General features: G+C 44.4%; 2 protein-coding genes across 2 annotated transcripts in view; one reads left to right on the forward strand and one right to left on the reverse strand.

Annotated features, from left to right (window-relative positions):
- Positions 1 to 8,271: 8,271 nt before the first annotated feature.
- On the forward strand, positions 8,272 to 44,371 carry LOC148042383 (transient receptor potential cation channel subfamily V member 2-like). The gene is made up of 16 exons (XM_087702876.1): positions 8,272 to 8,724; positions 14,349 to 14,546; positions 16,241 to 16,374; positions 18,260 to 18,412; positions 20,011 to 20,151; positions 22,436 to 22,734; positions 24,049 to 24,225; positions 25,443 to 25,601; positions 26,797 to 26,892; positions 27,828 to 27,898; positions 32,165 to 32,330; positions 35,720 to 35,786; positions 38,699 to 39,006; positions 40,447 to 40,559; positions 40,716 to 40,813; positions 44,052 to 44,371. Exons 2-16 carry the CDS (start codon positions 14,365 to 14,367, stop codon positions 44,159 to 44,161), a joined length of 2,274 nt encoding a protein of 757 aa, XP_087559002.1. The 5' UTR covers positions 8,272 to 8,724; positions 14,349 to 14,364; the 3' UTR covers positions 44,162 to 44,371.
- A 23,401-nt stretch (positions 44,372 to 67,772) lies between these two features.
- The window catches only part of LOC148042384 (transient receptor potential cation channel subfamily V member 2-like), a 53,524-nt gene continuing 49,876 nt past the window's right edge, over positions 67,773 to 71,420 (reverse strand). The window contains 6 exon segments of the mRNA XM_087702902.1: positions 67,773 to 67,934; positions 68,733 to 68,804; positions 68,806 to 68,834; positions 69,593 to 69,685; positions 69,688 to 69,726; positions 69,728 to 69,903. Of these exon segments, the coding sequence (XP_087559028.1) occupies positions 67,793 to 67,934; positions 68,733 to 68,804; positions 68,806 to 68,834; positions 69,593 to 69,685; positions 69,688 to 69,726; positions 69,728 to 69,903 (551 nt within the window). The 3' untranslated portion in view covers positions 67,773 to 67,792.

The raw sequence follows: 71,420 nt of genomic DNA on the forward strand, positions 1-71,420 counted from the left end.
CTTGGAAAATAGTTTGACTCCCTCTTCTTTGGGGCAACCTCTGAGATATTGGAAGACTGCTATCATGTCTTCCCTAGTCCTTCTTTCTATTAATGCATGAAATAAAATGAAATAAATATGATACAATACAATAAGATGCAGTGCAATACAATACAATGCAGTGTAATCAATGCAACACAATACTATACAATACAATACAATGTAGTGCAATGCAATGCAATGCAATACAATACAATACAATACAATACAATACAATACAAATACAGGTTGCCCTTGACATATGATATAGCAATAGCAGTAGACTTATATACCGCTTCATAGGCTTTCAGGCCTCTCTAAGCGGTTACAGAGAGTCAGCATATTGCCCCCAACAAATCCGGGTCCTCATTTTACCCACCTCGGAAGGATGGAAGGCTGAGTCAAACCCTGAGCCGGTGGGATTTGAACCGCTGAACTGCTGATCTAGCAGTAGCCTGCAGTGCTGCATTTAACCACTGCGCCACCTTGGCTACATATTGACTACAACCGAGTCCAAGATTTTAGTTGCTAAGTGAGACAGTTAGTTGCAAAGTATCTTGCCACATTTTACGACCTTCTTTGCCACAATTCAGTGAATCCTCTGCCGTGGTTCTGTTAGTAACATGGTTGTTAAGTGAATCCCGCTTCCCCATGGACTTTGCTTGCTAGAAAGTCGCAAAAGGGGATCGTGTGACTCCCCCATTGGGCACGCACGGCAACCGTCATAAATATGAGTCATTTGCCAAGTGGCTGGATTTTGATCACATAACCATGGGGCTGCCAAGGTGGCGCAGTGGTTAAATGCAGCACTGCAGGCTACTGCTAGATCAGCAGGTCAGCGGTTCAAATCTCACCGGCTCAGGGGTTGACTCAGCCTTTCATCCTTCCGAGGTGGGTAAAATGAGGACCCAGATTGTTGGGGGCAATATGCTGACTCTCTGTAAACCGCTTAGAGAGGCCTGAAAGGCCTATGAAGCGGTATATAAGTCTACTGCTATTGCTATTGCTATTATTGCTGCAGCGGTCATAAGCGCGGAAACCAGTCGTAATTCACTTTTTTTCAGGATTGTTGTCCCTCCGAACAGTCACTGAATGAATGTAAGTGGAGGGCTATCTGTAGAACACAGTACAATATAATGCATTGGTATAGGATTTCCTGCCTAGGCACGGGGTTGGACTAGAAGACCTCCAAGGTCCCTTCCAACTCTGCTATTGTATTATTATATTATTATTGATTTATTGATTTATTAAAGTTTTTTATTAGATAAACATTAAAAACATCTTATTATTTATTAAATATGTCTCACGCTGAAGGGAACATTGTCATCCCATAGATGCTTTCTTGCAAGAGGCAACTGGACTTTCTGTTTTTTTTTTCTTTGAAGACATTTCCCTTCTCATCCAAGAGCTTCATCAGTTCTGACAGGATGGTGGGGAATGGAAAGATTACACTCCTTGCAGACAGCTGGTCCTTTGCATCCATCTTGGGAGGGTCATCGAAGCACTTGGAGGTTCACCAATGTATGGCACAAAAATTGGGCTCAATTGTGGTCGCAGGTCGAGGACTACCTGAGGTTAATTTCTGCTAAAATGGCCAATTGTCAAATAAGGCCAGGGATGTCCTTTTGATGCTACAGCGGTGCTTCCCATCTTTAATCATTTTAAGTTGTGTGGACTTCCACTCCCAGAATCCCTCAGCCATCATGCTTTTAAGAGGGATTGGACTTCCACTCCCAGAATTCCCCCAGCCATCATGCTTTAAGAGTGGTGGACTTCCACTCCCAGAATCCCCCAGCCAGCAGGCTTTAAGAGGGCTGGACTTCCACTCCAGAATCCCCCAGCCAGCAGGCTTTAAGATGAGTGGACTTCCACTCCCAGAATCCCCCAGCCAGCAGGCTTTAAGAAGGCTGGACTTCCACTCCCAGAATCCCCAGCCATCATGCTTTAAGAAGGCTGGACTTCCATTCCCAGAATCCCCCAGCCAGCAGACTTTAAGAAGGCTGGACTTCCACTCCCAGAATCCCCAGCCATCATGCTTTAAGAAGGCTGGACTTCCATTCCCAGAATCCCCCAGCCAGCAGGCTTTAAGAGTGGTGGACTTCCATTCCCAGAATTCCCCAGCCAGCATGCTTTAAGAGTGGTGGACTTCCACTCCCAGAATCCCGCAGCCAGCAGGCTTTAAGAGGGCTGGACTTCACTCCCAGAATCCCCCAGCCATCATGCTTTCCACACCCTGATCAATGTCTCTTTGCACTTCTACCATCAAGTATAGTTTCTATCCTCAGGCTGTGAGACTTTTAAATGCAACCACAATCACTCTATGCGCACGCTAGGTTTTTTTTCTTTTTCCTTCTTTTTTTCGTTTGTTATAATTTTGCACCAGTGAGGTTAAAGCCAATTTTCATTGTGTTTAAGTACAATGACCATAAAGATTATACTTATACTTAAAGGTGGGTGGGCTTCCACTCCCAGAATCCCTCCCCCCCAGCCAGCCATGTTGCCTTGGGAATTCTTGGAACTGAAGTCCATCCATCTTAAAATAGTTAAGTTGTAAACACTGCCCTGCAGAACTCAATCGTCACTTTCTCAGTTTTTAGCTACAGCCATGATGGAACAGGTTATTTTGTACACTTCATTTAGCAAAGTGCATCGTGCAATATATCTTCTTTAAGACACGTCGCCCATAACACAAACCCCCTTCCCTGAATCCATGTTTTTCATCATAATATTCAATATATAATGACGTATCCTCCACGTTCCTCTCGCCAAGGGCTGCATTAGCTGAGCCGTTTCTGGAAATGATCAAAATTAATGGCTTGCTTTTCAGGCCTGCTTTCCAACACAGCAATATATTTTGATCGGAGGAAAATATTGTGTAGGGTGGATCTACTTCCCAGCTGCTGATAAGGAAAACAAAAGAAAGATATTTATTTCAGCTGGGCCACAACAATTCCTGTTCTCAGAAAAGAGGGGGAAATCCTTCACAGGATGCATGAATGCAAACAGGTTTTGTGCCTTGGCTTAGCCCCAAAGGAGAACTCAATCATGGCTATTTCCCCCCCCCCCCTTTAAATAAACAAGGGCTTCCCACATCTCACTTTCTGTGTATTGTTTTCTTGGTATCAACTCTTGCTGACCTCAATTGACCTCAATTATTTTGTGATAAATCTGTGTCAGTATTTTAGCTCAGTATTTTTTCAATTTTGGAGACTTTAAGAGGGGAGGACGTCCACTCCCAGAATCCCCCAGCCAGGATGCTTTAAGAGGGGAGGACTTCCACTCCCAGAATCCCCCAGCCAGGATGCTTTAAGAGGGGAGGACTTCCACTCCCAGAATCCCCCAGCCAGGATGCTTTCAGAGGGGAGGACTTCCACTCCCAGAATCCCCCAGCCAGCATGCTTTAAGAGGTGTGGACTTCCACTCCCAGAATCCCCCAGCCAGCATGCTTTAAGAGGGGAGGACTTCCACTTCCAGAAGAACCGGTTCAGGGGTGTGGCAGGCCTGGGTCGCTGCAGGTTCCAGCGACCCAGGCTGCCAAGCTACTACCGGTTCAGTCGAACTGGTCTGAACCAGTAGGAACTCACCTCTGCTCAGCGCCCCCCGCCATTTTTGGCCTCCACGCATCCAGTTTTCAGCCTTCCATGTCCTATTTTCGACCTCCACGTATCCCGTTTTCAGGCTCCAATGTCCCATTTTTCGGCCTCAATGAAAGTCCCACGTGGAGGCCAAAAACGGGGAGTGTAGAGGCCAAAATTGGCCCCATGGAGGCCAAAAATGGTGTGCTTAGAAACTGAAAAACAGGATGTGCGGAGGCTGAAAACGTGACTCACAAAGGCCAGAAAGTGTGGGGGCTGGCGGGTTGGTGGGGCTTTGGCAATATTTGCTGCATAAGATGCACAGACATTTCCACCCCCTTTTGAGAGACAAAAAAGTGCGTGTTTTTTGTGTGTGGCTTTTTATGAAATATACTTTTTTTTATTTTCCACTTTCATAACATATAATCCCATGTATACTATTACATAGCCAATATCCTATTGTATTAAGTAGTAATTACATCAGTTCCTCTTGTCATCAGCGCCCAGAAAGATAAAAACCCATTATTAGCTCTTCTGCTCTTCATACACCTCTTTCTTCTGCCTCTCTCCTACCTCCTTTCTTTCCTCCATCATCCTTTCCTACTCTACTTCCCCTTCCTTTCTCCTTCTCCTCTCTCTACATTCCACTCCTCCTTATCCTCCTCATCTTCCCCCCTTACCCTCTCTCCTATCCCTCTCTTCCCATCTCTCTTCTCTCCTCTGTTTCCCACTCTTCCTCTCTCCTATCCCTCTCTTCCCATCTTTCTTCTCCCTTCTGTTTCCCACTCTTCCTCTTATTGGTGTATTTCAGCTTCTGAAAAAACTCCATTCTATGTTGATGGTATTTATGCTTCCATATCAATATACTTAACATATCTTAGTTTTAAAGAAAAAATAAGAGAAGACAATATAGATGTGCAATCATATTACATTAAAATCTAACACCCCCTGAGACTTCCTGGGAGGAGCTTGCTGGTGGTGGTAGCAAAAAATCAGCTGCCTCCGAATTCCTGGCTACGTACCTGTTTAGAGGATCTTCCATCTGACGTCTTATCAGGTTTTCTTATCCTTCAGGCAAGAAGGAAAGAAGAAACTGTTTTGCTGGCAAATGCTCTTCGATTTTTGCAGCTTTTGTGCTTGCAAGGAAAGGGGGGCTAGCCCAAGGCAGAACGGCTGTCCGTGCTGGGAACTTCAAACTGCCTTGTGCAGGACAAAGTAAGTCTCCCCCACTCTGCTCAAAGTTTTGTTTGATTTAATCTTATCACGAGCTGAATCCGTTTACTGCGTGGACAATAATTGTTTATCAACATTTTAGCTTCTTCTCTCTTTCTCCTCCAAAAAATTATTTACTTAGAGGTTTTTAAAATGGCGCCGAGCAGGCTGGTTTCTCCGGTAATAACGAACACTTTTTGCTAATCCTCACAAGAATTCAAAACAAAAGAGATTGCTTATATGTTTTGGTTTCACAATAGAAGAATTTTACTCCTTCATTAACCTTGCTTATCTGGAAGTTAAATGGTGATGAATCTGCTGAACGGTCTTGTTACAATGTTTACTCACTGAATGCTTTGCCAAGCCTTAAACTTCAAAATAAAAGCCTCTTTACTTAAAGCTGCATATTCAGGTAATAGAGTTTTATTAACTGCAGGCAGATAAATTTTGAAATGGCCTCAAAACCAAATATTAACTTGAAGTCGTCATCCTCTACTTCCAGGGGCACACCCTCAGTGCCTGGCACAAAGCTGCAGCCTCCGCTTCCTACGCCCCCTGCTGGGGATGTGTTAACGAAAGAATTTTTCCTGAGTAATCTAAGCGAGGCTCTTAATGCACAGACAATTAAAATGGAAGATAAGTTTAGAGATAATAGAGAGGAGAGAAAAGAGGAAATAAAAGAAATGAAAGAAGAAATTAAAAGTGAAATAAAAGGACTTAAACAGGAGCTGTATGAGAAATTTGAGGCTAAGGTTGATAAAATTAGAGACGACATGCTGAGTCTTGTAACTGTATTAACAGAACATATTTCTGGAGTGGAAGATACTCTAGAGGTTCTTAATGATGCCAATGCTAACTTGACATTGAAAACAGAGGTGGTGGAACAAAAAGTGGAAAATGCTGAAAAAGAAATTATTATGATACAGTACCGACAAATGGAGTTCGCATTAAGAGTAAGGGGGCTGCGTGAGGAGAAACAGGAGAACCTGAAACAGATCCTATCGGAAGCTTTTGACCACCTGATGGGAAGACCAGGGACCAACCAAGACTGGCAAATTGACAAAGCTTACCGTGTTAACTCCTGGCTGGCAAAGCAGAAGCAGCTTCCTCGAGACATCGTTATATATTTTACTACAAGAGAGCTTAGAAATATGGTACTCCAAGCGTCTTATAACACTAAGCTTCAAATTGGCGGTCAAGACCTGGCTGTTTTGAAAGAGATACCACCTCAAATGTTAAGAGCCAGGAGAGACTACGCTTTTTTGGTCGAAGAACTCAGAAATCGTCAGATACAGTATAGATGGGATGCACCATTTGGCATCATATTTACATTTGATAAGCAAAGGTACCGCCTCAACTCTGTATGGAAAGCCCGAGATTTTTATTATAATATATTGAAGGCCGGACACCCTGCACCATCTGGACCTAGAGAAAGACCACAAGAAGGATAGGATAGACAGCAAACTACACAACCACCAGACAGATGGATTCGGAAACAGAATTAGTTAAAGATTGTATGATAAAATGGGCTCAAAATATTGAGGAACCAATAATGTTGGATACATGGGAAAGAATCTGTGTAAGAAATGTGAAATTTACACAAGCTCAAAATCTGAGAGAAAATTTTTACAAGATGTTCTATAGATGGCATTTAGATCCTAAAAAGTTGGCTTCTATGTATCCGAATGTACAGCCTAAATGTTGGAGGTGTGGTTCTCTTGATGCTACATATTATCATATATGGTGGACCTGCCAAAAGGTTAAGGCATTTTGGATAAAAATATGGTGGGTCATGCAAAATGTTTTTAAAAGAAGGATAAAGTTTATTCCTCAGTTATTTTTACTAGGTATATGTACTGACTTTACAGTGGTAGAGACCAATTTGATTCTGCACCTGATAACTGCAGCAAGACTGTTGGTGGCGCAATATTGGAAGAAGGAAGACTTGCCTACAATCCAAGAATGGACATTGAAAGTAACAAACTTAGCCGAAATGGCTAAAATATCGGCATATCTCAAAGATCATTCAAATGAGATATATAAACGAGACTGGAAAAAATGGATTGACTATATACAAAATAAATACGGGACCAAGAAATTCCAGTTAGCCTATGCTTAAGATCAGAAATGATTTAAACTGTTAAAAGTCAGTTCAGTAAGAAGAAGCTAAGGTCAATCTAGAATGTCATTAATTTCTTTATTTCTTTTTTCTCAATAGATTTTAGACTGTGTTAGTTAAAAATCCATACCGTGTACGGGTTCTGGGAAGTCGGGGGGGGGGAAGGAGGAGGGGGGGTGGGGGGGTGGGGGGAGGGAGGGGTACACACAACAAAAAAAAATTGTACTTCAATGTTTTAATGATTGATAAATGATGACATATTTGTGTTTTTTTTAAAGAAAAATAAAAAAGTTCTGTTTAAAAAAAAAAAAATCTAACACCCCCCCCCGTCAAACCTAATATAGATCCCTCCCTCCCCCCTCCCCCCCCCAGCCTTCCCTCCCCTGACTTCCCAGAACCCATACACGGTATAAATCTTTAACAAAAACAGTCTAAAATATATTGGAAAAAAGAATAAAAAATGTATCTTAAAAAAGTGCGTCTTATGGAGCGAAAAATATGGGTAAATCATAAAGATACAAGCCACAAAGTTAAAGTCATAAGTCGAAAAGGCGATAGGTAATGGGAAGGATGTGAAGAAGAATACTAATACAGCCTTAGTAAATAGTTGGACAGTGTTGTGGGAATGAGTTGTTCAGCAGAGGGATGGCAGGGAGGGAAAACTGTCCTTGTGTTGAGTTGTTCTGCTGTGCAGTGCCCTATCACAGTGATGGATAACCTTTTCAGCATGGAATGCCAAAAGCATGTGCGCGCATATTCACACCCATAATGCAACCCATGCGCGACTCACCTGGCAACCCCTGCGCATGCACACCTGACTCCCCCACATGCCCTCCACCCCACACATGTGGCTACGAACCCCGCGCATGCACACACAAACCCCTGTATGTGCCCCACCCCCATGCGTGCACAGCAGAGACCCGAAAACCAGCTGGCTGACGGGAGGCGTGCACGCATGCACAGTGGAGCTGAACTAGGGCGAGATAGGGTTCTGTGTGGCACCTGTGGCATGCGTGCCATTGGTTCGCCATCACGGCCCTATAGCGCCGTTTTGAGGGTAGATGTTGAAACCATTTATGCCCAGGATGTGAGGGGTGTGTAAATATTTTCACAGCCCCCTCTGAAAACTTAACACCAACCTAACTCAGGGGACACAAGCACTCTCGCAAGGATCAGGAAAAAACATGTCACAAGCCTGCGGATTCTGGTTTTTTTTTGCGACTTGTGACAGGCGGTGGTTGAATGCAGAGAGGCCGCCTACATTATCGGTGTCTCTAACCACAACCCTGAGGCGGAGCGGATGCCCACATCTGACAGCTTGGCCTTCTGATCTCATTTGTCTTCTGGCGCTCGGCACTCCGACTGTTTCCTCTACCTCCTTCTCAGTAACGTTTACAACATCCTAGCTGGCAGAGATACTCCAGGCTTCCCTGCGGTGGGTGGAACCTCTGATCTTCCTCCCTGCTTTCCACCGATCTTGCGGTGAGGAGGTGGTGTCGAGGGTTTAGCCGTACCTTAAAATCACATCCATTTCTTACATTCGCCTGCTAAACTCGGTCGCTGAAAGGACTCTAAAAATCTGGGGGGGCATTGTGGAAACCAACTTGTCGGCGAGTATCTTCTTAGTAATCTGAATAGCACCGTGCCTGCAAAAGGATTCTAAAGATTTAGAGGGCAATTAGGCACCGTGGAAACCAACTTGTCGGCGAGTATCTTCTTAGTAATCTGAATAGCACCGTGCCTGCAAAAGGATTCTAAAGATTTAGAGGGCAATTAGGCACCGTGGAAACCAACGTGTCGGTGAGTATCTTCTTAGTAATCCAAATAATCTCATTCAACCCATAAAATAAGACCATTACAGGAATGAGATGAGTTTTAGAGCATGGGCAGACAGCACCTTGGCTGGTAGGACCAAGGCTGACTTAACAGTTTCATTTTAGACAACAGGCAGAAAAATATGCTGTTTATTTTTCGCTTTGTTACTATAGGGATGTATTTCCTTTAGATGGGCAGTGCAGCTATTTAAGGGGTGGGGGCTGAACTGGTGGGATTTCTGCCTGATGCAGAACCTCTTTTTTAAGATCAGGGAGGTAAGAAGGGGCTTATTTGAATCAGCGCTTCTTCAATTTAATTCCCCCACCCCGTTCCCAGTTGTCTACATTACGCAGGATGCCAAACGGCATCTCATCCACAAGGTTTATATTGATTGACGTTTGTTTGTAAGATCGACATCATGGTTTGATGGGGTTTTTGATACTGGATCATTTTTCAACATCCCGTAACATGATATAATAATTCTGAGTTGGTGGGTTTCTGAAAGGGTCTTAAGGGACCGCTCCCTTCAAGGCATCCTAAAGACCACATTTTAAGAAATACAGATTTGAAATACAGGTTGTTGACGATGTTTTCAAATTGCCCAGGAATGTTATTTTTTTTAAGGGTTGCAATCAAATAATCCGGCCACCCAACTTCTCAAATGAGGGGGCGTGAGGGTTTGGGTTCCCTTAATTCATTTGAAATATTTTTCTGCCCGTGGAAACTGACATCCCTGTTGCTGATCTCTCTGGCTTCCGCTTGTGTTGGCTTGCTGCACACACACACACACACACAACGTAGGCAAATTGCAGGTCCACAAGGAAGCAGCCTGTGGGAGGGGGGGGGGTTGTAAGGAGGCTTCTTCAGTTGGGGGAGGAGGGGAGTTTCTGTCAGGAAGAGCAATTGAGAAGTTGCCACTCAAAGTCACGAGCTGCCAAAGGAAGATTTAAGTTCCTCAAATGAGAATGTTTTGCTCTCTTGAACAAGGGGTGGGTGGGGTGGGGTTTCCCTTCCCCCCCCCCCCAGTCGGCTGAGGACTAGCAGCTTGGATACTTCTCCCTGACTTCCTTCTCCTTCACCTCACCTCACCTCCCCGTTGCTGTTCCTTTCTTCCATCCCCATTCTTTCCTTTTTTTTCTTCTTTCAACTCCTCCCTCCCTCCCCCCCTTCCTTCCTTCTTTCTGTTCCAAAGGATACAATGGGCTCACAACCTCAGTTGAGCAAGACTTCCTGTCTGTCACACCCTCCTTGTCCATTCCATTCCATATTTTCTATTCTATTCTGTTCCGTTCCATTCCGTTCTATTTATTCTATTCTATTATTTTCAAATTCTATTTTTTTTATTTCTCATATATACATTCACAATTATATAATCTCATAACTGTTGTTAATAAAATGTATTTATAACAATTTTTCTCCCCTACAGTTAACAATATAATTGAGATTGCTTTCTTACCATCCCATACACCCATCTTATTTTACAACAATCCTACTTCTTCTTCCTTCCTTCCCTCCTTTCTTCTCTCCTTCTCTCCTTCCCTCCTTCCTTCCCTCCTTCCTTCCCTCCCTGCTTCCCTCCTTCCTTCCCCCTTCCTTCCCTCCCTTCTTCTCTCCTTCTCTCCTTCCCTCCTTCCTTCCCTCCTTCCTTCCCTCCCTCCTTCCCTCCTTTCTTCTCTCCTTCTCTCCTTCCTTTCCTCCTTCCTTCCCTCCTTCCTTCCCTCCTTTCTTCTCTCCTTCCTTCCCTCCTTCCTTCCCTCCTTCCTTCCCTCCCTTCTTCCTTCCCTCCCTCCTTTCCTCCTTCCTTTCCCTCCTTTCTTCTCACCTTCTCTCCTTCCTTCCCTCCTTCCTTCCCTCCTTTCTTCTCTCCTTCCTTCCTTCCTCTTCTCCTTTCCCTTCTCTCCTTCCCCTTCCTCTCCTCTGCTCTTCCCCTCTTCTTCCCTTTCCTCCCCTCTCTCCTACTCTTGCATTCCCTCCGTTTCTTCCTCTGCTTTTCCCTCTCTCCTTTTCCTCTCCTTGCTCCCCTCCTTCCTATCTTTCCTTCTACTCCTCTCTCCATCCCCTCTTTCCGTTGTGTTTACATATTTTCCTCTTCAGGGGGGTGACCTGATTCTTTTTTTTTTTCTTCTTAATTGAAGGTTATAAAAAAGGGCCAGATTTACAAAATACAAAAGAGAGATAAAACTCTTTACCTATTTACAGCGCAGACGCCGCTGTTCATCTCACCTTGCCTAGTATAAGACTAGATTGCTAATTCCATGCAGGTACTTATAACAGATTTTTCCTATCAGATCATCAAGTTTTTCCAACACTGTGGTCTAATAGTATTACTTGTAGGTGAATTCTCACCTCTAATAGATTTCTTCTCTCATTTGTCCCTTAGCCTTTGTGTATTGTATATTTAAGTTGTTGCTTAAGTCATTTTAAGTTAGTCAACTATCTCATTTTATATCTTGATTCTCATTGTCTTTCTTATCAAACCATTTGTATAATTTCTCCCAGACTTTGTAGAAGTCTGTGTCTTCTTTTTCGTTAATCAGCATTGTCAATCTATTCATTTCCGCTATTTCTAAAATTTTATTCATAACCATTGTACTAGTGGGGACATTTTCTTTCTTCCAATATTTTCAAATTCTATTCCACTCCGCTCCATTCCGTTCTATTCTATTCTATTCTATTCTATTCTATTCTATTCTATTCAGCCAACTCAGCGAAGCAGTAGAATGTGATTGATTGATTGATTGATTGATTACATTTATATGCCGCCCTTTTCCCCGAAGGGGACTCAGGGCGGCTCACAGTTCAATCAGGGAAGGGAGTACAGACGGGGGGATAAAAAAGACGAGACATAACAATACAAAATTTAAAAACACACAACAACCATACCATTCGAGAAGGGGGGCAAAAACTCTTTAGCCCCAGACCTGTCGGAACAGCCAGGTTTTAAGGGCTTTGCGGAAGGCCTGGAGGGTGGTGAGGGTTCGAATCTCCACGGGGAGTTCGTTCCAGAGGGTCGGAGCAGCCACAGAGAAGGCTCTCCTCCGGGTAGTTGCCAGTCGGCATTGGCCGGTGGATGGAATTCGGAGGAGGCCTAATCTGTGGGATCTGATCGGTCTATTGGAGGTAATTGGCAGCAGGCGGTCTCTCAGTGCCTGGAGGCTGTCAGGGTCTGGATGGGAGTAAACAAGCTGGCACTCAATCCAGACAAGACCGAGTGGCTATGGATGTTGCCCCCTAAAAATGGTCCAGATATTCCATCTCTCAGCCTGGGGGACTAAATTCTTCACCCCTCAGAGAGGGTCCGCAACTTGGGCGTCCTCCTGGATCCTCAGCTGACATTAGAATACCACCTGTCGGCTGTGACCAGGGGGGATTTTGCCCAGGTTCGCCTGGTGCACCAGTTGTGGCCCTACCTGGACCGGGAGGCACTTCAAATGGTCACTCATGCTCTCGTCACCTCTAGGCTTGATTACTGTAATGCGCTTTACTTGGGGCTGCCCCTGAAGAGTGTTTGGAGACTACAATTGATCCAGAATGCAGCCGCATGAGTGATATCACCTATCACCTGTAACATCACCTAGCGATGTTACCGTGGCACGTCATCACCGCGCGTCATCACTGCCGCAACAACAGCGCGGCAACAGAAGGGCGCTTTAAAACGGCGCCGCGGCAGAAAGCCGATTTCAATTAAGGTAAGGGTTAGGATTAGGTTTAGGGGTTTGTTTTAGGGTTAGGTTTAGGGTTAGGTTTAGGGTTAGGTTTAGGTTTAGGTTTAGGTTTAGGTTTAGGTTTAGGTTTAGGGTTAGGTTTAGGGTTAGGTTTAGCGTTAGGTTTAGCGTTAGGTTTAGGGTTAGGTTTAGGGTTAGGTTTAGGTACTGAGTGCTTGGGAATGTGCGGATTTGCCCTCCGCGATTATGTCATCGCGGTAGGGTCGCGTTTTTCCTTAGCGCTTCGAACGGCGCGAATTAGTCTTCGCGCTTATGTCTCCGCGGATAAGGGCTTCGCGGATTTGTGGTGGAACCGATGTTACACCTATCCTCCGCAAGCTGCACTGGCTTCCCATCGGTCTCCGAACATGCTTCAAGGTGCTGGTCGTTACCTTTAAAGCCCTACATGGCTTAGGACCTGGATATCTGCGGGACCATCTCCTGCCACATACCTCCCAATGACCCATTCGATCTCACAGGCTGGGCCTCCTTCGGGTACCGTCGACCGGGCAATGCCGGTTGGCGACTACTCGGGGGAGGTCTTTCTCTGTAGCTGCCCCAGCCCTGTGGAATGATCTCCCCGCAGAGATCCGGACCCTTCCCACTCTCTCGGCCTTTCGGAAAGCCATTAAAACCTGGCTGTTCCGGCAGGCCTGGGGCTGTTGACCCCAAAATACGGTCCAGCCCCATTTAGAACGGAGTGCATGGTGTGCTGTTTTTAAATCTATCTTTTGTTTTTTCTCTGTATTTTTATTTTTGATTTATTTCTGTACTGTAAGCCGCCCGGAGTCCTACGGGATTGGACGGCATATAAATGTTATTAAACTTGCAAATTTAAACTATTCTATTCTATTCTATTCTCTGTCAACGTCTAAAAGTGTTTCCATGACTACTATCAACTTGAGGAGTGGGGGGAAATGCCATGCATACTTTTGGCCAGAGTAAAAGTCTTAAAGCATGATGGCTGGGGAATTCTGGGAGTGGAAGTCCAAGCCCTCTTAAAGCTCCACAGAAGTCCGTGCCAAGATCTTAGTCCTAATAAATGAATGGGGTTTGATTTTTTTGAACCTTGTCTGGAGGCTCGTAAATTAATTAGGCCAAACTCTTGGAAACTTCACATTCTCATTCCACTCCACTCCACTCCACTCTGTTCTATTCTATTCTCTATTCTAATTTTCTTTTCTATTCTAATTTTCTATTCTATTTTAATTTTCTATGTTCTTTGTTCTACTCTCTTCTGTTCTCTTCTCTTCCATTCCATTCTCTATTCCATTCTATTCCATTCTATTCTATTCTATTCCATTCTCTATTCCATTCTATTCCATTCTATTCCATTCTCTATTCTATTCCATTCCATTCAATTCCATTCTCTATTCTATTCTATTCTATTCTATTCTATTCCATTCCTATTCCATTCCTATTCTATTCTATTCTATTCTATTCTATTCTATTCTATTCTATTCTATTCTATTCCATTCCATTCCATTCCATTCCATTCCATTTCCATTTATTGTATTCCATTATTTTCAAATTCTATTCTGTTCCATTCTATCCTGTTCCAAACAGGAGCCAGCTGCGAATTTTGATCACATGACCACATAGATGTCGTAATGGTCATAAGTGTGAAAAACGGTCATACATTAGTGCCATTGTAACTTCAAATGGTCACTAAACAAATGATTGTAAGTTGAGGATTGTTAATTTTGCCTCTCCTCCTCCTCCTCCATTCTGCTTGCTTGCCAGTTTTACAACCTCTTCTCTTCGCCTGAGAGAAGGTGGACTGACCCACCCGGACCCCCATCACTAGCCCAACCCCTTCTCCACAATCCCCCCCTCAACCCCTAGTCCAGTCCTGCCAGCCCTTTCTGTCAGCCCTGGTCCCATCTGCCATTGTCACCCTGCCAGCCTCCCAACCTGGACGATGAGCAGATCCCGCTTTGCGCTGGAGACGGATGATGGCCTTGCGGAGGATCCGAACGCAGCCACGAAGGGGACAGCTGGGGCGGAGCATGGACTGCCACCCTTGGAGACCCCTTTCCAGAAGGAAGCCCCTCCCTCCCCCCAGATCCGGGTGAACCTGAATTACCGGCCAGGACTCGTCCCGTAAGTCATTTATCACAATGGGAATTATTTTGCAGAATTTCGCCACCAGGGAGAATTTTTGCGTTGGTATCTGTCCAAGGTTTATGGATTGCTTTGCAGTCCAGTGCAGGAATCGCAGGCTTGGGTTGGACTAGATGACCCACAAGGTCCCTTCCAACTCTGCTATTCTGTCATCTTAAAGCGATGCACGACACAATTATTATTTTTCCCATTTCTTCCCTGCCTTTCTTATTTTTACAAATAACTCAAGACGGTGAACCTATCCAAGGCACCTTCCTTCTTCTATTTCCCCCACAACAACAACCCTGTGGGTTGGCCTGAGAGAGAGTGGGGGGGACTGGCCCAAAGTCACCCAACCAGATTTCATGCCCAAGGCAGGACTAGAACTCACCGCCTCCTGGTGATTGGCCCAAAGGCAGCCAGCTGGCTTTCATGGCTAAGGTGGGACTATAACTCACCACCTCCTGCTGATTGGCCCAAAGGCACTCAGCTGGCTTTCATACCTAAGGCAAAACTAGAATTCACCGGCTCCTAGTGATTGACCCAAAGGCACCCAGGGCTTTCATGCCTAAGGCAGGGCTAGAATTCACTGTCTCCTAGTGATTGGCCCAAAGGAACCCAATCAGTTTTCATGGCTAAGATGGGACTAGAACTCACCGCCTCCTCGTGATTGACCCAAAGGCACACAGTCAGTTTTCATGGCTAAGGAAGGACTAGAACTCACCGCCTCCTCGTGATTGACCCAAAGGCACACAGTCAGTTTTCATGGCTAAGGAAGGACTAGAACTCACCGCCTCCTGGTAATTGGCCCAAAGGCCAGTCAGCTGGCTTTCATGGCTAAGGTGGGACTAGAACTCACCGCCTCCTTCTGATTGGCCCAAAGGCACTCAGTCAGTTTTCATGGCTAAGGAAGGACTAGAACTCACTGCCTCCTGGTGATTGGCCCAAAGGCCAGTCAGCTGGCTTTTATACCTAAGGTGGAACTAGAACTCCCTGCCTCCTGGTGATTGGCCCAAAGGCACCCAGACAGTTTTCATGGCTAAGATGGAACTAGAACTCACAATCTCCCACTTTCTAGGCTGGAGCCTTAATCACTGCCAGCCCTGCAAACCAATGTCCAGCTGCTTCTCTGAATTTAAATCAAGCAAATAAAATGGTGATTGGGACACATTCCTGCAGCGGATGAGGGAATCTCTGGATGAGCCCATGGTCCTTCTGGGGAGCACTTTAAAGAGCAAACGGACAGATCAGAGTGTCAGGGTTTGTTGCAGCAATCACATCCAGAAAGCATACACCGATTCAGCAGAATTCGTTAATTTCTTTATATGCATAATAACACATAATACAATACTAAAAGCAGGTTTACCAAAGTGCTAGTTAATCCAAGCAAACATAGGCAGAGGAACAGTTTCAGTTTCAGTTCGGAGCAGCAGGCTAGTTTTGAGCTCAGCGCAGACTCAGAGCTGCAGAGCTAAGTCATGCTCAGGTTCCTTGGTGTCTCCTTGTTGCTCAAACAGCAAATACTGTTTCAGGTTCCAAACAGCCCTCATTGGCTGACTTAGTTGCTATGCCTATTCATTGGCTGACCTTGTTGCTATGTCTCGGCCAGTCATGAACTCTCATATGCACTGACACGGAGGGCTGAGGGACCAAATCCCCACCCGGAGACGTTTCCTTTCCTTTCTCTTCCGCAGACCGGATGATCCAAATCGCTTCGACAGGGACCGCATTTTTCAAGCTGTGGTTGCAGGAGACCCTGAACGGCTTAACGGCCTGAGCGATTATCTCCAGAGAACGTCCAGCTTTCTCACCGACACTAAATTTAGAGGTAGATCGCTTCTTGCTGACTCTCATGCCTTTACATCAGTGTGAAAAACAGATAAGCTTCATAAAACTACCAACAGAACGAGAATATGCATAGCTCAGGGTGGAACTGTGGGGTCCTTGGTGTGCTTTCTGAGCTTGGTGGTTTCCTTGCAGACGTTTCATGACCCCACTAGGTAACATCATCAATAGCAATAGCAATAGCAGTTAGACTTATATACCGCTTCATAGGGCTTTCAGCCCTCTCTAAGCGGTTTACAGAGTCAGCATATTGCCCCCAACAACAATCCGGGTCCTCATTTTACCCACCTCGGAAGGATGGAAGGCTGAGTCAATCTTGAGCCGGTGAGATTTGAACAGCCGAACTGCAGAACAGCAGTCAGCTGAAGTAGCCTGCAGTGCTGCATTTAACCACTGAGCCACCTCGGTGCTAAAAGGCAATGGGGGTTAGGAGGAGGAGGGGGAGGAAGAGGAGGATTGGGAGAGAGAGAACTGTGGGGCCCTTGGTGCTCGCTGAGCTTGGTAATTTTCTTGCAGACATTTCATTACCCAACTAGGTAACATTATCAGTGCTGGAAGGCAATAAGGCAGAGGTGGGTTCCTACCAGTTTAGACTGGTTCGGCCAAGTAGGTAGTAACTCGGCCGGCCACGCCCCCTGATGCTGTAAGCTCCGCCATCTTGTTTTTTACTACTGCACATGTGTGTGTAGCGCACATCAAGCACATGCGGAGCTGGAACCCACCCCAGAATGGGGGTTAGGAAGAGGAGGAGGAGGAGGAGGAGGAGGAGGAGGAGGAGGAGGAGGAGGAGGAGGAGGAGGAGGAGGAAGTGGAGAACTGCGTGGTCCTTGGTGCTCTCTGAGCTGGGTGATATTCTTGCAGACTTTTCATTACCCAGCTAGGTAATATCATCAGTGCGGTTCCACCACAAATGCGCGCACAACAAAAGCACGCCTGACTAAACCGCGGTGACTAAAGCGCAGTGACAAAACCGCGCAACGAATTAGCGACTAATTAGCCCTAAAGCGCGCCGACAAAAGCATGCCGACAGAAGCGTACTGTAACGGAACCCTAACCCTAACCCTAACCCTAACCCTAACCCTAACCCTAACCCTAACCCTAACCCTAAACCTTACCTTAAATTAAATCGCGCTTCTGTCGGCGCGCTGTTGTCAGCGCGCTGTTGTCGGCGCACTTTTGACATCACGGTTTTAGCGCCGCGGTGTTGTCGGCACGCTTATGACGTTTGCGCTTTTGTCGGGTCACGCATCAGTGCTAGAAGGGAGGGAAGGTTGCAGAGAGGAGGAGGAAGAGAAAGATCAAGAGGAAGAAGAGGATCTGTGGTGTCCTTGGTGCTCCCTGTTTTCTTGCAGACGTTTCGTGACCCAACTAGATAACACCATCACTGCTAGAAGGGAAGGGGGGTTGGGAGGAGGTGGAGGGCTGTGGGGTCATAGATGGTTTTCTTGCAGACATTTCGTGACCCAACTAGATAACATCATCAGTGCTAGAAGGGAGTGGGGTTTGCAGAGAGGAGAAGGATGAGGAAGAGGGGGATGACTGTGGGGTCCTTGGTGCTCTCTGAGCTGGGTGGTTTTCTTGCAGACGTTTCATGACCCAACTAGGTAACATCATCAGTGTTAGAAGGGAGTATGGGATTTGCTCTCTGTTTATATACAGGGGCCGACATTAGACCACAGCCTACTGAAGGAATCACCAAGACCACTTCCACCAACACGGACAGGGCAACGCAGTGGTATATATCCCAAAGAATTCTGGGTGTTGAAGTCCGTCCATGGGCCTAAAGTGGAGAAAGGCTGTTTTAGGAAGATGGAAGACGAGATGGGCTTCACCTAGGCTTCCTTCCTTGGGCTTCTTCTTTCTTCCAGATGGGAAGACGGGGAAAACCTGTTTGATGAAGGCCTTGCTCCATTTGAAAGATGGACACAACCCCACTATCCCTTTGCTCCTGGAGATAGACAAGGAGACAGAGAACCCCAATCCTTTGGTCAACGCCGCTTGCACTGACAGCTACTACAAGGGTAAGTATCCTTCCTGGGACGGTGAGGGTGGAGGACTCTGTCTTCTAGGATGGGGTGGCTGGAAGGAGATCTTCAGTTTGGATAGGTTGGAACTTATTTCATACCTCCCTCCCATCCTCCCTCCCTCCCTCCCTTCCTTCCTCTTCCTGAAACCAGGTACAGTTTAGCCCAGCCAGTTGTTGTTGTTGTTGTTGTTGTTGTTGTTGTTGTTGTTGTTGTTGTTGTTCTTCTTCTTCTTCTTCTTCTTCTTCTTCTTCTTCTTCTTCTTCTTCTTCTTCTTCTTCTTCTTCTTCTTCTCCTCCTCCTCCTCCACCTCCTCCTCCTCCTTCCTCTCCTTCCTCCTCCTCTTGTTCTTCTTCCACTTCCTCCTCCTCTTTATCTTCTTCCACTTTCTCTTCCTCCTCCTCTTCTTCCTCTTCTTCTTCCTCCTTCTCCTCTTCCTCTTCCTCTTCTTCCTCCTCTTCTTCTCCATCCTCTTCTTCCTCCCATCTTCTTCTTTCTCCTCTTCTTCTTCCTCATTCTCCTCTTCTTCCTATTCCTCCTCCTTCTCTTCTTCCTCTTGCTCCTCCTCTGTCTCTTCTTCTTCCTCTTTCTCTTTTTCCTCCTCCTCCCCTTCTTCTTGCTCCCTCCTCTTCTTTCTCTTCCTCTTCTTCCCCTCCTCTTCTTCTTCCCCCTCTTCCTCTTCTTTCTCCTCCTCCTCTCCTCCTCTTCTTCTCCTCCTCTCCTACTTTCCTCCTCCTCCTCCTCTTGCAAGAGAGAGTACTGGTAAATCGACACAGCAGGAGCGTCATGAGGTAAATCCCCACAGAGCAAACAGAAGAACACACAGAACACAGCACACAGAAGAAAAAGGCGGGAAAAATGGAAATACCCCCTCCACCCCCCAAAGCAACCAATCACAGTGCAGATTGCTTCATGCAGGAGCCAGCACTCTCCATGATACTTCAGCCGACAAGCTTGGGGAATGTTTATGTATTTAATCCATTTCAATGGCCACCCATATTAACATAACAAAAATGTGTGTGTATTTCCAGGGATGTGATCATAAAAGTCAAGATGGCCACCATCACCACAGAGGACCTTAAGAGGACTATTCTTTCTCTCCTTCCTTCCTTCCTTCCTTTCCTTCCTTTCCTTCCTTCCTTCCTTTCTTCCTTTCCTTTGCTTGCTTGCTTCCTTCCTTCTTTTTCTCCTTCCTTCCTTCCCTCTCCTTTCTTTCCTTTCCTTCCTTCCTTCCTTCCCTTCCCTTTGCTTGCTTCCTTCCTTCTTTTTCTCTTTCCTTCCTTCCTTCCTTCCCTTCCTTCCCTCCTTCCTTCCCTCTCCTTTCCTTCCTTCCTTTCCTTTCCTTTCCTTGCTTGCTTGCTTGCTTGCTTGCTTCCTTCCTTCCTTCCTTCCTTCCTTCCTTCCTTCCTTCCTTCTTGCCTTCTTCTCGCTTGCCTCCTCCTCCTCCCTCTTCCTCTTGATTCTTCTTCATCCTCTTGGTTCTTCTCGATGGCCCTGGAGTTGCTGCCATCTTGACTTTTTTTGCCCTAAACTTATGGACACCCTTGATAAATCCTCCCATCTTTCTCTGGTGCTTTTTCTCCCCTTCTCTACAGGCCACACAGCCCTCCACATTGCCATTGAGAAGAGAAACTTAGATCTGGTGAAGATCCTGGTGCAGAACGAGGCTGATGTCCACATCAAAGCTTCTGGCCATTTCTTCCAGCCGCACCGCAAAAGGACCTTCTTTTATTTTGGTATGGCGGCAGGAGAAAACTAAGGTTTCCATTCCACAGAGATACAAGGGGGTACCCACCAGGCAGGTTTTAAGCGTGACCCGTCAAAATCACGGCCGACTAAACCGCGCCCGATTAAACTGCATTGCTGACATCATCAACAGGGCGACAACAGCCAGCACGGAGAAAGAAGGGCGCTTTAAATAGCGCTTTGAAAGCAAGCCGATTCAACTTAAGGTAAGGGTTAGGTTTAGGTTTAGGTTTAGGTTTAGGTTTAGGTTTAGGTTTAGGTTTAGGGTTAGGGTTAGGGTTAGGGTTAGGGTTAGGGTTAGGGTTAGGGTTAGGGTTAGGGTTAGGGTTAGGTTAAGGGTTAGGATTAGATTTAGGGTTAGGTTAAGGGTTAGGTTTAGGTTTAGGTTTAGGGTTAGGGTTAGGGTTAGGTTTAGGGTTAGGTTTAGGGTTAGGTTAAGGGTTAGGGTTAGGTTAAGGGTTAGGATTAGGTTTAGGGTTTGGTTAAGGGTTAGCTTTAGGGTTAGGTTAAGGGTTAGGGTTAGGGTTAGGTTTAGGTTAAGGGTTGGATTAGGTTTAGGGTTAGGTTTAGGGTTAGGTTTAGGATTAGGTTTAGGGGGGTTAGGTTTAGGTTTAGGGGTTAATTTTAGGTTTAGGGTTTACAGCGTGCTTCTGTCTCCGCGCTGTTGTCACCCTGTTGATGACGTCAGCGACGCGGTTTAGTCGGATGCGGTTTAGTCGAGTGCGGTTTTAAAAAGCCAGATGAGTTTTTACATGAAACACATCAAATTCGGTACTCAATGCATTTTAACAAGAAATTTGTGCTCGTTTGTTTGGTACTCAATTCACAAGCTAGAACATGTCACTGTCAGTTGCTTTGTGACTCACTACATTATTCTTTACGGGGAAAAATTTGTTTGTCATCTTCTTCTTCTTGGTACTCATTGTTTTTGGTACCCATTGCAGTTTCCAGAATCAATTCATTGTTAGGCCTGCAACCATCTTTTCTTTTGGATCTTTGGCCTACTTTTTCGGTTGTGGGAAAATGGGAAGGGGGATTGTACAGAGTTAGATGATAGGTAGCCATAACAACATTCTTTCTAGAAAGCCAAGGTCATCTTTTATCTCTGCACCTCTGCACCTGACCGGAACTGGAGGAGGGGGGGTGAACTGCCAGCATGGCAGTGGGAGATTGGACCATGTGATGGACTTGTGGGTGTGGAGGGCAAGGTCTTGAACTTTCAACTGGGTGGGGGAAACCGGGAAGCTTTCAGATTTGGGTTTTCCCAGATGTGCCAACGTGGCTCTCTTAATAAATTGGAACTTTGAGGAATCCTTTGCCTTGGACTCTGATTTAATTCTGGATGCTATTTGGAAATCTGACATTCATGATGAGTATCAAGGTGCTATTTTAGTTGGAAAAGTTTTGAATTTCTGAGAGTGGGTAAAATTGGGTAAGATGTTCTCCTTATAGCCAGATTAGGGGTGGAAGGAGGGAAATTTTGGCTGATTTTTAAGTAGTCCTCGACTTGCGTTTAGTGACCGTTCACAGCTACAACGGCGCTGGAAAAAGAGACTTATGACCATTTTTCACACTTATGACTGTCGCAGCACCCCATGGTCATATGATCAAAATTTAGATGCTTGGCAACTGGTTCATATTTATGACGGTCGCTTTGTCCCAGGTTCACATGATCCCCACTTGTGACCTTCTGACAAGCAATGGGGAAAACAGATTTGCTTAATGACCATGTAACTAACTTAAAAAACTGCAACAATTCACTTAGCAATGGTGGCAAAAATGGTACCAAAATGGGGCGAGTTTCACTTAACAACTGTATTGCTTAGCAACAGAAATTTTGGGCTGGATTGTGCTTTTGAGTCAAGGGATACTTGTAGCCATTATTTCACTGTCTCTCAACCTTGGCAATTTTAAGATGGGTGGACTTCAACTCCCAGAATTCCCCCGCCAGCATGGGTGACTTAAAGACCTGTGGACTTCAACCTTGGCCACTCGAAGACCTGCTGGATGAGGAATTCTGGGAGTTGAAGTCCACAAGACTTAAAGACCTGTGGACTTCAACTGTGGCCACTCGAAGACTCGCTATCTGGGGTATTCTGGGAGTTGAAGTCCACAAGATTTAAAGACCTGTGGACTTCAACTGTGGCCACTTGAAGACCTGCTGGCTGGGGAATTCTAGGAGTTGAAGTCCAAAGGTCTTACAAGTGACCAAGGTTGGACACCTCTGACCTAGATGGTCAATGAAACCTTGGCCCATCATCCTCTCTCTTCCAGGTGAACTTCCTCTCTCCTTGGCTGCTTGTACCAACCAGCCAGAAGTGGTCATGTACCTTCTGGATAACCCTCACCAGAAGGCCAGGCTGACCGAGCAGGATTCCATGGGCAACACCGTCCTCCATGCGCTGGTGATGGTGGCCAACGACACGGAGAAGAACACTGAGCTCGTGGTCAACATGTACGATATGATCCTGATGAAAGGGGCTGAGATTGACCCTTCCTGCAAATTGGAAGAGATTGTCAACAAGAAACAGCTGACTCCTCTGAAGCTGGCCGCCAAGACCGGGAAAGTCGAGGTAATCTCCCTCCTCGCCAGTCTCCATAGTCCTCGACTTACAACCATTTCCTTAGGAACCGTTTGAAGTACCAATAACAGAGAATATTTGTCGCTCAAGGTTGAAATGAGGCAGGGTTGAGATTCAGCTGGTTCGGAATGGTTTGGGTGAACCGGTAGTTCCGGCAATCAGTTGGCCCTGCTCTATTCTGTCCTATATTTCCTCTGTTTGAATCCCAGCCGATTGGCGCGGCAGAGCGGATTGCCACGTCTCAGCTGTTTTACTCACCGGGGTTGCAGGAAAAGGTAAGATTTAGTGCTGATTTCAAATGCAACGTGTGCACGCAAAGCGCATGTGAAGCGAACCGGTTGTTACACCGGTTGAATCCCACCCCTGAAATGAGGGGTACTTACTTGGTCAAGCCCAGAGAACACCAAGGAGGACCCCTCAACCATTTGACATTACAATGGCACTGAAGAAAGATACTTAAGGCCATTTTTCGCACTTACGGCCGTTGCAGCATCCCTGTGGTCATATGATCAAAATTTGGCAACTGACTCATATTTATGACGATTGCGGTGTTCCGGGATCATGTGATCCCCTTTTGCAACCTTCCGACAATCAAAGCCAATGGGGAAGCCAGATTCACTTAATGACCGGGTTATTCACACATCCGCTGCAGTCATTCGTTTAACAACTGTGTCAAGAATGGTTGTAAAAGGAGGCGAAACTCAGTGAACAACAGTGGAAATTTGGGGGCTCCATTGTGGTTGTAAGCCGAGGATTTCCCTGTACACAATCGTATTATTTGTGTGACTTTGTTGTGGTGTTTGTTATTTTGAACTCGGGCTCCTGAGGTAATGACGAGGCTCAGTGCTAACACAACAGCTTTATTAGAACAGTAACTAGACAGGAACACGAACAAACGCTCTGACAGCCCTTTTATATCCCGAGCTGTCAGCGCGCTAACCAATAGGAACCTTCCAAATCTCCCACCTAAACAACACGCGAACGGACCAATCAAATGACACCCTGCCTGATTGACAAGAGAGGGCGGGACATGCAGATACATGACATTTGTGTGATGTCTCCTTGTCTTCATTGTGGTTTCTCACATCTTCTTGATCTTGGAGACAAAGTAGAGAAAAGGGTGGTGGGCTTAGTCGGGTGCAAAGAGTCATGTCCGAGGAGATGTTTTCTTAATTATGTAGCTTAGTTATCAGAGGTGTCTTCAAAAAGGCCAAAAAGGCCATATGATGGCTGGATACAGAGATCATTTTGACTTGGCCTCCACAGACACTCCTGTCACTAACTCAACCGTTTTGGTCTCTCCAGATCTTGAAGCACATGCTCCACCGAGAGATGAAGGACCCCAAGTTCCAGCACCTTTCGCGGAAGTTCACCGAGTGGACCTATGGTCCCATCCACATCTCCCTCTACGACCTAACCTCCATCGATAGCTGTGAGGAGAACTCAATGCTGGAGATCCTGGCCTACAGCAGCAACACTCCAGTGAGTGGATCCAGTCAAGAACGGTTCTTCTCAAGATCTTCCTCTTCTCCTTCTCCTTCTTCTTTTCCTCTTCCTCTTCCTCCTTCCTCTTCTCTCCCTCCCTCTTTTTCTCCTTCCTTCCTTCCTTCCTTCCCTCCCTCCCTCCCTCCCTCCCTCCCTCCCTCCTTCCTTCCTTCCTTCCTTCCTTCCTTCCTTCCTTCTTTTTCCTCTTCCTTTTTTTCTCATACCTTCTTCTGGGTAAAACCCTTTCTGAAAAAGTTGGTTCAGGATTTTTTTTAAAAGAACGAATAAGGTACTTTATTCTATTAATTTTCTTTAAACTGCCTTGCGAATAAAGGACAGTGTTATCTCTCTCCAGTTTCTAAATGTAGGTATTTAGATAAAGTCAATGTTTTGTCTACAGTCTGGCCTAAAATTTCAGGAGTTGTATTTAGAGAGTGCCTCCAAACACTTCAGTAACACAATACGGGGGTTTCCAAATACTTCATCTCTGGGTTCAATTTTGATCACTTTGGGTACCCCTGGTCTAGTGGGGTCTGAAGACTGCTACTGATAATGCCTAGTTTGAATCTCCCTTACTTCTCTGTTAAGTTATTTAACAATTTAGTAGCTGGAGCAGTAGGGTTGTGCGGTGAGCCAGGACACATAGTCGTTGTTGATTGTGTGGAGAGTACTGGCTCCCGCATGAGGCAATCTGCACTGTGATTAGTTGGGTGTGGAGAAGATATTTCCATTTTCCCCACCTTTTTCTTCTGTGTGCTCTATTTGCTCTGTGATTTACCTCATGATGCTCCTTCTGTGTTGATTTTTACCTCATGATGCTCCTGCTGTGTAGATTTTTACCTCATGATGCTCCTGCTGTGTTGATTTACCTCATGATGCTCCTGCTGTGTAGATTTTTACCTCATGATGCTCCTGCTGTGATGATTTACCTCTTGATGAGGGTGCAGGTTTGTTCTCCGAGTTTGTGGGATAGTTTCCAAACATTTTGTTGCCAGGCTAGGAAACATCTTCAGCGGAATTTACAGTTTCCATACACCCGAGTTAGAGATGTTCGCCACTATTACCTCATGATGCTCTTTTTTGCCTGACTACCTTGTTTGCTGTATATATAGTAAAATATATTTATTTATATAAAACTACAAGTTTGTGTTAGCATCTCTTACTCCATTTGGACACCAGCAACTCCGCAATTCTATGACATTTTCCCTTCACAGAACCGATATAAAATGGTGGCCCTGGAGCCTGTGAACCAGCTACTTCAGTACAAGTGGGAATCCTTCATTAGGAAAAGGTTTTTCTTCAGTTTATTCCTCCACCTGATTTTCATGCTCATCTACACAGGCACTGCTTATTACCGGCCTCTAAATGGTGAGGTAACTATTTTTTAAAGAAATGGATGCTCTTGGTAAAGAGAAGAGGGTGTATTTGAGTTAGTCCCTTTCTGTAAGTCCAACCAAACTCTTTCTCTCTCTCAAAAAAGAGAGAATACCAGGGATGAAATTCAGCAGGTTCTGACAGGTTCTGGAGAACTGGTAGCGGAAATTTTGAGTAGTTTGGAGAACCGACAAATACCATCTCTGGCTGACTCCAGAGTGGGGTGGGAATGGAGATTTTGCAATATCCTTCCCCCAGGAGTGGGGAGGGAATGGGGATTTTGCAGTATCCATCCCCTGCCATGCCCACTAAGCCACGCCCACAGAACCGGTAGTAAAAAAATTTTGAATTTCACCACTGGTGAATACAAGTAGTCCTCGACTTATGTCCAAAATTGAGCCTGAAATGTATGTTGTTAAGTGAGTTTTGACCCATTTTAAGACTTTTCTTGCCACAGTTGTTAAGGGAATCACCCCGGCTGATACGTTAGTAAGCGAATCTGGCTTCCCCATTGACCTTGCTTATCAAAAGGTCACAAAAGGGGATCACAGGGACCTTGGGACACAGCAATGGTCATAAACATGAGTCAGTTGCCAAGTGTGTCAATTTTGTTCACGTGATCATGGCGATGCTGCAAAGGTCATAACTGTGAAATGGTGATAAATCAAAGCCGTTGTAACTCTGAACAGTTACTAAATGAACTGTTGTAAATCTAGATAGGACTACCTCTATTGAACTCCAGGAAAAAAAGGATAAAAATTTAGAACTAATAACAGTATTAATCCATAATAAGAATATATTTACAAAGGTTGATGCAGTTGTATTGATGTATTTTATTTAAATAATGTGTTTGGAAGCCATGCTACAATTCACAGGAGCCAGCATGGCTTTGTAATAAGCAAATAACAAGAGACTAATTTCGACAAATTCAGTAGAATTCTTAACTTAGTAGATAGGGGGAATGCTGTAGATATAGTTTACCCGGATCTTAGCAAAGCCTCCAAACCTTTTATCGCATGATAATCTCTGAAGTTGAAGTCCACCCATTTTAAAACATGCTGGCTGGAGAATTCTGGGAGTGGAAGTGCATCCCTTTTAAAGCTGCTAAGGTTGAGGAATACCGATCTGAAGGCTCTGCCATCTCCCCAACCCCAAAGTCCCTGTCCTTAGCCTGCTCTCTTCCTCTCTTTACAGCCTCTTGTTCCAACAACGGTGACATTCCCAAAGTTATTAAGACTTATTGGAGCTGTGGTCATTTTAATTGGTGGCATTTATCTCTTCATTGCTCAGGTATGGGATCCCTTTTTGTTTATGACTCCTCTGACCACACATGCATTTTTAATATACTATGTAGCCCAGAGGTGGGTTCCTACCGGTTCGCACCGGTTCGGTAGAACCGGTTCATCAAATCTACCGAACAGGTTAGAAGAGGTTCCACCAGTGGACCCGGAAAGCAGGCCACACCTCTCAGGTTGCCTTGATGCTGATCCTGCTTCCCACGCCTTCTCTTCCTCCTCCTCCTCCTCCTCCTCCTCCTCCTCCTCTGATTCAGCTGTTGGAGGGCTGGTGGCCGATAGGCCACAATAGAACCACTCATCTGAACACATTGCTGCCACCACACCATGGCACAAGCTGTGGCATGGTAGATTGGCATGCTGGGTGCAAATAGCTCCGCTCCACTCTCAAGAGACCTGCACAATCGGCCCTAAATTAACAATCGGCCAGTGTGAACTGGGTCTGGCACACCCCTTCTAACATCCCTGTCATAATGCAGCTGTCAGGGTTCCAAATAGCATCCAAAATTAAATCAGAGTACAAGGAAAAGTATTGCTCAAAGTTCCAATTTATCGTGTTGGCACATCTGGGGAAACCCGAATCTGAAAGCTTCCCGGTTTTCCCCACCCAGTTGAAAGTTCAAGATCTTGGCCCCAGACCCACAAGCCCATCCCATGGTCCAATCTCCCTCTGCCACACTGGCAGTTCCACCCATCCAGTTCCGGTCAGGTGCAGAGATGCAAAAACAACGGATGACCTTGGTTTTCACGAAAGAATTTTGTTATGGCTACATAGCATCTAACTCCTTACAATCCCGCCTCCCATTTTCCCACAATAGAAAATGCATAGCAGAATAATAGAAAGTGTGGCAGGCCAGAGATCCAGAAGAAAAGATGGCTGCAGGCCTGACAGTGGTGTTCTGATTTCTGTTCTTATTTACTCCCGTTTAGAGTTTTTACTTCTGGAGACGGCGCTTCTCTTGGAAAAGTCTTCTAGTGGACAGTTGCTTCGAAATATTCCTGTACGTTCGTATACGTTTCTCTTTTTCTGGAAGGATTAGAGATAATGTGCACTAATTCCAGGGTGTCAAACTCAATTTCATTGAGGGCTGCATCAGGGCTGTGGTTGACCTTGAGGGGCTGGCAGAGTGTGGCCAATTGGGTGGGTGTGGCCAGTATGATGCCACTCCCCAAACTGATGACATGTTTTCCTCATTGCATTGGGTAGACCAGGACAAAGCTTCATTGGGTAGACTGGGTCAAAGCGACGTCGGTAGGCCCCAGTGGTGCGTTGCAGGCGGTATGCCCCGGTACGGGCGTACCAGTGCCTGCCAGGAGCACTGGGTACCATTCTGGTATGGTGCTCCGGAGGACCCACCCACCCTCCCTCGTTCCTTACCTGTGTTTGAAGGAAACGGGCCATTTGTACACGTGTGCGCAGCGTACGGCGCCTGTGCGACGCTCTGCCGAGTAGCTGGAGCGTCGCGGAGGCGTTGCGGAGTGTTGCAGGAGGTAAGGACGCATGCGCACTGGACCAAATGTGATTTCTAATGTTCTCTCTCTCTCTCTCTCTCTCCCTCCCTCCCTCCTCCCTCTCTCTTCCCCCCTAATTGATTCATGAGTGTCGAGCCAAGTTTCAAAACAAAACAAGTCATTACATTTACTAGGAGCACCATTAGGCAACACCTTTTCGCAATCCAATCTGAGCTTTGTTTGAATTATAGCTGGACTTTATCTCTGTTCCTTCCCTCCCCTCAGTCTGTATCATAAATCACATTCCCCAATGAGGTGCACCTCTCCGAAGCCTGCTGTAGTAATCTGAGATCCGACTCTAGCCGAAAGTATGTGTGGAATACGCTCCCTACTTTTCCTCACCATGGCAACTTTAGGAGTTGACAGGTGCATCTTTTCTGTGTGTCCCCCCCCCCTGGCCTTTATGCAGTTGTGGGCTATGTCCACTCTTACCTCTTCATTCCCTAAACTGTAGTTGTTCCTCCACCCTCTCAAGGCCATTCACCCTCACCAGTACCCTCCCCAAATTCAGAGTAGAATTAGAAGGGACACTTGAGGTCTTCCAGACCAACCCCCTGCTCAAGCAGGAGACCCTATATACCAGGGGTGTCAAACCCAGTTTGTGTTTGACCTCAGGGGGTGAGGGAGTGGGGGGGCATGGGCAGGATGGAGTGGGTGTGGCCATCTACCAGTGAAAATGGAGCCTACAGGCCCTGTTTTTGGCTGGGATGGCCTCCTGCAGCCTTCTGCCAGCTGGCAGAGGGCTGCGGGAGGCCGTCCCGGCTGAAAATGAAGCCTGGGAGGGCAGGGCGCAACCCTGCCAAGCTCAATTTTTTGTCAGGGTTCCAAATAGCATCCAAAATTAAATCAGAGTCCGAGGCAAAGGATTCCTCAAAGTTCCAATTTATTAAGAGAGTCATGCTGGCACATCTGGGGAAACCCGAATCTGAAAGCTTCCCAGTTTTCCCCACCCAGTTGAAAGTTCAAGATCTTGCCCCCACACCCACAAGCCCATCCTATGGTCCCATCTCCCACTGCCATGCTGGCAGCTTCCACCCATCCAGTTCCGGTCAGGTGCAGAGGTGCAGAGACAAAGGATGACCTTGGCTTTCTAGAAAGAATGTTGTTATGGCTACCTATCATCTAACTCCTTACAATCCCCAGCTCCCATTTTCCCACAATAGAAAAAGCATAGTAGAAGAATAGAAAGTGTGGCAGGCCAAAGATCCAAAAGTAAAGATGGCTGCAGGCTTGACGCTTTTGCTGGTAGAGATACCGCGGGCCAGTCCTTCCCTGTTTCCGGGGTGACCCTGCAGGCCAGATCTAAGCACCCCTAACCCTAACCCCAGCTATATCCCACTTCAGACAAATGGCTCTCCAATCTTTTCTTTAAAACCTCCAGTGACGAAGCCCCCACAACTTCTGGAGGCAGGTTGTTTCCACTGGTTAATTGTCGTCACAGTTAGGAAGTTTCTCCTTAGTTCTAAGTTGTTTCTCTCCTTGATTAGTTTCCATCTGTTGCTTCTTGTACTGTACTTTGGGGCTTTGGAAAATAGGTTGACCTCCTCTCTTCTTTGGGGCAGCCCCTCAAATACTCTTATCATGTTCCCCGCGAGAAGATCTTACGTTCCCAACCTCTCCATTCATCAGCCTGGCTGCATCCTTTTCCAACAGAAGTGCGCAAGGCGTTGGAGGTTGTAGATAGAACATAGAATATCAAGAGTTGGAAGGGACCTTGGAGGTCATCTAGTCCACCCCCCTCCTCAGGCAGGAGGTCCTATACCATTTCAGTCAAGGGGCTGTCCAGTCTTTTCTTAAAAACCTCCAGTGATGAAGCCCCCACAACCTCTGGAGGCAACTTCTGTTCCACTGGTTAATTGTTCTCACTGTCAGGAAATTCCTCCTTAATTCTCGACTGGATCTCTCTTGTTTCTATCCGTTGTTTCTTGCTCTGGAAAATAAGTTGACCCCCCCCCCCTCTTCTTTGGGGCAGCCTCTCAAATAGCAATAGCAATAGCAGTTAGACTTATATACCGCTTCATAGGGCTTTCAGCCCTCTCTAAGCGGTTTACAGAGTCAGCATATTGCCCCCATAGTCTGGGTCCTCATTTCACCCAGATAGATAGATAGATGATAGATGATAGATAGATAGATAGATAGATAGATAGATAGATAGATAGATAGATTAGATAAGATAGATAGATAGATAGATAGATAGATAGATAGATTAGATAAGATAGATATATATATATATATATATATATATATATATATATATAGAGAGAGAGAGAGAGAGAGAGAGAGAGAGAGAGAGAGAGAGAGAGAGAGAGAGAGAGAGATGATGGATGATAGGTAGAGAGACAGAGAAAGACAGATGGCTGATAGATAGGATAAGAAGATTAGATAGATAGATAGATAGATAGATAGATAGATAGATAGATAGATGATAGATAGATAGATAGATAGATAGATAGATAGATAGATAGATAGATAGATAGATAGCAATAGCAGTTAGACTTATATACCGCTTCATAGGGCTTTCAGCCCTCTCTAAGAGGTTTACAGAGTCAGCATATTGCCCCCCACAGTCCGGGTCCTCATTTCACTCACCTCGGAAGGATGGAAGGCTGAGTCAACCTTGAGCCGGTGAGATTAGAACCGCCGAACTGCAGATAACAGTCAGCTGAAGTGGCCTGCAGTACTGCACCCTAACCACTGCGCCACCTCGGCTCTGCTATCATAGATAGAACATCGAATATCAAGAGTTGGAAGGGACCTTGGAGGTCATCTAGTCCACCGCTTGCTCAAGCAGGACGTTTCAGACAAGCGGCGGGCAACTCTTCTTAAAATCCTCCAGTGATGGAGCACCCATAACTTCCGGTGGCAAGCAGTTCCACTGGTTAATTGTTTTCTCACGGTTGGGAAGCCTCGTCTTAATTCCAGCTTGCTTCTCTCCTTGATTAGTTTCCATCCGTTGCTTCTCATCCTGCCTTCAGGACTCAGTGGTGGGTTTCACAAAATTTTTCGAACCTACTCTGTGGGTGTGGCCTCCTTTGTGGGAGTGGCTTGCCGGCCATGTGACCTGGTGGGAGTGGCTTGCTGGCCATGTGTTTTCTTTCTTTCTTTCTTTCTTTCTTTCTTTCTTTCTTTCTTTCTTTCTTTCTTTCTTTCTTTCTTTCTTTCTCTCTCTCTCTCTCTCTCTCTCTCTTTCCTTCCTTTTGTCTCTCTGTCCCTTTTTCCTTTTTTTCTTTCATCTCTCTCTCTCTCTCTTTTTCTTTCTTTTTTCTTTTTTTATTTCTTTCTTTCTTCCTTTCTTTCTCTTTCACTTTCTCTCTCTGTGAGTCTTTGTGTGTGTGTGTGTCTGTGTGTGTGTCTGTGTGTGTGTCTGTGTGTGTGTCTGTGTCTGTGTGTCAGTGGTGGGTTTCAAAAATTTTTGGAACCTCTTCTGTAGGTGTGGCCTGCTTTCCGGGTCCACTGGTGGAACCTCTTCTAACCGGTTCGGTAGATTTGATGAACCGGTTCTACCGAACTGGTGCGAACTGGTAGGAACCCACCTCTGCTTCAGGTGCTTTGGAAAATACGTTGACCCCCCTTCTTCTTTGGGGCAGCCCCTTAAATACTGGAAGTACCCCTCAAATACTGCTGTCATGGTCTCCTCCTAGTCCTTCTCTTCTTTAGACTAGCCAAATCCTGCAATCGTTCTTCATATGTTTTTGTCTCCGGGCCTTTAATCATCTTCGTCGCTCTTCTCTGCTTCTCTCTCTGGCCTTTCCCAGGTTCGTGCAGGCCCTCGCCATCCTGGCCGCCTCCGTGATGTTCTTTGCGAGCATGGAAACATATGTGCTGCCCATGGTGTTCGCCTTGCTTTTGGGCTGGGTGAACATGCTCTACTACACCCGCGGCCTCCAGCAGACGGGGATCTACATCGTGATGATTCAGAAGGTAGCTCACTCCGTCACACAACCGGATCACTTCCGTTTCCGCATATTGGATTGCTTCTGATTTCACAGGGCAGCTCAGAATCTGAATGAAGCCGGTCCATGGCAGGCCGCCCTCGTTTTAACAACCGCAATGGAAACCGGCGGCTTGGTCGTTAAGTGAAGCGGTCGCAATGCGAAACCTCATAACGTTCAGGATTTGAGTTTCGCTTTCTTGCAAAGGTCCTAAACCAGTAAGGACTGGTTTGCAAAGCTACCGTATTTTTTGGGAGTATAAGACGCACTTTCCCCCCCAAAAAAAGAGGGTGGAAATCTAGGTGCATCTTATACACCGAATACAGCATTTTTGGCCTCCTGAAACCCCGCCCCCTTTGCAAAAATGGAGGTGCAGAGGTTTTGGGAGGCATGCAAAGTGCTCCTGGGGGCTGGGGAGGGCAAAAAGGAGTGGCAAATGGGCCGTTTTTTGCTCGTTTTTGCTCACCCCGCCCCAGAAGCACTCTATAATCCCCCTAAAGGCTATGCATGCCCTTTTTTGACAAAAAAATGGAGGTCTGCAGAATACAAAAACTTATTTTTTAATTTGCCTTTTCAAAATTTCAAAATCTTATACTCTGAAAAATTCCGTACTTTTTCCTCCTAAGTGCGAAAAATTCCTGTGGTTGTTTTCTTCCAGACGTTTCATTACCCAACTAGGTAACGTCATCAGTGCCAGTAAAGTGTGTTGTTTGCTGTCAGTTTATATTCTGGTGTCTTGCCTGTCTGTGTGGGTGGGGGGCCTGTTTGGGCTGTTTTCTTATTGCTCTTTGGCAGTTTCCTGATATAGGGGTATTGCTTACTTGGATGTTCCTCTGAAGTTAACCTTGGAGTTAATCTATGTTGATCTGAGTGCTTATTACTTGTGGAGAGGTGCTGGAGAAGGAAGAAAGGAAGGAAGGAAGGAGCTGGCATCAGATTCGGGCAGTGGGGAGGTTGGGGAGGAACCTGGGCCAGTCCTGGAGTCTGAGGGAGGCTCGGATGAGGGCTCTGTGTCGGAGGCAGAGAGGGGGCCAGGACCGTCTGACAGTTATCAGCTGCCTTCGGAGTCGGACATCAGTGAGGCAGAGGAACAGCTGGAGCCTGTTCCCAGTGTGCGCATGCGCAGAGTTGCCAGAGGAAGGGAGCAGCTAAAGAACAGGGGTCGACTTGGGAGGAAGGCCACAGGTGGATGGTGAATGGCCCTCCCAGAGGACATAAAAGAGGAGCGAAAGGGGAGTGGAGTTTGCAGGAGACAATTAGTTTTCTTAATTGGATCATGACTCTCCAAAGCTCCTTGCCAAGTTCTGCAGAGATCATCCTGGCAGCTCTCCAAGCCAGATGAGGTCTGTGACTGTAAATCCTCCCTTGAAAGACTTTGCTGGATGTGAAGGAGCAGAATTCACAGTCAATTAATAAAAGGGTTTTTTGTCGGGACAAGAAGTTTGTTTCATGCTCTTGGGAAGCCTAGGTCAAATGAGGAAGGAAGGAAAGAAAGAAAGGAAGGAAGAAAGAAAGAAAGGAAGAGAAAGAAAGAGAAAGAAAGAAAGGAAGGAAGGAAGGAAGGAAGGAAGGAAGGTTGCATTGAACATCTAGATCAGAGGTGTCCAATGCTAGACCAGGCCAAGCCCAAAAATGCCAGGAAATTTCTAGAAGCCTGACACTCTGACAAATCAGCCATCAATAATAGTCACATAGATATTAACAACATCTGTAGACTGTGCAAAAGAGACAATCAAACAGGCCAAAAACAGAAAAAAAAAGACTCGAACAAATCTCCACCAGTAATCACCTCCACCTACACAGACAAGCAAGTCACCAGAATATAAACTGACAGCAAACAGCATATTCCTTACTAGCACTGATGACGTTCCCTAGTTGGGTCGCGAAATGTCTGCAAGAAAACAGGCAAGCTCAGAGAGCACCAAGGAGCCCACATTTCAACTCTGAATTATCGTAGTTTTCGGACTATAAGATGTACTGGAGTATAAGACTCACCAAGGTTTTGAAGAGCCAAATTTAAAAAAAAAAGGTTTTTTCACTCTGCAGACCTCCCCAAAACGGCCTGTTTTTCATGAAAACGGGCCCGTTTTTTGTCAAAAAAAGGGCATGCATAATCTTTAGGAGGCTTATAGAGTGCTCCTTGGGGGCTGGGGGGGGGCAAAATTGAGCAAAAAACGGCCTGTTTTTTGCTCATTTCTGCCCTCCCCAACCCCTAGCATCACTCTGCAAGGCTCCTAAAGGCTCTGCACGGCCATTTTGGTGAAGGGGGCGGTGTTTCAGGAGGCCAAAATACTGTATTCAGTGTATAAGACGCACCCAGATTTTCAGCCTCTTTTTTGAGGGGAAAAGGTGCGTCTTATACTCCGAAAAATACAGTAAATACATTCTCCTTTAATTGAGGACAACCTGCATTTATGTCATTCCTGCCCAGTTAGCAGTATGGCTGGTATTAACCATCTCTGCCATGGGGTAATCTACAACAGTGGTTTTCAAATTGGGCACCCCTTTAAGACCCGAAGGGACACAGTGGCTCAGAGGCTAAGATGCTGAGCTTGTCGATCGGAAAGATCGGCAGTTTGGCGGTTCGAATCCCTAGCACCGTGTAACGGAGTGAGCTCCCGTGACTTGTCCCAGCTTCTGCCAACCTGGTAGTTCGAAAGCAGGTAAAAAATGCAAGTAGAAAACTAGGTACCACCTTTGGTGGAAAGGGAACAGCATTCCATGCGCCTTTGGCATTGAGTCATGCCAGCCACAGGACCACGGAGACGTCTTCGGACAGCGCTGGCTCTTCGGCTTTGAAAAGAGATAGCAATAGCAATAGCAGTTAGACTTATCTACCGCTTCATAGGGCTTTCCGCCCTCTCTAAGCGGTTTACAGAGTCAGCATATCGCCCCCAACAACAATCAGGGTCCTCATTTTACCCACCTCGGAAGGATGGAAGGCTGAGTCAAACCTGAGCCGGTGAGGTTTGAACAGCCGAACTGCAGAACTGCAGTCAGCTGAAGTAGCCTGCAGTGCTGCATTTAACCACTGCGCCACCTCGGCTCTTAAGAGGCTGAGCTTGTCGATCAGAAAGTTTGGTAGTTCGGCTGTTCGAATCCCTGGCGCCACGTAACGGAGTGAGCTCCCGTGACTTGTCCCAGCTTCTGCCAACCTGGTAGTTCGAAAGCAGGTAAAACTGCAAGTAGAAAAATAGGGACCATCTTTGGTGGGAAGGGAACAGCGCCGCCCCCTAGAGTCGGGAACGACTAGCACATATGTGCGAGGGGAACCTTGACCTTAATATCCGTGGATTTGGGGAGTTGAGGTCCACCCACCTTAAAGGTGCTGAGGCTGAAGATTCCCGATCTCCATGTGGCTTCTCATTCTCGTTCCAGGCCATCTTGAGGGACCTCCTGCACTTCCTGATGGTTTATGTGATCTTCCTGTTTGGCTTTGCAACGGGTGAGTGTCATGGAGAGCAATAGCAATAGCAATAGCAGTTAGACTTATATACCGCTTCATAGGGCTTTCAGCCCTCTCTAAGCGGTTTACAGAGTCAGCATATCGCCCCCAACAACAATCCGGGTCCTCATTTTACCCACCTCGAAAGGATGGAAGGCTGAGTCAACCCTGAGCCGGTGAGATTTGAACAGCCGAACTGCAGAACTGCAGTCAGCTGAAGTAGCCTGCAGTGCTGCATTTAACCACTGCGCCACCTCAGAGCGGTCCAGGTGAGCCCTTCCTCATTTCCACCTGAGCAGGAGGGAATCGTGGATCAAGGAAAGTTGCTGCTCTTAGTGTCCTTGGTGAAAGAGATGGTCCAGGAGGCCTGTTTTGAAACCTGAGGATCCCCTCTAGGACTGCTGTGATGGAATTTATATTTGTGTTAGGAAAGATTTCTGCTGCAGGTGTAACTTAATCAGGTACATCAGGTGGGGGGGTGGGTGGGAGTGAGGAGATTTCAGTTTTGGAGCAGACAGAAGATCCACCAGCTGAAGCCAGGTGGAGAAGCTTGTTTGAGAAGGGTGGCCACACAAATCAAATGAATGAATTAATCAATTAATTAATGAGTGAATGAATGAATGAATGAGTGAGTGAATGAATGAGTGAATGACTGAATGAAATAATGGGTAAATAAGTGATTGAGTGAATGAATGAGTGAATGAATGAATGAATAAGCAAGTGAATGAGTGAATGAATGACTCAATGACTGACTGACTGACTGAATGAATGAATGAATGGGTAAATAAGTGATTGAGTGAATGAATGAGTGAATGAATGAATGAATAAGCAAGTGAATGAATGAATGAATGAATGGGTAAATAAGTGATTGAGTGAATGAATGAGTGAATGAATGAAGAATGAATAAGCAAGTGAATGAGTGAATGCATGAATGACTGATTGACTGACTGACTGAATGAATGAATGGGTAAATAAGTGATTGAGTGAATGAATGAGTGAATGAATGAGTGAATGAATGAACGAGCAAGTGAATGAGTGAATGAATGAATGAATGAATGAATGAATGACTGAATGAATTAAATGGGTAAATAAGTGACTGAGTGAATGAATGAGTGAATGAATGAATAAGCAAGTGAATGAGTGAATGAATGAGTGAGTGAATGAATAGTTGAATAAATGAGTGAATAAATTAGTGAATGAATTAGTAAAGAAGTGAATGAGTATGTGAATGAATGAATGAATGAATGAGAATGAATGAATAGGTGAATGAATGAGTGAATGAGTGAGTAAAAGAATTATAGATGAATAGAATAGAATAGAATAACAGAGTTGGAAGGGACCTCGGAGGTCTTCTAATCCAACCCCCTCCTTAGGCAGGAAACCCTACACCACTTCAGACAAATGGCTATCCAATATCTTCTTAAAGACTTCCAGTGTTGGGGCATTCACAACCTCTGGAGCAGAGAGGGTATTGGACCAGTTTGCCGGAACCTGTAGTGTGGAAATCCTGGGTTCCCCCCGTCCCCCTCAGCTCTATGCCGTCCCATTTAGGCAGGTTTTTTTTTGCCAAAGAGCATGTGTGGAAGGCTGAGTGCATGCATAGACCTGGCACATGCGCCCACATTTGCGAACCAGTAGGGAAGGTAAGTGAATACCACCACCCCTGTTCTGGAGGCAGGTTGTTCCACAGGTGAATTTTTCTGTCAGGAAAATTCTTCTTAGTTCTGAATGAGTGTGTGAGTGAATGAGTGTGTGAGTGAGTGAATGAGTGAATGAATGAATAAACAAGAGAATGAGTGTGTGAATGAGTGAATGAATGAATAAACAAGTGAAGGAGTGTGCGAATGAGTGAATGAGAATGAATGAGTGAATGAATGAATAAACAAGTGAAGGAGTGTGTGAATGAATGAGAATGAATGAGTGAATCAATGAATAAACAAGAGAATGAGTGTGTGAATGAGTGAATGAAAATGAATGAGTGAATGAATGAATAAACAAGGGAAGGAGTGTGTGAATGAGTGAATGAGAATGAATGAGTGAATGAATGAATAAACAAATGAATGAGTGTGTGAATGAGAATGAATGAGTGAATGAATGAATAAACAAGAGAATGAGTGTGTGAATGAGTGAATGAATGAATAAACAAATGAATGAGTGTGTGAATGAGAATGAATGAGTGAATGAATGAATAAACAAGTGAATGAGTGTGTGAATGAGAATGAATGAGTGAATGAATGAATAAACAAGTGAAGGAGTGTGTGAATGAATGAGAATGAATGAGTGAATCAATGAATAAACAAGAGAATGAGTGTGTGAATGAGTGAATGAATGAATAAACAAATGAATGAGTGTGTGAATGAGAATGAATGAGTGAATGAATGAATAAACAAGTGAATGAGTGTGTGAATGAGAATGAATGAGTGAATGAATGAATAAACAAGTGAATGAGTGTGTGAGTGAGTGAACGAATCAATTAAATGGAGTGAATGAATGAATGATTAAAGAGTGAATAAATGGGTGAGTGAATGAATGAGTAAATGAATGAATAAATGAGAGTGAATGAATGAATGAGTAAATGAGTGAACGGATGAGTGAAAGACGTTTCTAAGAAAAGACCGGAGAACCCTTGGTCTGAAATGATGTAGGGTCTCCTGCTTGAGCAGGGGGTTGGACTAGAAGACCTCCAAGGTCCCTTCCAGCTCTATTCTGAGTGACTGATGGAGAACACACAGTGAAGAATTCAGAGTCTCGACGTCTGGATGCAAATAAAAATCTAACAATAAGGTCAGTTGGAGAACCAACGAAGCCCCCAAAGATCAATCAGCCACTTGGGGTCTCCTCCTGTCCTTCCCACTGAGAAGTTCCCCCAGAGTTTCCAGAGGAAGAATTGACATTTCAATGGCTCCTTCCAGCTCTCATCGTTCTCACCGGGGGCGCTTCCCACTCCGCCCGCAACGCGTCTGTCCCGCTCAACGATGACTCCAAAGACCAGGCCGTCTATTCGGGGCTATTTCAGACGGCTCTGCTGCTCTTCAGGTTCACCATCGGCATGGGCGACCTGGAGTACAACGAGAATGTGAAGTACAGCGACGTTGCGATGCTGTTGGTCCTCCTGTTTGTCATCTTGACCTACATCCTCTTGCTCAACATGCTGATTGCCCTGATGAGTGAAACGGTCACCAACGTCTCCGGCTACAGCCAGAGTGTCTGGCAGCTACAGGTAAGACCCCCTCCCCCACTTCCATTGGGACGGTGGTCATTCCTGGCCCAGCAGGAATCTATCTATCTATCTATCTATCTATCTATCTATCTATCTATCTATCTATCTATCTATCTATCTATCTATCTATCTATCTATCTATCATCTATCATCTATATCTATCTATCAATCATTTACCTACCTACCTACCTGTCTATCCATCCATCCACATATCCTTCCTCCCTTCCTTCCTTTGTTCCTTCCTGCCTTCCTCTATCTCTTCTATCTATCTATCTATCTATCTATCTATCTATCTATCTATCTATCTATCTATCTATCTATCTATCTATCCATCCATCCATCCATCCATCCATCCATCCATCCATCCATCTATCTATCTATCTATCATCTATCCATCATTTACCTACCTACCTGTCCATCCATCCATCCACATATCCTTCCTTCCTTTAACTATCTATCTTCTTCTCTCTCTCTCTCTCATTTACCTACCTACCCACCTGTCCATCCATCCATCCATCCATCCACATATCCTTCCTTCCTTTAACTATCGATCTTCCATCTGTCTGTCTGTCTGTCTGTCTGTCTGTCTGTCTGTCTGTCTGTCTGTCTGTCTGTCTGTCTGTCTGTCTGTCTGTCTATCTATCTATCTATCTATCTATCTATCTATCTATCTATCTATCTATCTATCTACCATCATATCTATCTATCATTTTCCTACCTACCTACCTCTCCATTCATCCATCCACATATCCTTCCTTCCTTTAACTATCTATCTTCTTCTCTCTCTCTCTCTCATTTACCTACCTACCCACCTGTCCATCCATCCATCCATCCATCCACATATCCTTCCTTCCTTTAACTATCTATCTTCCTTCTATCTATCTATCTATCTATCTATCTATCTATCTATCTATCTATCTATCTATCTATCTATCTATCTATCTATCTATCTATCTCTCTCTATCATTTTCCTACCTACCTACCTCTCCATTCATCCATCCACATATCCTTCCTTCCTTTAACTATCTATCTTCCATCTATCTATCTATCTATCTATCTATCTATCTATCTATCTATCATCATCATATCTATCTATCAATCATTTACCTACCTACCTACCTACCTGTCCGTCCATCCATCCATCCATCCATCCATCCATCCATCCATCCATCCAACCAACCAACCATCCACATATCCTTCCTCCCTCCCTTCCTTTGTTCCTTCCTGCCTTCCTCTATCTCTTCCATCTATCTATCTATCTATCTATCTATCTATCTATCTATCTATCTATCTATCTATCTATCTATCCATCCATCCATCCATCCATCCATCCATCCATCCATCCATCCATCCATCCATCCATCCATCTATCTATCTTCCATCTCTCTCTCTCTTTCTCTCCCTTTTATAAGCTCTGATCACCAACCCCTCTATTTTCAGAGAGCCATAGCTATTCTGGAGATCGAGAGGAACTGGATCTGGTGCTGGAGAAAGGCCCAGAGAGCCGGCTCTTATCTCCCCATCGGCTCTGAGGACAAGAGGTGGTTTTTTCGGTAAGCTTAACCACCTGCCCAATCGGGGTACCAAACGCGTCCCTTCAGAAATGGCCCCTCCCTGATTCTCTCGCGCATCAAGAAAGGGGAGGAGGCTCTATGAGACTCGTAAGATTCTCTTACTGCTACTTATCCCTCTTGGGGGTCTTTTTCTAGCGTAGAAGAAGTCAACTGGGAAGACTGGAATGAAAAAATCGATGCCCTCAGAGAAGACCCCGTGGGATTCAACCTTCTGGAGAAGGATTCCTCTTCGGGTAAGACGAACACCACGGCGGTGTCAAGAGTTGGTGCCCACCCATCTTTGTGACTTTCTAAACGGTGGATTGGGTTTCTTCTAAGCCAGGCTTCCCCAGCAGCATGAAGCCGAGTCCTCGTCCCGATAAACCCCTTTTATTTAATTTACAGTGAATTCCTCTCCAGCCAAGTCTTTCCTCTCCCACCGTTTTTCGAGATAGTTCCCAATTACCGACCTTTCTAAGGCTTGGAGAGTGGCCAGGCCGATATCTTTCAGACGCCGCAATACTTGGCAAGAATGCAGGAATGAACTAAGTGTCTCCTGCAAGCTCCTCTCCCCTTTCGCTCCTCTTTTATTCCCTCTGGGGGGGGCCATTCACCGTCCACCTGTGGCTTTACTTCCAAGTCGAACTAATGGTCTCCTGCAAGCTCCACTCCCCTTTCGCTCCTCTTTTATTCCCTCTGGGAGGGGCCATTCACCGTCCACCTGTGGCTTTACTTCCAAGTCGAACTAATGGTCTCCTGCAAACTCCACTCCCCTTTCGCTCCTCTTTTATTTCCTCTGGGAGGGGCCATTCACTGTCCACCTGTGGCCTTCCTCCCAAGTCGAACTAATGGTCTCCTGCAAACTCCACTCCCCTTTCGCTCCTCTTTTATTCCCTCTGGGAGTGGCCATTCACCGTCCATCTGTGGCCTTCCTCCCAAGTCGAACTAATTGCCTCCTGCAAACTCCACTCCCCTTTCGCTCCTCTTTTATTTCCTCTGGGAGGGATCATTCACCGTCCACCTGTGGCCTTACTCCCAAGTCGACCCCTGTTCTTTAGCTCTTCCCTTCGTCTGGCCACTCTGTGCATGCACACACTGGGAACAGGCTCCAGCTGTTCTTCTGCCCCACTGATGTCTGACCCCGAAGGCAGCTGATAATTGGCATACGGCCCTGCCCCCCTCTCTGCCTCCGACACAGAGCCCTCGTCCGAGCCTTCCCCAGACTCCAGGACTGGCCCAGGTTCCTCCCCAACCTCCTCACTGTTCAAATCTGATGCCAGCTCAGCTGGCAGGCCACAACAGGGTTTTATCGAGTGAAGGTGGAATGTAAGCATGTGTTGATTGGGCAGGGGGGTGGTGGACTAGATGACCTCCAAGCTCCCTTCCAGCTCTGCTATTCTGTTGTTATTATTATTTTTACTAATGAGCCGTGGTGGTGCAGTGGTTAGAGTGGAGTACTCCTTCTGCTGCCTGCCGGCTGCCTGCAATTTGGCGGTTTGAATCTCACCAGGCTCAAGATCGACTCAGCCTTCCATACTTCGGAGCTGGGTAAAATGAGGATCCGGATTGTTGTGGTCCAGAGGCTGACTCTGTAAACCGCTTAGAGAGGGCTGTAAAAGCAGTGTAAAGCAGGATATAAGTCTAAGTGCCATTGCTATTGCTTATTCTGCCTTGGAGAACATTACCTGCTATTTGCCAGCAGATGGCAGTGTCGCTCCATCAAACCGAAACCAGCTTGGCTGAATTCTAGGTTAAGGCTAGCATCTCCTTCTCCAGCCAGATAGTCCTCGACTTATGACTGTTCACTTAATGACGGAAGTTACAACAGACAGATGTTATGGTTGGTCACAACCCAGTTCTGAAGTTCTGACGGTTATTCTACCAAACAATCGGTCGTTTGGCCTATTTTATGTACTTTCACCCAAATCTGGCACTGTCAGTTTGCTTAACGACCGTGGCGTTTTCTTAACGACGGTTGCATAAAAGGTCCCGAAACAAATCTATTTTACAGTCGTCATGGCTTGCGACTGTGATGGGCAGGTTCCATTGTGGTCAGAAGGCGAGGACTAGCTGCCAGGAGTTTTGGAGGAGGGCACCTCCCGTTCCCCAAAACTCTGCACAGGTAGTCCTCAACTTATGACCACAATTGAGCCCCAAATTTATGTGGCTAAGCGAGAGACGGTTGTTGGGTTTCGCCCCATTTTACGACCTTCCTTGCCACAGTTGTTAAGTGGATCACTTCAGATGTTAAGTTAGTCAGAGGGTTGCTAAGCAAACCCAGCTTCCTCGTTGATTTGTCCGAAGGTCGTAAAATGTGACCACATGATCCCGGGGACACTGCGACCGTCATAAATACGAATCAGTTGCCGAGCGGCGTCTGAATTTTGATCACATGACCAGGGGGATGCTGCGGCAGCCATAACAGGAGAAAAATGGTCATAAGACACTTTTTTCAGAGTCGTAACTTCGAATGGTCGCTAAATAAACTGTTGTAAGTGGAGGACTACGTGTACATGACTCTGGGACCAGTGGTGGGTTTCACATTTTGTTTCCACTAGTTCGACGGATTCACACCCATCCGCTTTGCGGGTGCACACACCCCTTCCGCACATGTGTTCGGCCTCAAAAATGTGCCTAAATAGGACAGCATAGAGCCGGGGCGCGATTCCCGCTACCGGTTTGGGCAAATGAGTCCGAACCGGCTGAATACCACCTCTGTCTGGGACTCTGTAACTGCCAGGCCTGCAGCCATTTTTACTTTTTGGATCTCTGGCCTGCCACACTTTCTATTCTTCTACTGGGAAAATGTGAGGGAGGATTGTATGGAGTTAGATGATAGGTAGCCATAACAACATTCTTTCTAGAAAGCCAAGGTCATTCATTGTCTCTGCACCTCTGCACCTGACTGGAACTGGATGGGTGGAAGCTGCCAGCGTGGCAGTGGATGATTGGACCATGGGATGGGCTTGTGGGTGTGGGGGCAAGAACTTGAACTTTCAACTGGGTGGGGAAAACCGGGAGGCTTTCAGATTCGGGTTTCCCCAGATGTGCCAACACGATAAATTGGAACTTCGAGGAATCCTTTGCTTCGGAGTCTGATTTACTGTTGGATGCTATTTGGAACCCTGACATTAACCCGAATTTCCATTAAAATACTTCACCAGCTACCCCAAAATTCAGGGTGCTGTCCGGGGTCCTGAGCCCCAGTACTGACCCGAGACTGGGGGTGAGGGGCGTAAAGACTCAGGGAAGATGGAGGTTGACAATAACCATCATAAATATGAGTCAGTTGCTACCCGTCCGAATTTTGATCACAGATGCCTCAACCTGTGTAAGTGTGAAAAAAGGGGAGACGTCACTCTTTATCATTGCCGCTGTAACTTGGAAGGGTCACTAAACGAACGGTCGTAAGTCGAGGACCGCCTGTAAAACCGTGCTTAATTGTGGGAACGTGTGCTAATCGCTGGTTTCTTGATTTCTCTGTTACTCCAGAGTCGAAACTACGGGACTGGTTTGCTCGGGCAAAGTCGCGCTTCTCTTCACTGGTGGAGGAAGGGGAAAAGCAGGAAGAAAGGGTGTCGCTGCAAAACTTGAGACCCTAGGAGGAGAGGAATCGCGCTCCCCCCCCCCCGGTCCCCAAGGAAGGAGGGACAGACAGAGGGGTGTCTCAGCCACGAAAGGACCCACCTCAACTCTGCTCTCCAGGGAAAAGAGAGGGTGGGATTTGGTGCCTTTGGGAAGGATTCGGCCCACCTCCATTAATGCAGCTCATAGGTTGTCTGAGAGGAAAAAGCCAGCTGTTTAGCTCTTGCTCTTCTTCTTCTTCTTCTTCTTCTTCTTCTTCTTCTTCTTCTTCTTCTTCTTCTTCTTCTTCTTCTTCTTCTTCCTCCTCCTCCTCCTCCTCCTCCTCCTCCTCCTCCTCCTCCTCCTCCTCCTCCTCCTCTACTACTACTACTACTACTACTATAGTGGTTGTTCTTTTTCTTCTCCAATTCTTCTTCTTCCTCTTCAATTATTCTTCTCCTTCTCCTTCAATTATTCTTCTTTATCAATTCTTCTTCTTCTCCAATTCTTCTTCGTCAATTCTTCTTCTTCTTCTTCTTCTTCTTCTTCTTCTTCTTCTTCTTCTTCTTCTTCTTCTACTACTACTACTACTAGTATTCTTCTTCATCATCTATTTCTTCTTCTTCTTCTTCATCATCTTCTTCTTCTACTACTACTACTACTACTAATTCTTCTTCATCATCTATTTTCCTTCTTCTTCATCAATTCTTCTTCTTCTTCTTCTTCTTCTTCTACTACTACTACTACTACTAGTAGTATTACTACTAGTACTACTACTACTAGTAGTAGTACTGTTAGTTGTTGTTGTTCTTCTTCACCTCCTCCTCCTTCAATTCTTCTTCCTCTTCAAATCTTCTTCTTCTCCTTCAATTCTTCTTCTCCTTCAATTCTTCTTCTTCGTCAATTCTTCTTTTTCTTCTTCTTCTTCTTCTTCTTCTTCTTCTTCTTCTTCTTCTTCTACTACTACTACTACTACTAGTAGTACTGTTAGTTGTTGTTCTTCTTCTTCACCTCCTCCTTCTTCAATTCTTCTTCCTCTTCAAATCTTCTTCTTCTCCTTCAATTCTTCTTCTTCATCAGTTCTTCTTCTTCTTCTTCTTCTTCTTCTTCTTCTTCTTCTTCTTCTTCTTCTTCTTCCTTCTCCTCTTCTTCTTCTTCTCCTTCTCCTTCTTCTTCTTCCTCCTCCCATTCCCTCTCCCACTCCTTCCCCATCTCCTCCCAATCCCCCTTCCATACCCTCTCTCTTCTCCTTCCCCCTCTCCTTCCTCCCCCTCTCCCTCCCCCTTTCCTCCTTCTTGTCCTCCTCCTCTTGTTCCCCCTCCCCTCCCCCTCCCTCTTCTCCCTCCCCTCCCTCATCTCCTCCTCCTCGAAATGAGCCCCTGGCTGAAGGCTTGCTGCCCCCAAGTGAAGTTGTGACTTCCTGGGCCTGCATTATTATCTCCAAGAAGGGCTTGGGATGCCTCTCCCAAGATCCGGGAAAGACGTAGTTGGAAAACGACTGGCTCAACTTCTCAGAAGGACTCTAAACTCAAATGGAAAGGGAGGGTGACCAAGGCCTTGGGATCTTTTGGACCAAACCCCAAGCATAAACCCTGAGACAACTAGGTTCAGCTCCAAGTGGGGAAAACTGGAAACAATGGTGGGCTGTTTGGAAAGATGGTTTAATGGTGGACAGGATCACATGGCTTGAGCTCCTGAATGAAAAAGAGGGATCCCCTGCTTCCAGATGTTGGGTGAAGAAGAAAAGAGAGACCGAGATGTTGAAAGTCCCTGGTTTTATGCCCTCTCTGGCCTTTGATCTTGAGCTTGCATTCTGATTGGTTGTCAGACTTCCATGGGGCCATGCAGGGGCAACTCTCTAGGCTGTCCTGAGTCTTGGTTGAGCCTTGCTGGGTGATGTAATCTTCCCAGGGGCCGTGTGGGGAGATGGGGAGATGGGCTTTGGGCAATTCCTCCCATGGCTCTGCCTGAAGGAGGTGGATCTTTGTTATGTAGAATAGACTGGCCCAGGCCTTAATGGCCCATTGACAAAGGTGGGGGAGGGGGGAGATGATTTTCTGCCTCCCTTTTAAGGGAAATATTCTTCCCTTTTTTAATTCCCTAAAATATCGCATTTTCCTAGGAGAGGGGTTGGGTGCTAACTTCCTACAGGACAAAGAGTGATAGGAAGGAACAAAAACTCAGATGCAAACTACTTTAGGGGGTGCAGTTTGTGTACTCAGGGTTAGCCGTAAAGGACTGGAGGCTTTTCAGAAGAGGCTGAACACTCAACTTGTCCTGCTTGAGAAAGGGGCTAGACTAGAAGACCTCCAAGGTCCCTTGCAACTTTCTTCTTCTTCTTCTTCTTCTTCTTCTTCTTCTTCTTCTTCTTCTTCTTCTTCTTCTTCTTCTTCTTCTTCTTCTTCTTCTTCTTCTCCTCCTCCTCCTCCTCCTCCTCCTCCTCCTCCTCCTCCTCCTCCTCCTCCTTCTTCTTCTTCCTCAGATGTTTATACACTAAAACTCAAAATTTGGGGTGTTGGAGGAAACGTCCTTCTGGGTTCAGCTCCAAGTGGGGGGAACAGACACTGGAGACATGGAGGCTGCTTGGAAATATAGCAATAGCCATAGCAGTTAGACTTATATACCGCTTCATAGGGCTTTCAGCCCTCTCTAAGCGGTTTACAGAGTCAGCATATTGCCCCCAACAACAATCCGGGTCCTCATTTCACCCACCTCAGAAGGATGGAAGGCTGGGTCAACCCTGAGCCGGTGAGATTAGAACCGCTGAACTGCAGATAGCAATAGCAATAGCAATAGCAGTAGACTTATATACCGCTTCATAGGCCTTTCAGGCCTCTCTAAGCGGTTTACAGAGAGTCAGCATATTGCCCCCAACAATCTGGGTCCTCATTTTAACCACCTCGGAAGGATGGAAGGCTGAGTCAACCCTGAGCCGGTGAGATTTGAACCGCTGACCTGCTGATCTAGCAGTAGCCTGCAGTGCTGCATTTAACCACTGCGCCACCTTGGCTCTTATGGTTTAAGATAACAGTCAGCTGAAGTAGCCTGAAGTACTGCACCCTAACCACTGTGCCACCTCGGCTCCTATGGTTTAATGGTGGACAGGATCCCGTGGCTTGAGCTCCTGAACGGAAAAGGGGGATCCCGTGCTTCAATGTTGGGTGAAGGAGAAGAGGAAGGGCTGAAAGTTCCTGGCTTTATACTCTTGGTTCGGCCCCACCTCTCTGTTTCCTGTTCCTGTGTCAGAAATGTATTCTGATTGCTTGTCAGACTCCCATGGGGCCAAGTTTGAGTTTCCAGATACCATGTGGTGAGTTTCTGTGGAAGGCTAATCCTTCCTTTGTTATGTAATGTAGACCAGCTCAGGCTTTAACGGATCATTGCCCTTCACTTACAACAGTTCATTTAGTGACCATTCGACGTTACGACTCAGACAAAAGGCCTGACAATGGTCCAAAAGCGGCCTGGGTTTTGGCCTTTTGGGGGCCAAAAATGGCCATTTTCAGGCCATTTTGCGGCGCTCCAGTGCCTGCGAAAACCAGGTTTGGCCAGTCGGAGACAACGACTGTTTGCAACTGTTAAGTTAGTGACATGGTTGTTAAGTGAACCTGGCTGCCTCGTTGACCTTGCTCGTCAGACGGATGCAAAAAATAAAGGGACATTGCCACCGTCACAAATACAAGTCAGTTGCCAAGCGTCTGAATCTTGATCACGTGACCGCTCGGATGCTGCAGCGGCCGTGAGTGTGAAGAACGGACCTAAGTCTCTTTTTTCAGTGCCGTTGTAAATTTGAACTGTCACCAAATGAATGGTTGTAAGTCAAGGATTCCCTTTATACAGTTGTACTCTCTTTCTATCCTGCATTATATACATCCTGTTGTGGCCCAGCAGGAGCCGTTGGAGCTGCCACCAGACTCCGACAGCGAGGGGCCCTATGAGTCGGCTCTGGAGGATGTGGAGGACCCTGGACAGGGTTCCGACTCCGAGCAGGGCGCATAGAGGCTGGTTGGCCACCAGGAGGCGCCTGAGCCTTGGACCAGTGGGGAGGAGACAAGGGAGAGTGATCCGGATGCCAACAGTGAGTTGTTCCTGGATGCCCGGCACCGAAGAGCTAATAGGCATCAGGAACAGTTGCGCAGTTACAGGAGGTAATTGCACTCAGCTGGTGGAAATTAGGCTCCTCTCCAGACTATAAAAGGAATGCTTGTGCACACACCCCTTTTGCAGAAGTCAATGCAGGAACTAATGTTGGAGAACATTATTGTGAGCTTGGCAGGCTGGATTGCTGCCAAGCCTTATCTGTGCTGGATTGCTGCCAAGGACCTGTCTGTCTGTTAATTAAATGCTGTAACTTATCTTTGGCTCAGAGTGCGTGTTGGCGTGGGATGAGGGGGGTCAGAACACATCCACATTTCTTTAAAAGAAAAAATATAAAAAATATACAACAATATATATATGTTTTTTTATTTGTGCTGATAAATAAATAATATAACAAAGGCAACAGTAAAAATATTGGGTTTCTGTTGTGATGGACTCTTGTGACGAGCCAAATGACAGATGATGGAAGCAGTTAGCTTCCTCCCATAATTGGGGCTTACCAGGGGTTGTAAAAATCATATATATATATATATATTGTGCTGATAAATACCCTTACTGGGAATCAAACCTGGGCTGTATTACATATCAGGCAGTTGTATTAGCCACTAAGTCACAGGCTCTCTTTTATCAGCTAAGCCAGGGAAATAGGTATGTATTGTGTCACAACCCCTGGTATGTCCAAATATGGGAGGGAGCACACTGCTTCCCTTTTCTGTCTATCGGCTCACTCTGGGAGCCATCCAGGCAGAAAGCCATTTTTTTTTTATGTTGCCTTGTTACATTTGTGTTGCATTTATGCTGATAAATAAATAAAGGGAGACTACTATAGATCTATTTCAAGCTATTTAGCTCTCATCAGCTAGCCATACCCTTACTGGGATTCGAACCTGGGCTGTATTACATATCAGGCAGTTGTATTAGCCACTAAGTCACAGACTCTCTTTTATCAGCTAAGCCAGGGAAATAGGTATGTATTGTGTCACAACCCCTGGTATGTCCAAATATGGGAGGGAGCACACTGCTTCCCTTTTCTGTCTATCGGCTCACTCTGGGAGCCATCCAGGCAGAAAGCCTTTTTTTTATGTTGCCTTGTTACATTTGTGTTGCATTTGTGCTGATAAATAAATAAAGGGAGACTAGTATAGATCTATTTCAAGCTATTTAGCTCTCATCAGCTAGCCATATCCTTACTGGGATTTGAACCTGGGCTGTATTACATATTAGGCAGTTGTATTAGCTACTAAGGTAATATATATATATATAGGCTTTTTTAGTTTTACAGGTTTTTATACTTTATCAGGCAGGATATTGATCATTCTCCTAAATACACATTCTTCCCGTGTCACGTAAGCCTTGTACACATTAACCGTAGTGACAGAATATCTTGATTGCCTTATAAAGATAGAATCTTACCAATTTTCTGCCTAGACCTAGTCAGGTAGATAAGATATTCAATCCCCTGTGGAATAGATAAGGCTCGAGGCATTCTTGTCCGGCTTAAGTTTACATTTTATGTTAACCCTTTACTTTAATACCCTTACTGGGATTCAATTTCATTAATAAAAAATTATGTTTTATTGCCAAATGAATGGTACTCAGCAGCGAAAATACTTTCCACTTGGCAGATCGTCACGGAATGTTTAAAAACTCATGAACAAGCCGTGATGGGGGGAACAGACACCCCCCTGCTATATTCAGAAACCTCTTTGCTAAATTCACACTCTCACTCTGAATCCAAGGCTTTCTTTTCCCTTGTATGCATGCCTTTGTTATCTTTAGCCTTTGAAGCTCTTCAACATTACGCTTCGGGAGATTAATTTTGGGGCATTCAGCTAGCCCCACGCAAAAGGCTGCCTTTTATCTTCCTTCTTATTTCAATCTCTTGGCAAGTGAATCTGCCTGTCTTTTCCTATTTTCTTCCGGTGATCCCGGCTACCTTTCTTCCATTACCCCCCACTGTTGCAGCAGATTGTGGTTTGTAATCTACTTACGAAAGATCAGGACTTGAGACCACGAAGGAAGAGAAACAGGTTTATTGGATGCATCGAGTTCAGCGTGTTCACACACCAAAATCTGAACTGACCTGGCTACGCCCAGGGCAGTGATTTTATACCTTTAATCAAACTTCGTCAATCAGAGGGCGTTTAAAGAGGCGTATTCATACAAAACGTAAAAACCCCTGTTCAGAACAGGGAAGTACATCTTGGAAAAATACAAAAGCAGATATTCATACCAACAGTTTTCTGCAACTTCTCTGTTGTATCTCTCCCCCACGCCTGGCTTCCTGTGCCCCTCCTTTACAGAGTCTTGCCACACTGTTCAGCCCTATTTGTAATATGAGGAAGTTAAAAGTCAACTTTGGGACTCCAGGGCACTGGAGTAAAAGGCCAAACTAAAATGAATCTATAAGGTCCATTCTATTAAGACCACCTAACCTGGCCAGCCACTGGTGGGTTTACCTGTGCAACCCATGCTGTATCACCACGATGTCCCTCTTACGATGTCTCTCCTAGTCTTTCCTCATCTGATTTCATGTCTCAAGGAGTTCTTGCTTACTGATTCTTCTGATTTCTCTTCTGATTGCTTTGAGCACACTTTTCTGCCTGAGCACCTGAAACTTTTTCACAGATGTTTCATTTCTCAGAAACCTGCACCTTTTGCAGCTCTAATTACAAAAGCCCGTGTCAGATCTGAATTGGAATGGAGAAAAAATGTTTTTGTGCGTGCATGAATGTGTGCCTAAGTTTTTGTGCACCCTCAAGGTAATTGTAGATAAGATGTCTTCAATCCAAAAGACAGGGATTTTAAAGTGTTCACTTTTATAACAAATTTGCTGACTTTCTGGCCACCATCAGATGAAAATTGTTGCAGCTGTAATAGTTGTTTTTTAAAAAGAAAAGTAGAGCTCGAGCCCCACCCAGATGCAAATGATGTGTTTAAGGAGATAGAATGGGCATAACTTCGAGCAAAAGTAAGAAATTTAGTAAGTAATGAGGTAAAGCCTGACTGAATGGGAAGACCTAGGTAATTGGACTTGATTACTTTGATAATTAAGGCACGTATTGACCGGTCGTTTTAAAATTGCATGTTTTTTTTTTTTTAATTATTTTTATTTTTTATTACATAGACAACAATGGGAAAGGGAGGGGATGGAGAGAAAAAAAAGGGGGGGGGAAACCCATCTTCACATACAATATGTCATTTAATCACAGGTGCATCCCTACTAAGTTTATACATCCCATATCTCTCTATTGTATATTTAATAAGCACCACAATAAGCTAGGGTTTAAAAACAGAAAACAATAGTAAAACAAGTAAAACAGTAAAACAAGGGGGAGAGGGGGGAAAAAAAAAAAGAAAAAAAAGAAAAAAAAAGGGTGGGGGAAGGGGGGGCAAAAAGGACAAAAAAAAAATTCAAGAAGAGGAGGGGAAAAGAAAAAGAAAAAAAAGGGTGGGGGGAGGGGGGAAGGCCAAAAAGGACAAAAAGGGTCCAAAAAGGAAGGGGGAAAAAAAAAAAAAAAAAAAAAAAAAAACAAAACGAAAAAAAAACCAAAAAAAGAAAAAAAAAACCATCATCACATGCAGCATGTCGTTTGATTACGGTTGTTTGATTACGGTTGTTTTAACCTCTACATCTTCAAATAATGTTTACCATCTCAGATATTTCCTCTAATGTAACTAAAGGTCTCATTTTCCTTCTACCATATATATTCAGTTAACGTTAGCATTGTTTTCCCCCAGAGAATATATTTCTATTCATTCTGCAATTTTTCTATTCAAAATTGCATGTTAACTTGTGGGGGAGAGATTTGTTGTCTCAGTTTGGGGCAACCTTAACTTTGGAATGAGAGAAAGAGTGATAAAAGAGTGAGAGAGAGGTAGAGAGAAAAAGAAAGTGAACAGAGGTAAAAGAGAAAGAGGAGAATTGAATTTAATTGATGTTTGATCAGCTAGCTAAGTTTATTTGGGCTTGAAGCCGTGAGGGAAAAAAGAGTAGTTAGGATTTAAACTGCTCTTTTGAATATCCCCGCTGCTTGAAGAATGATTGAAATGGGATTTTTGTATGTGAAATTAATTTACACAGGCAGTAAGAAACAGTAAGTTGCAAAGTTGTTTAATGGTATATGTGTGTATGCTTGTGTGTTATCATTTCCAAATTTGTTGAGAGAAAACATGTTTTAAAGAGCAGGATAGCCGTTTGTAGAATTGTTCAGCCCTGAGCTAACTTAAAGTGATTGCGTGTGTGAGTTCCACCCCCCTCTTTCCCCCTGAGTCATTCTTTGAAAGGAAACAGGAGAAGGGGGGAGAGAGAGAAGCGTGTGTATGTAATTGCTTTCAGACCTAGAGGGATATTGAGAAAATAGAGCTCATTGGCTTACGTATAGCTTTTTGAACTGATGGTAATGAATGTTTTGTATTAAGTATAAATGAAATGGACCCTTTAATGAAGCTTACACTAAAAAATGATACTCCCATATGGATTGATCAGTGGCCGCTTCCTATTGTTAAATTAGAAGCATTAAAAGAAATTGTACAACAGTTGTTATTAGATAAAAAAATAGAATTGTCAAATAGCCCTTATAATACTCCTGTATTTTTAATTAAGAAAAAATCAGGAAAGTGGAGAATGCTTCAAGATTTAAGAAAGATAAATGAAGTAATTCAGCCCATGGGACCCTTGCAATGCGGTCTGCCAAATCCTAACATCATTCCTCAGAATTATGAATTAACAGTTATTGATTTAAAAGATGCCTTCTTCTCAATACCCCTACATAAAAAGGACAGAAGATTATTTGCATTTACAATTCCTGTACTAAATTATAGTGAGCCAACAGTAAGGTATCAGTGGAAAGTTTTACCCCAGGGAATGCTAAATAGCCCAACGCTTTGTCAATATTACATAAATAATATTTTACAACATTTTAGAGCCAAGTATAGAGGTATCCTATTTTACCACTACATGGATGATATCTTGCTAGCAATAGAAAAGAATGCACAGGATGCACATTCACAAGTTATAAAAGAGATCATACAAGGATTTAATGATAAAGGATTTAAAATTGCTTCAGAAAAAATTCAAACCATGCCACCATATTTATATTTAGGGCATAAAATCATGACATCCCATGCCTCACCAGTAATTCCAAAACTACCTGAAATGGATAAATGTAGTTTGGTGCAGTTACAACAATATTTGGGTTCAATTAACTGTGCACGCCCTTACATGGGATTAACTACAAGTCAGTTACAACCCTTATTTGCACTTTTGGCAGGAGGAAAAGAGCCCGCTGCAGTTCTCACGATAGGGAACCGAGAGAAACAGTGTATTCAGGTCATTGAAGCGGCCCTAGCAAAGAAATGGGTAGATAGGATGATTTTACACGTTCCTATTTCAGCAGCTATTTTCAATACTAAAAACTTGCCCACAGGGTGTTTGTTGCAAACACAACAGAAAAAAGTGTTCGTGATTGAATGGATACATTTGGCAAACAGCCCGGGGAGAACAGTTTCAACAAAACCTCTATTGTTATCCCAGATAATTATAAAGTTAAGAGAGAGAGCTCGAGCTGTACTGGGAACGGATCCAGAAACTATTTACATTCCATATCCACTACCTTGGTGGGAAAAATATTTTCAAATATCAGATGCACTTCAACTGGCCTTAAGTGACTATTTAGGGACAATTAAATACCACTATCCCACAGACTATAGGTTTTTGTTACTGAATCTACAACATTTACAATTGACTTCCTTGCAAAGTAAATTGCCAATTAAAAATGCAGTCACAGTTTTCGCTGACGGAACTAAAAATAGGGGAGCTTGTGTGTATCAAATTTCAGGACAATGGGTGACTTACCACACACCCCTCAGAGTTCAGCACAGCGTTCTGAGTTGGCTGCCTCCATATTAGCTTTTGAGAAATTAAAAGACCAAACATTTAATTTAATTGTGGATTCATTGTATGTTTACCAAGTGATTAATAATTTGTTTGATGCCTATCTTTCACCAGCCTTAGATAAGCAATTGTTAGATAGATATGTTTTTACAGTTACAACAATTAATTATGGATAGAAAATTTCAATATTTTGTGGCTCATATTAGGAGTCACCAGTCACTTCCTGGAATATTAACAGAAGGAAATGATTATGCAGACAAAGCCGCTAGAGAAAATTTTATTGGATTTGCAACTCCATGGGAAAGCCATGAGTATTTTCATCAAAATGCAAAAGCCTTAATGAAGATGTTTGGAATTTCCAAAACAGAGGCTGTAGCAATCATCCAGCAGTGCTCAACCTGTAGTAGGCAAGGTAACGCAATTCCTATGGGAGTTAACCCCCGAGGAATTAAGCGTTGTGAGATATGGCAAATGGATGTCACTCAATATTCTCCTTTTGCACCCTGGAAATATATTCACGTTACGGTGGATACCTTTTCAGGTTTTATTTTTGCAAGCCCACAGCGGGGGGAAACAACCAAACAAGTGATCAACCATTGTATGCGCTCTTTTTCAGTTTTAGGAAGTCCCCTGGAGATTAAAACAGACAATGGACCCGCATACAGTAGCGCTGCATTCGCTACCTTCTGTGATCAATGGAAAATTGTCCATAAATTTGGCATCCCATACAATTCCCAAGGACAAGGAATTGTAGAAAGAGCAAACTTAACACTAAAAATGATGCTTGATAAGCAGCAAGGCCTCTTTAAGATAGGGCTGCCTGAAATCCAAAACCGTTTAAGTAAAGCCTTATACACACAGAATTTTTTGAATCTTACAGGCTCACCTATAGCCTCCACAGCTGGGGAAAGACATTTTCAGAATAGCGTAGTCTCTCCCCGCCCTCTTGTTTATTACAGACAATTACCAGACCCTCAGTGGAAGGGCCCAGTGGAGCTCGTTACCTGGGGACGTGGTTACGCTGCTGTGCAACTCCCGGACAGAGTGTTGTGGGTCCCTGGAAGATGCATACGATCGTTTCATGAGAAATCAGTGAAGACGGGTAATACAAAGGATCCCGAAGCAAGCCTATCCCTTTTGTTTCAAGCAACAGACGACTAAAATTTCTATTGCGACCAATGTGCTGGTTCTGCCCGTGCCCCTGCGAAGCCTGTTGCTGCTCCCACTGTTATTCCTGTGAGCTGTGTGTTGACTGCAAAATCCCGTGTGACATTGTGATAATTGAACAATATCTTGAGGAATATTTTAACTACACCGATCCCTCCCGTATCACTACTGAACTTCGTATTACACCCACAGTACAACAAGCTCTCGATAATCCTTTTTCTAACGATTATCACGTAAGATCTATTGATCCCTCTTTTGACGTCTAGTGCTAAAAATGAAAATCCGTCCGGAACAGGTCATTGGCCGGTCATATGTTCCCAGAGTACGTCAGCCCCGATGCCCATTTTTCAGAGGACCGTTGCCTGGACAGGAAATGGGATTTTGGGATTTTTGGGCTCTTCCGATGTCTTGTAAGCATTTTCTGTTGCACCTTTTGCTAATGATGTTGGGGGTGGGAATTGTGCTTTTAATTGTATGGGGGGCATGTGAATATGAACGCAAAAATAAGAAGGGAATAGTGGGGGATATTCAAGAAATTCCTTTCACACACAACCGCTCAAAAAGAGCGATCATTCCATACTCCAATGGGGAAAACTGCAATTCTCAAGGGATATGCATCTACCCTCACAATACATACGGAGAAGCCAATACACAAGTTACCTTAACTTGTTATTTGAAAAATCCAGCTGCAGCATGTTTAATTACATGGCAATTTTTGCCTGCAAAATTCAAAAAGACAATCCAGAATGTGAGAGGTATTTCACACCCGAAAGAGAACAGCTGTTTATCACACATTAAAGTAAAAATTACAGAGAATTCTATAGGTTGGTATCAATGCATACAATACCAAAAAGGGTTACCTAATAAAATGATAAAAACAGAAGTAACTTCAAGAGCAAGCATAAAATTTCCCCCAGTTAGTGAGTGGTTCTTAACATTATTGAGTTATCAACAAGAGATGGGAGGAGGCAGCTTTCGCCACCTTACAAAAAGAGAGATAAAAGAGGACATTTGCACAGCCTGTTTACAAAAAACCAAACAAGGCACAAAAATTTCTATGACCTTAATATATTATACTATGAAACCTGAATGCAATGGAACTTTAATACCACCATGCACACATAATAATACACAATACAATCAGTGCTATACACCAAATGGGATACAATGTTATGAACCAAAAGCGGTAGGACCTATAACAAGTAGCATCTATGTTTATGGCTATAAAGGAGGATCTAGTTTAAAACATCAATTTAATGCAGCACAAAGATTATCAGGGTACATAGCCCATAATGTTTCAAAGGGAATAGCACCTACTATTGTTTGTTTTGATACATGTTTAGCAATTGATATAGGGCAAGGAACAGGATCCGCGGGGGTAACCTGTGGAGGACAGTCGTGGGAACAATCATATATCCAAAACTGTAGATATTTATTCACTCGCTCGACACTTTCAGCACATGGAGGCTATACCCTACCGAGTGTATATTGGTATACAAGTGGCTATGGACCTAATAATTTTGATCTTTCTATTACTCCAGTCACTACTGATTGTCAATCCCATCACTGCACACCACTCTGCCTTTCTGCGCAGGTAGCAGGTACTTTAGGTACCCGATACTATCATTATGGTATTGGAATAGATAAAGCAGGGAAGGATCCTTATGGATATATTATTGTAAAGACTGAAGCAACAAAATTAACAAATCAACCTGTAAAGTTTTTTTGGAGTTATGAGCAGGAGATTGCTAAACTTAACGATCTACCTACACCTCCAAAAGCAAAAAATATGTTTATTAATTTGGCTCAAGAAGTTTTAACTTATGTTAAAAAATTGTTTTGTATGTGGAGGAACCACTATGGGAGATCGCTGGCCATGGCATGTACAAGAAGCAAATTATACTGAAATAGCTCAATGGAAAGGGAATTTCACCTTTAATAACAACTTCAATGAAACCTGGCAAGTTACCTCCCATATAATAGGTCATATATGTTATACCAGAAATAAAAATAATCAGACTAAAAGAAATAAACCTATGGGATTTCTAAAATGTTCTAATGAGTGGGAAAATAACACTTGGGTTTCACAAACTAATATGACCCCACCTGAAAACTCATTGCTGAAAGTAACTAAGTTAAAAGGGCTTTCAGACCCTGAGAATGATACTATTGTGTGGAATTCACCTGATGGGTTATATTGGATATGTGGTAATTTTGCCTATAATATGTTACCCGCAGGTTGGTATGGGTCATGCATTTTGGGGGCAATTCAACCTTCTTTCTTCCTAATGCCTATAGAGAAAAAACAGAAATTGGGAGTCCCTGTATATGATACTCTTGAAAGATGAAAACGATCAATAGATCTCTCTAAAGGGATAAAAATAGGTAACTGGAAGGATGATGAGTGGCCCCCTGAGAGAATTATTGCATATTATGATCCTGCGACGTGGGCACAAGACGGATCATGGGGATATAGAACGCCGATATATATGATTAATCGTATTATTAGATTACAAGCTGTATTAGAAATAATTACAAATGAAACTGCATTGGCATTAACTAAGCTTGCAAAAGAAAGTGTATTGTCAAGAACTTATATTACGCAAAATCGTTTAGCCTTAGACTATTTGCTCGCTGCCCAGGGCGGAGTGTGTGGTAAATTTAATCTTAGTAATTGTTGTATACAAATTGATGATTCTGGAATTGTAATAGAAAAAATAACTCGAACTATGATACAAACTGCACATGTTCCTGTACAAACTTGGAAAGGCATATTGGACACTGATGGTTGGCTTGGAGGTATTTTTAACAATTGGAAGCAAGGATTATTTTTTATCGGAATGATATTTTTGGGATTAACTATGTTGCCATGCATAATACCATTATTGAGATCCACTATGCAAAGTATTGCGGACGCTGCTATCCAGAAGCATCACGCATTATTAATAAGTGTCAACACATCAGAATTAATAATTCCTGGATATCCAATGGAAGGGGGATTTGTGAGAAAGAAACAACCCATGGCAATTGCCCCCTCCATTTAAAAAATAAAAAAGGAGGAAATGTGGGAATCTGCCCCATAATTGGCCAGGTAGATTAGCTGTGATCAAGAACTATTTGAATTGATCCCAGTGAACATTTGCCAAGAGCCATATGGAAAAAACAGTCCTGGGAAAGCTTTTAGATAAGGAAGCCGAATTCATTTCAAGTGTTTATGTGAATAGCAATACACAGATACACACAGAGATGAGAGGCCTCTATTATCTGAGATATAAACACACAGAATTAGCCTTGCATCCTTTTGCCGCCTCGTGTAACAAATCAGTTACTCCCATATGCCTAATGTAGCTCTTTGTGTGATTTACAATTCTATACCTCCTAATTTCTCCTAATCAAAGCAACAGTAAAACCGTTTGTTCCTCCTCCCTGCTCTCCTTATCAGGATGTGGAATGCCAGGATGTGTAATCAAGAAGTGATTTGTAACATACTGTGAAATCCTTTGTTTGTACTAATTGCTGACTAGTTTTCTTTGAACTTTCCTAATAAAAAGTGCTCTGGTTAAGCCAGAAACCACCATTTTCACCCAGTCTGCAGTGTGTGTGTGTGTCTCATTGCCAAAGCAGCCTAGGAATCAGAAATTCGTGAAGTGGTCCATCGGATTGGGAGAATGCTTGCATCCTCAATGCAAGCTCATTCTTTCAAGAATCAATCAGAATGAAGCTGGAAGGGACTTTGGAGGTCTTCTAGTCCAACCCTTTGCTCAGGGAGGAAACCCTATATACCATTCCAGACTAATGGTGGTCCAATCTCTTCTTAAAAACTTCCAGTGTTGCACCAACCACAACTTCTGGAGGCAATTTCGTTCTACTGGTTCATTGTCCTCACTGTCAGGAAATTTCTCCTTTAGTTCTAGGTTGCTTCTGTCCTTAATCAGATTTCATCCGTTCTTGTCCTGCTCATCTTTATTTTATTTTAAATTTAAAGTGCGGCTCCTCTCAACAGCGACGGCTCTGGGAAGGATGCCAAGCATCGAAACCAATGCATATATGATGGAACGTTATTTTCTCGAACAAAATTCAACCTTAATCCATCTCTATCGCAAACAAAGCCATCCACCAACAAACACACATTGAGAAAGAGGAAGAATGAGGAGGAGGAGGAGGAGGAGGAGAAGAAGAACAACTTGACTGGGCTTGCGGAGGAAGAGAAGGGAGGAGGAGGAGAAGCACCAGCTGACTGGGCTTGAGGAAGAGGAAGTAGGAGGAAGAGGAAGAAGATGGAGGAGAGGACGAGAAAAGGAGGAGAAGATGGACGAGATGGAGGAGAAGGAGGGTTGGGGGAGGAGTTGGAGGGGAAGAAGAAGGAAAGGAGGAGGAGTTGGAGGGGAAGGAGGAGTTGGAGAAGGAGGAAGAGGAGTTGGAGAGGAAGAAGAAGGGAAGGAGGAGGAGTTGGACAGAAAGGAAGAGGAGGAGGAGGGAGGAGAATAAAGGAAGGAGGAGGAGTTGGAGGGCAAGGAAGAGGATGGGGAGGGAGGAAGAAGAAAGGAAGGAGGAGGAGTTGGAGTGGAAGGAGGAGTTGGAGAAGGAGGAAGAGGAGTTGGAGAGGAAGAAGGGAAGGAGGAGGAGTTGGAAGGAAAGGAAGAGGAGGAGGAGGGGGGAGAATAAAGGAAGGAGGAGGAGTTGTAGGGGAAGAAGAGGAAGGAAGAGGAGGAGGAGGAGGGAGAAATAAAAAGGAGGAAGAAAGGAAGAAGATCTGTGTCAGGCGTGCCTCCATCAATAACCAAAAAAGAAAACTCGTAACTCCCTTGTGTGTGGAATTAAAATACTTTTACTGCTTATGAAAAGAGAGCAACGGAAGAAAAGCAAGATCTGAGCCAGAAAGGCGAGAACAAGTTACATATCGTACATGATAGCCCAGCCCCCTCCCTCCAATGACCCCAGCCCAGTCTCCAATCTGCAACTCCCTTAGGTGTCAGGTGGGTTGCATCTCCCAAAGGCATCATCACCTTGGTATGCAGGACGGTTGACCTTGACCAGGTCCAAACACCGTCCACCAGCATGCTCAGAAGACGGCGAGAAGAAAGCTCCCTTTTCCCTATCACCTCCCGAACCATTTATTCCCATCCCCAAATACCATGCCCCCTCCCTCCCTCCCCGTTTCTATGGCAGCCGATAGCAAGTAAGCGAAGCAGAGGCTGACAATCGGATTCGACTAAGCTCTCCGGAGAAGCCGCCTTTCATTCCGCGAGAACTTCTGCGTTGCTTTAACTGAGACCCCCACAAAAGTCTCCCTCCATGGAAGTCCGTTCTCTTGTCCTTCTGGCCTGGCAATTCCTCTCTTCCTACGGCCCGAAGTTCTTCATTGGCACCCTCTCTTCCTCTTCCTCCTCCTCTTCCTCTTTCTCCTCCTCTTCCTCTTTCTCCTCCTCTTCCTCCTCCAGCTCCCCCAAGCGAGACAAGCAGCACATGGCTTGGTACACCCAGCTCAGTAATTTCGACACTGGAGTAACAGGGGAAGTCAAGAAACCAGTGATTAACACAAGTTCCCATGCTAAGCGGCGCTTCGCAAGCCGTCCTCGACTTACGACCATTCATTTAGGGACCGTTCGAAAGTTTGAATGCCAGTGGAAAAAAAGCAACTTCTGACCAGTTTTCACAATCTCAACCATTTTCAGCATTCCCATGGTCAAGTGGTCAAAATTCGGACGCTTGGCAACTGACTCGCATTTATGACGGTCGCAGTGTCCCTCCGGGGGGGGGTGTCACGTGACCCCACTTTTGCGACCTTTTGACCAGCAAGAGTTCTGGGGAAGCCGGATTCACTTAACAACCGTGGTACTAACTTGGCAATTGCAGTATTTCACTTAATGGCAGTGGGAAGGAAGGTTGGGAAAATGGGGCAAAATTCACTCTACAACTGTCTTGTTTAGCAACAGAAATTTGAGGCTCCGTTGTGGTCGTAAGTTGAGGACTACTGGTATAGAACATTTTGGGGAGATGCAGCATCGGAGCTTCCGATCTGGAGCTCCCTAAAATGTCTGCAGGTAATCCTCGCCTTCTGACCATAATGGAATCTCTCCACGACGGTTGTAAAACAGATCTGTTGATTTTAGGACCATTTCTGTGGCCGTTGTTAAGAGAACACCGTGGTCATTAAGCAAATCTTCATAAATCACGGCCATATGACCGCTGGAAACGGCCAATGGTCATGCACCCAAAGTTCGGGGGAAGCAACCGTCAGAACTTTGGAACTGGCTTGTAATTAGCCCCAAGATTGGTCTGTTGTAATTCTGGCCACTAAGTGTTTGGTCATAAATCGAGGACTACCTGGTTGGAAAAGGAGCTGCTAAATTAATCTAGAATTCCACCAATGTTTTGAGTTCGATGGAGCAACACTACCATTTGCTGGCGGACAGAAGGCTATGTTCACCAAGACAAAATAATCATAGCAGAATAACAGGGTTGGAAAAGATCTTAGAGCAGTGTTTTTCAACCTTTTTTGTGCAAAGGCACACTTTTTTCATGAAAAAAATCACGAGGCACACCACCGTTAGAAAATGTTAAAAATTTTTAACTCTGTGCCTATATTGACTATATATAAAGTGTTTTTCCCACGGCACACCTTACACTATGTCACGGCACACTAGTGTGCCACGGCACAGTGGTTGAAAAACACTGTCTTAGAGGTCCTCTAGTCCAGCCCCCTGCACAAGCAGGAAACCCTACACTATTTCAGACAAAGGGCTGTCCAATCTCTCCTTAAAGACTTCCAGTGTTGGGACATTCACAACTTCTGGAGGCAACTTCCACTGATTAATTGCTCTGACTGTCAGGAAATTCCTCCTTAGTTCTAAGTTGCTTCTCTCCTTGGTTAGTTTCCACCCATTGCTTCTTGTTCTGCCCTCAGGTGCTTTGGAAAATAAGTTGACCTGGCTTCCGGGGGAGAAGTCTGCCATCGCCGGTGGCTCAAAGGAGCTGCCCTCAGAGTTGTGGTCTGTATATCTAAACAATCTATAGATATCTCTCCTTTCAGGCAAGAAAGGGGCAGGGAGGAACTCAGTCATTAGAATCTCTTTGTAGTTCACAGCCTTTTGTTTTTCGCTGTGAACGGAGAAGAGGTTCAACAAAAGCTGAGTTTTTATTTTTACTCCAGCCAGATCTTCTCAGCTGTTTTTTTCAGCTCAAGGCAGGTCGCCCCCCCCCTCAGGACAAATCTAAGCTATTTAAAATCAATCCGAGCAGCGACCATTCCTGAGAACCTTTTTGTTTATTATTATTCAAAATACCAGCTTCAATTTTACAAAAAACTCCTTTGTTTAACTGCTTTTCAAAATGGCGATTTTATAGCTTTCGCAGTTGATACATGATATATTTAATCAGCCCTGTTTTCCTGAAGACCTCTCTTTATTAATTGCCAAAGTTTACTGATAGTATTTTATTTTAAATCAAGGTGCCCAGAGACTTTGTTTGTTCTCTTTTTTTCTTTTATAATGGCTCCTAAGTCAAAGCAATCTAAACGTTTTTTTAACAATACATCCCAAGTAATTGCTATAAAGCCACAGTCTTTGCCTTCTACGCCCCCCTACTGGAGATTTGTTAACGAAAGAATTTCTTTTTGAAACTCTTAGAGAATTTAGAGAGGAAATGAAGCAACTTATTTCGGAATTATGTGATAAACTTGATGCCAAGATTGCTCAAACAAAGGAGGATACCATCGGGGTTATAACTGTGATGACAGATTATATTGCAGGAATGGAGGATAAACTGGAACTTTTGGAAGAAGCCAATTCTAATCTGACATCTAAAATTGAAATGTTGCAACAGGAAGTTGAAAAGGCAGAGAGACAACTTGTTATGACAAACTATAAAAAGACTGTGTTTGCAATAAGAGTTAGGGGATTGCGTGAAAACGAACAGGAGAATTTGAAGCAGACCTTTTTTGAGGGTTTCAGTCGTTTGGTGGGAAGTCCGGGACTCAACTTTGATTGGCAGATCCAAAAAATTTACCGCCATAATTCGTGGACAGCAAAACAGAGACAGCTTCCAAGAGATATAATTATATATTTTGCCACAAAAGAATCCAGAAACGCGATACTACAAGAGTTTTACAATAACAGGCTGCGAATTGATGGACAGGACTTGATCGTTTTTAAAGAAATACCACTCCAAATGTTAAGAGCCAGGAGAGACTATGTTTTCCTAACTAAAGAACTTAGAAATAATCAGATACAGTATAGATGGGAGGTGCCATTTGGTATTACAGTTACACTTGATGATCAAAAACATCGCCTCAATTCAGTTTGTGAAGCTCGAGACTTTTACTACAAGATCCTAAAGGCGGGATTTCCTGAATTACCCGGACTTGGAGAAAGACAAGGAGAAGTAGAAGAGAAACAACCAAACACACAACTACAAGGCGGGAGGTATCGTTTTTCCCCTCCGGAAGGGCAGAAGAGCAGAGAACAAGGATTTAGTTATGCTTCCAAAACATTTGCTTAATTTTAACCTGAATAATACTTTGTGACTCTGTCTTGTATAAAATGGTATAGTGGTATACCGATGAAGAGACATTAAGGCTGAAAGAAATGATGCTGATTTCCTCAGAAAATATACTGTATGGGACTTGAAAAAGACTTGATGGATAATTTTGAATTTTTATATAAGTTGTTTATGTTTTATTCTTTAGGGTGAGGAGGGCAGGGATTGTGATGCTTTTGGATTGTGGTTTAGGTTGAATGGAGTTGGGAAGGGTGGCGCAGACGGGAGGGTAGTGAAGGTTTAATTAGAGCTTATTTTGAGCCAGAAAGTATGTTGATTTTTATAGAAATTCTTATTTGAATATAATGTTTGGAAGGAGATACTCAGGGAGTTCGAAGGAAGGCAGAGCAAATATGAGAGGAGTACGGATGATAATAAAATATATATATGGACACGGGTAGAGGCAGGATGAGAGGAGTTGGAATGGAAACCGAGAGAAATATTTGAGGTGTTTAAATTGCTTTATAGAGAAGAAGGTAAAAGGGACAAATTAAAGGTACGCATATTTAGATAAAGAGATAAGGCCCCTAGCTAGAGTAGAATTTTATTTGATTAACTCACTTGGTTTCAACATAGTTTGAAATCCTGCAAGTAATAAATTAATTGAGATTAGGAATGATGCACACCGCTTAAGTTTTAATAATGATGGGAAGCTGAGCTTAAGGTAGAGAGTTTATTGATTTTTCTCTTTTTTTTTCTTTTTTTGGGGTTTTTAAAAAATTATTCCTTTCTTTTTTCCTTTCTTTTTTATTTTTTAATTTCTAATCTAATTGGTTTTAATATACTCCAGACTGTGCTTGATAAAGAGTTATGTCGGGAATGGGACCTGGGAAGTCGGATGGGGGCTAGGGAGGGGGGGTTCACGGGGGGGAGGGGGGCCTTTGGAATGAACTCCCCACAGAGATTCGGACCCTCACCCCTCTCCAGGCCTTCCGAAAAGCCGTCAAAACCTGGCTGTGCCGGCAGGCCTGGGGTTGATGAGTTCCCCTCCCCTCTCGACTTGTATGGTCGTATGACTCTTGTGTATTTTAATTATATGTATTGTGTTTGTATCCCCTTTCCCCTTTTGAGTTGTTCGCTGCCCTGAGTCCCTCCCGGAGAAGGGCGGCATACAAATAAATTAAATCTTAAATCTTAAAATCTCTATGTCGAAAGCCTATGTTAAAAGTCCAAGGTTCAATTAAAGTTCGTTAATGACAGGTACTCCATAAACAAAAGGAGAAGTAAGACCCTCATCCCCTTATAAGGTTTTCTCCTCAAGGTAACCACTAAGAAATGCGTTAAGTATTTCCGTCTTGCAAGGCTTTTGAGAATGTATAAGAATGCGTGCTTTGATAATAGCAATAGCAATAGCAGTTAGACTTATATACCGCTTTCAGCCCTCTCTAAGTGGTTTACGGAGTCAGCATAACGCCCCCATAGTCCAAGTCCTCATTTCACCCACCTCGGAAGGATGGAAGGCTGCGTCAACCTTGAGCTGGTGAGATTAGAACCACCGAACTGCAGATAGCAGTCAGCTGAAGTGGCCTGCAGTACTGCACTCTAACCAATGCGCCACCTCGGTTCTAATGAAGGTTGTTCAGAACTTGCGATGCTAAGCCATGGGCTCGCTTTCTGAACCTGGCTGCCAAATAAACTTTTCCTGTATCCTGAGAAGTCTAAAGCCTGTCATTTTCTGCAACAGAACAGGGGTGTGAAACTCAAGGCCTGGGGGCCGGATCCGGCCTATGGGGTACTTAGATCTGGCCCACGGAGCCAGCCTGGAAACAGCGAAGGACCTGTGCTAGCAAAAATGGCACTGGGGAGGGCTGTGTGTGGCACTCCCGGGGCTCCGTTTTCCCCGGCCGAGGGCTATTTGAACAAAGTAAAAACAAACGTTTCCCCTTTTCACATTTGAGCATGCAAGGAGGGACAGGAAAGGAGAGAGGGAAAGAGGAAAGACAAAGAAGAAAAAGGAAAGATGAGAAGGAAGGAAAGAAGGAAAAATAAGGAAAGAGGGTAAGGAAGAAGAAAGGTGAATGAAGAGGGAAGGAAAGAGAAGAAAAGGAAGGAAGGAGATTATAATGAAGGAAGGGAGATTACAAGGAAGGAAGGGGATTAGAAGGAAGGGAGAGAGGGAGGGAGGAATGGAGGAAGGAAAGAAGGAGATTAGAAGGAAGGAAGGAAGGAAGGAAGGAAGGAAGGAAGGAAGGAAGGAGATTAGAAGGGAAGAAGATTATAATGAAGGAAGAAGATTAGAAGGAAGGGAGAGAGGGATGGAGGAAGGAAGGAAGGAGATTAGAAGAGAAAGAAGGAAGGAGGGAGATTATAATGAAAGAAGGAAGGAAGGAGATTAGAAGGGAGGGAGGGAGGTTATAATGAAGGAAGGAGATTAGAAGGGAGGGAGATTATAATGAAGGAAGGAAGGAGATTATAATGGAAAGAGATTAGAAGTGAGGGAGGGAGGAATGAATGAAGGAGATTAGAAGGAAGGGAGATTATAAAAAAGGAAGGAAGAAGATTATAATGGAAGGAGATTAGAAGTGAGGGAGGGAGGAATGAATGAATGAAGGAGATTAGAAGGAAGAAAGGAGATTAGAAGGAAGGGAGATTATAATGAAGGAAGGAAGGAGATTAGAAGGGAGGGAGATTATAATGAAGGAAGGAAGGAGATTATAATGGAAAGAGATTAGAAGTGAGGGAGGGAGGAATGAATGAAGGAGATTAGAAGGAAGGAAGGAGATTAGAAGGAAGGGAGATTATAAAAAAGGAAGGAAGAAGATTATAATGGAAGGAGATTAGAAGTGAGGGAGGGAGGAATGAATGAATGAAGGAGATTAGAAGGAAGGAAGGAGATTAGAAGGAAGGGAGATTATAATGAAGGAAGGAAGGAGATTATAATGGAAAGAGATTAGAAGTGAGGGAGGGAGGAATGAATGAAGGAGATTAGAAGGAAGGAAGGAGATTAGAAGGAAGGGAGATTATAAAAAAGGAAGGAAGAAGATTATAATGGAAGGAGATTAGAAGTGAGGGAGGGAGGAATGAATGAATGAAGGAGATTAGAAGGAAGAAAGGAGATTAGAAGGAAGGGAGATTATAATGAAGGAAGGAAGGAGATTAGAAGGGAGGGAGATTATAATGAAGGAAGGAAGGAGATTATAATGGAAAGAGATTAGAAGTGAGGGAGGGAGGAATGAAGGAAGGAAATTAGAAGGAAGGAAGGAGATTAGAAGGGAGGGAGATTATAATGAAGGAAGGAGATTATAATGGAAGGAGATTAGAAGGGAGGGAGGGAGGAAGGGAGGAGGATTGAAGGAAGGAAGGAATTGGAAGGAAGGAGGGAGATTATAATGAGTGAAGGAAGGAGATTAGAAGGAAGGAAGGAAGGAAGGAAGGAGGGAGGGAGGGAGGGAGATTATAATGAAGGAAGGAAGGAGATTAGAAGGAAGGAAGGAGATTAGAAGGAAGGGAGGGAGGAATGAATGAAGGAAGGAAGGAATTGGAAGGAAGGAGGGAGATTATAATGAGTGAAGGAAGGAGATTAGAAGGAAGGAAGGAAGGAGATTAGAAGGAAGGAAGGAGATTAGAAGGGAGGGAGGGAGGAATGAAGGAAGGAAGGAGATTAGAAGGAAGATAGGAGATTAAAAGGAAGGGAGATTATAATGAAGGAAGGAGATTATAATGGAAGGAGATTAGAAGGAAGGGAGGGAGGAAGGGAGGGAGGATTGAAGGAAGGAAGGAATTGGAAGGAAGGAGGGAGATTATAATGAATGAAGGAAGGAGATTAGAAGGAAGGAGGGGAGGGAGATTATAATGAGTGGGAGGGTGTCGGGAAGATCTACGTTAGCACTTGGCCACCACAGGTGCCCCCCAACAGGAGTCCCGTGTCCCACCCACCCTAGCCAGCCTCTCCCCCCACCCCCGGCCCTCCGAGGTCAAACCCTGGTGCAGCCCTCAATGAAATTGAGTTTGACATCCCTGGCTTAGAAAATCACAAAGGTGTGTTGGATGCCCACTTTGGCACTACTGTGGTGCCCCTCTTACCCGACGACTTCTCCAGAAACTCCGTCCTCTGGGGTTCTTCTTTGAGGACCAGTTTTTCAGTCCAATCTTCCCAGTTCACCTCTTTAACCCTAGAAAAAAGAAGACCCCAAGAGCTATCAGTGGGACATTTCCTTCTTTCCTTCTTTCCTTCTTTCCTTCTTTCCTTCTTTCCTTCTTTCCTTCTTTCCTTCTTTCCTTCTTTCCTTCTTTCCTTCTTTCCTTCTTTCCTTCTTTCCTTCTTTCCTTCCTTCCTTCTTTCCTTCTTTCCTTTTTTCCTTCTTTCCTTCTTTCTTTCCTTCCTTCCTTCTTTCCTTCTTTCCTTCCTTCTTTCCTTCCTTCCTTTTCTTCCTTTCTTCCTAATCTCCTTCCTTCCTTTCCCTCTTTCCTTCTTTCCTTCCTTCCTTTTTTCTAATATCTTTCCTTCCTTCCTTCCTTCCTTCCTTCCTTCCTTTCCTTCCTTCTTTCTAATCTCCTTCCTCACTTCCTTTCCTACTTTCCTTCCTTCTTTCCTTCTCTCCTTCCTTCCTTTCCTTCCTTCTTTTCCTTCCTTTCTTCCTTGTAATCACCTTCCTTCCCTGCTTTCCTTCCTTCCTTCTTTCCTTCCTTCCTTCCTTCCTTCCTTCCTTCTAATCTCCTTCCTTTCCTTCCTTTCCTTCTTTTCCTTCCTTCCTTTCTTTCTTACGTTCCTTCCTTCCTTCCTTCTTTCCTTCCTTCCTTTCCTTCTGTCCTTCCTTTCCTTCTTTCCTTCCTTTCCTTCTTTCCTTCCATCCTTCCCTCCTTCTTTTCTTCCTTCCTTCTTCTCTCCTTTTATTCTCGAGACAACCAGGGAGGGGCCATTTCTGAAATGACACATTTTGTACCTCAATTGGGCACGTGGTCAATCTTACCGAAAAAACCACCTCTTGTCCTCAGAGCCGATGGGGAGGTAACAGCCGGCCCTCTGGGGCTTTTTCCAACATCTTTTCTACCTCCAGAATAGTGAGGGCTCTCTGCAAATAGAGGAATTGGTGAACAGGGCTTACAAAAGAGAGGGGGGAGGGAGGGGAAATAGAATACAATAGAATACAATACAATACAATAGCAGAGTTGGAAGGGACCTTGGAGGTCTTCTAGTCCAGCCCCTGCCTAGGCAGGAAACCCTACACCGTTTTCAGACAAATGGCTATCCAACATCTTCTTAAAGGCTTCCAGTGTTGGGACATTCACAACTTCTGGAGGCAACTTCTGTTCCACCGGTTAATTGTTCTGACTGTCAGGAAATTTCTCCTGGGTTCTAAGTTGCTTCTCTCCTTGATTAGTTTCCACCCATTGCTTCTTGTTCTGCCCTCAGGTGCCTTGGAGAATAGCTTGACTCCCCTTCTTTGGGGTGCACACAGCTCAGAGAGCACCAAGGACCCCACAGTTCTCCTCCTCCTCCTCCTCCTCCTCCTCCTCCTCCTCCTCCTCCTCCTCCTCCTCCTTCCTCCTCCCTCCTCCTCCACCACCACCACCACCACCACCACCACCACCACCACCACCACCACCACCACCACCTCTCTGCAACCCCACCACTCTCTTCTAGCACTGATGATGTTACCTAGTTGGGTCATGAAACGTCTGCAAGAAAGCCACCCAGCTCAGAGAGCACCAAGGACCCTCCCCACACACAGTTGTAACCCTGGGCTACAGGGTTCTTCTCTTCTACTGGTTCTTTGGATTCTGGTTCCGGAAATGGCCACCGTCCCAATGGAAGGGGGGAGGGGCTTACCTGCAGCTGCCAGATACTCTTGCTTTGCACAGAGATTTTGGCAACCCTTTCGCTCATCAGGGCAATTAGCATGTTGAGCAAGAGGATGTAGGTCTCAAGATGACAAAGAGGAGGACCAACAGCATCGCGACGTTAGCTGTGCTTCAAGTTCTCCTTGTACTCCAGGTCGCCCATGCCGATGGTGAACCTGAAGAGCAGCAGAGCCGTCTGAAGCGGCCCCAGATATATGGCCTGGTCTTTAGAGTCGTCGCTGAGCGGGACAGATGCGTTGTGCGCCGAGACGTGAGCGCTCCCAGTGAGAAAGATGAGACCTATAAGGAGCCATTGAAATGTCAATTCTTCCTCTGGAAACTTTGGGGAACTTCTCAGTTGGAAGGACAGGAGGAGACCCCAAGTGGCTGGTTGATCTTTGGAGGCATGGTTGGTTCTCCAAATGACCTTATTGTTCTGAGGGGGTTTTTTTGCATCAAGATATCAACAAATCTGGACTTAGTCTGTGCATAGAATATCTAAAAGGCTGTTTTGACATCTTGAGGCTGTTGGTGAGTGTGGAGAAGAAAACCCAGGTGCGAATTCTGTGTGATGTATGGAAGGGCAGACAGGTGGCTCTGGTTTGAGAGCGCATTCTTTGTGTGTCCTTCACCTGGAGTCTTTCGCTCATTGATTCAGGGATTCCTTCACCCACCCATCTATTCATTTTGTCCAGTCATTCACACTTATCCACACTCATTCATCCACTCACTCACTCGCTCACCCATTCATCCTCCCATTCATTTGTTCACTCATTCACTCACTCATTCATTTAATTATTCATTCATTCACTCATTAAATCATTTAGTTAATCATTCATTCACTCATTCATCCTCTTTCATTCACTCATTCATTCATTTAATCATTCATTCACTCATTCATCCTCTGTCATTCACTCATTCATTCATTTAATTATTCATTCATTCACTCATTAAATCATTTAGTTATTCATTCACTCATTCATCCTCTTTCATTCACTTATTCATTCATTTAATTATTCATTCATTCATTCACGCATTCATTCATTTAATTATTCATTCATTCACTCATTCTCCTCTTTCATTCACTCATTCATTCATTTAATTATTCATTCATTCACTCATTCATCCTGTCATTCACTCATTCATTCATTTAATTATTCATTCATTCATTCACTCATTCATTCATTCATTTAATTATTCATTCATTCATTCATTAAATCGTTTAGTTATTCATTCATTCACTCATTCATCCTCTTTCATTCACTCATTCATTCATTCATTTAATTATTCATTCATTCACTCATTCATTCATTTAATCATTCATTCATTCATTCATTTAATTATTCATTCATTCATTCATTCATTCACTCATTAAATAGTTATTCATTCATTCACTCATTCATCCTCTTTCATTTACTCATTCATTTAATTATTCATTCATTCACTCATTCATTCATTTAATTATTCATTCATTCATTCACTCATTAAATAGTTATTCATTCATTCACTCATTCATTCATTCATCCTCTTTCATTCACTCACTCATTCATTCATTTAATTATTCATTCATTCACTCATTCATTCATTTAATCATTCATTCATTCATTCATTCATTCACTCATTCATTCATTCATCCTATCTTTCTTTCTTTTGTTTTGTTCACTCATTCACACTCATTCATTCACTTATTAACTCATTCTTTCATACACCCATTCATTCACTCACTCATTCATCCTCTTTCATTCACTCATTCATTCATTTAATTATTCATTCACTCACTCACTCACTCACTCACTCATTCACTCATTAAATCATTT

Source organism: Thamnophis sirtalis, unplaced genomic scaffold (assembly GCF_051295495.1).
Source record: "Thamnophis sirtalis isolate CommonGarterSnake01/CBP01778 unplaced genomic scaffold, rThaSir2_p1.2 scaffold_17, whole genome shotgun sequence".
NCBI lineage: Eukaryota > Metazoa > Chordata > Lepidosauria > Squamata > Natricidae > Thamnophis > Thamnophis sirtalis.

Bases quoted from the DNA above. Each gene is read 5' to 3' on its own strand.
- LOC148042383 (XM_087702876.1), top strand. From the start codon at position 14,365: ATGAGCAGATCCCGCTTTGCGCTGGAGACGGATGATGGCCTTGCGGAG. The intron at 16,375-18,259 runs GTAGATCGCTTC...TCTTTCTTCCAG, and splicing joins CACCGACACTAAATTTAGAG to ATGGGAAGACGGGGAAAACC. The intron at 40,560-40,715 runs GTAAGCTTAACC...GTCTTTTTCTAG, and splicing joins GACAAGAGGTGGTTTTTTCG to CGTAGAAGAAGTCAACTGGG.